Below are 72,089 nucleotides of genomic sequence, written 5' to 3'. Positions count from 1 at the left end.
CTAGTAATGAATCTGAAAAACAAATTAACATGCTTTCAAAAGATCAACAATTCCTTCTTGATATTATAAAAGATATAAAAGATCCCAATATTCAAAAAGAATATCTTGATAAAATTTTAAAATCTCTCAAAGAAAATAAAGAAGAAAAAACAGAAATAAAATATACTACTTTACCAAATACTTCTAAAAATACTTACGACCTAACCAATATTTTAGAAAAAAGAAAGAAAACAAAAAATAAAGAGATAACAATCCAAGATTTACAAAACGATATAAAAAAAATAAAAATAGAACTAAAAGAATTAAAAGAAAAACAAAAACAAGATTCTGAAATAATCAAAGGAATATTAGATAATAATAATATTGAAAATTCCGAAGAATCTGAAGATAATGAAATTAAAAACATTCAAAACCTTGAAAAAATTCCAGAAGACTTTCTTTTTGTATTAAGAGAAATAACCTCTAGAAAATACATACTAAAAATAAATCTGGTATTTTCAGAAAATTTTAAAATTAGTACAATAGCTGTGGGGACCCGGACGCTAATCAAGTTCTTAATCATCATTGGGACTAATTAATCAATTTATAAAACAGGGTCTAATTTTTTTTTTTTAAATTGCGGAACGTAGTGAAATAAAACATATATACATCTCAGTATATAAAATACAAATCCTGTATTACAAAGCATTTATTCAAACTAGAGTTTAACATCTAATATCAAGTATTCAAACCCTATCTCAGATCAAAGTCCGAAGTCTCCACTCTAACTCGATCTCTCCTCATCTCCTCGACCCTGAACCTGTCCCACCTGTTGTCAAGTACACATACAGACAAGACAACAGCCGGATAAACCGGTGAGAATAACTCCCAGTATAAATCAATGAAACATGCAATCATATAAACAAATATAAAACATGTAATCAGGTATCAACAATATGTAACACATCTGAAACATAATCAATAGCACACTGTCAGCAATACTCGTAGCTACAAAATTCAGACTAGACTCAATCCTAGTCTAGGGATCCCGGTTCCAGACGTAGGTCTGCATATATCGACTAACAATAATAGAAAAGACTCCAGTTCTATCCACGCCGATATAGTATCGATTAACAGTAATAGAAAAGACTCCAGTTCTATCCACACCGATACAGTATCGATTAACAGTAATAGACGAAGCACTGATTCTATTCACATTGATATATTATCGATTACCAGTAATAGAGCAAGCCCTGATTATATTCACATTGATATGATATCGATTACCAGTAATAGAACAAAGTCCGATTCTATCCACATCGATATAACATCGATTAACAGTAATAGAAGGAACGATGAATCTATCCACATCGATATAATATCAATCAACAGTAATAGAAGAAGCTATACATCTATCCACATCGATATAATATCAACCAACAGTAATAGAAGAAGCTATCAGTCTACCCACATCGATAATCAATCATCCAGTGACAGTCTTTGGCACAACCGCCAATACACCATCTTATGACATCGTGCAATGTGCCCGTGGCGATCCCACCACTAACGGCACTTCTGTCATAAGATTACTCTTCTAATACCTGTAATCTATAACTCAAGAAAACAAGTATATCAATCAATCAATGCAAATATCAATGCAATAAAGTAAAGTATGTGATTTAGGGAAACCCAAGTCTAAACCGACTCAAGTCCATCTCCCAATACCACATTGACTTATACCTTTGTCTTCATGATCTGACGAAGACGAAGACTCCATTTCACGTCTGTCCATGTCAATCTGAATTCACAGTATCGAATAGACTGTGTCAATATACAGCTCAGTTCAAAGCCTGTTCTGATTAATATCGAATCAAGACACAATCCAATTCATATCGACAATATCACGATATAATCACAATCAATACTGAGTCTGATCAATATCAATTCATTGATGTTTCGACGGTATGACAATACAATTTCAGTAACCCCGTCAATCCCAACATCACAGATATAATACCAGAGCTCATAATCAATATCGATACTAGTCATAATCTCAATAACAATACATATCTGATATGAATTCTCAGTCACATCGACTCCGAAAATCATAACAATTACATAAACGGTCCGTTTCTCAATCTGACTTCGCTTCTATGATGTCTAGCATGACAAGAACATCATATATGAATCCTATTCAATTCTGACAATAGTCTAATTTCAAAACATGTCAAAACGTAGCAAAACTTACGTCTAGTTGTAGTCTACGTTGATAGGAATACAATACTGAAGTCGGATTCAAAATCTGACGGACGGATTGAAATAAAAAGGCGTAAGGATTTTTCACAACTTCTCAGAGACTTTTCTCGATTCTATTCTCTCGTTTCTGAGGAATTCGATTGTTTGTATACATATATATATATACCCACGTACATGCAGCCACCCAAATGTCAAGTTTTCGTTTTGCATGGCTCGCGCTCGGGCGGTAATAAATACCGCTCGAGCGCGACATCTTCTGTCCAACACTCGGCGTATCACACTTTGGCGCTCGGGCGGTTAAAAACTACCGCCCGGGCGCCACACATTCTAGCCGAACATTTTCCTTGCTATCCATTGGCGCTCGAGCGGTCATAAACTACCGCTCGGGCGCCACTCTTTGACCGCTCGAGCGCCACTCTTTCTACCCAAGTTTTTCCGAATTTCACATGTAGTCTCCTTTTCGTGTCCCGATTAATCCTCTCATAATCATATCACATTATATATCAATAATTATAGATTACTACGATTATATTTCCGGGCATTACATTTCTCCCCCTCTAAGATATGATTTCGTCCCCGAAATCACAAACATTCAACTCGTGTTATACAGATAATCAGATCATATCTCAAATCAGATACAGGAAGGAGATATACAGAACTGCAATAAGCTCATATCAACAACATCATTCGTGATAATTCAATCTCAGAACAATGGCTACACAACATCCGTGTATACCAATCAATTAACTCATAACAATCAATATCCTTATCTGTTAATCCCAGTAAAAAACATACTCAATCTTCGGCCTCAAATACCAACAGTCATCGTCCGACGTTAGCATATTTAGTTTATCAATTCTGCGCTATCCTCGATTTCTTCTAAATAAGTTTCATTTTTCTTATCAAATTTTTGATCGTATCAAATCTGATCTCAGGTATTATCGCAATATCATCCTCATTCAAAGGAAATCCGCAGTTCTCACTGTATAATACCTTGCCTACTGCTATTTCGATATTCATCTAATAGCTATTATCGGGCAATAGTTCAAAAGTGACAATGAATCATGTCAACTAGTGCTATAATCCAGCACTACATTTCCTGGATATCCTCCAGTATCAGGATAGTTCACTCCGACTATCCGTCAATCTATACATCATAGATAAAAATCATGCCATAGACTCAGCCAAAAGTATAAAATCAAACGAAAATCACAGTCTGATAAAATTAACTCTGGCATTCAATACAATCTGACTCCCTGTTTCTGACATACCTCTCAGTCGTCTGGTCATATTTGTACGTCATCCTGTACAATATAACTTATGCAGATTTGAACAATCGTTCAATCATAACCACTATCTTAGAAAGATTGTAGTAGTGTCATCACACAATCCATAGAAATGTACTCCCATTTCTATTTAAAAAAACATCGACAATCAAGATAATCAATCTCTTGGTTTCCCTCTTTCTGTCTTCAACTGTTGGCAATTCACATATTTCAATACAAATTCTGAAATAACTGATTCCATCTGTTTATATCAAAACTGTCTATTCGAATTATCACACATTTCCTGTTACCAGAGTAGTACTGAATCTACTACTGTGTGCATCTGATAATACCTGTCATTTCAAATTCGAATATCCGACACAACCAAATCAGGTAATAATATAAATTAAAGAAAAATACCTACATGGTATTCGGTTCTGACTATCAAAGTTAAGTTCTGAACAGTCTGATCAAACCTCTGAATCGCTGAATTTTCAAAACCAGTTCTGACTCGACTGAACGATATTTAAACTCAACGGTTCATAACAATCGGTATCAAACACGGATTCAGAATGATAACAATATCGGATCAGATTCAAAATATCAATACGCAATACTGATCTAATAACTGCATAGAACGCAATTTCTGACATTTAGAAAATTCTGCCATATTCAATATCATTCTCAGCCACTGATCACGGTCTTACTGTGCACAATCAATCAATATACTATCCTCAGATATCATAGACTCTGAATACAATCTGTTACAATCCCGATTCATATCCGGACAATTCTGTATACAACACTCTCAGTACCCAGAATATTCAATATAAATATCAACTGTTCGGTTCAATCAATCATATGCTGCGAATATATCAAAATATCATAGATAAACCGAGCATAAAATCATCAGAACACTTCCGAGCACAAGATTTATCAACCCATGATTGGAACTGAAGTACTTTACAGAGAAACATATAATCAGATGTAACTCTAACTTTCAGGCAGTAAATCTTTCAACTGATATCTCAATTCAATCAGTATCGGTCTATAAGAAATTCTAAAATGAAACCAATACCTGGAATCACATCAAGGCTGAAATCATTCTCCCTGATACAGGACAAACCTGAAATCTCATCTGAAAGACTATAGCAAACTTCCTGCTACTAGTGAGTCAATCCTCATAGGCTCATCTTCAGAAATCAACTGAGTATAAAGGAATAACTCAATTCCTTTCGATAATCATCGAATCTTATATAATACGGATATCAAGGGATTCAAAATCAAGAATCCTTACCGTATATCATTCATTCTTTGGCCATTTCAGGTCCAAATCTTACCATTTCCTGGCAAGACACTATAATAGCTCTGTACTTGTTCGATATATCAATATCAATCCCGCATTCATCATCAGACAATACAAGTACAAGTTAGTCTAACTCAATCTCATTCTCAACTTACTGCAGTATACCATATATTACAGAATATCACTGCCATCAAATTCTTACCCCAAAAAGGTAAGGAATCAATACTACAGTAAATACAGACTCAACAGGTACAATGTATATCAATGCAACTCAATCAAAGATAATCGTAAAGAATGCATTAGTATATATCAATACATATGCAATCTAGTCATAAAAGACCAGTTACCTGTTACACTCTTATCAAGTCTGTCCTGGGTCTGTTCCTCGATCACCACACCCAGATGATCCTGCTCCCTGAAATCTTAGGGCACCTTTCTGTGGACAGACTCTAGCAAAGTGTCCTTGCTGTTTACAGAAGTTGCACCGACCAGTCACTCCGTGGCATAGCTCCGGGAATGTCTTCCACCGCAATTCCTGCAATAAACTCCAGTATAATTCGGACTAGAGCCACTGGAGCTAGATGAACCGCTCCCAAACTTCTTGAATTGCTTCTTTTGAACTTTCAACATCTCTTTCTTTCCACCACTGCTACTGCCAATCTCGATTCTGGAAGGCAGTTGTTGTGGTATCGATGTTGGAAGAACATATGAAGCTTCCTTTTGTTTCATTAGAACGGTTTCTGCTCTTCTGGCTCGATTCAGAGTATCAGTAAAATTACTCGGTAGTTTCACAGTTACCAAGGTGCGTATTTCTGGATTCAAGCCCTTGATAAACTGATCAGCTACAGCTGTATCATTTCTAGCCACTTGCGGACCAAACTTTAACAGGGTAAAGAAATGGGCCAAATATTCATCAATCTTCAATGGACCCTGCCTCAAATTTGCAAATTCTGCACTTTTGTCCTCTCGTTATGATAGAGGTACAAACCTTTGATAAAATTCCACTTTGAACAGTTTCCACGTAATCGTGAAACCACGATGTGCTATGGCTTCCCGGGTTATCAGCCACCAATTCCTAGCGACTTCCCGTAGTTGATTCCCAACCAATTTAATTCTGCACTCATCTGTGAATCCCAGAAATTCAAACAGCATTTCAATCTCCTCCAGCCAAGTCTCACAATCAGCTGGTGCCTCAACACCCCTCAAAATCGGTGGTTGAAACGACTGAAACCTTATCATCTGTGTTTCCATCAGAGTTTCAGACACATCCATCTGATCATACGATGTACTACCCCGTTCTGGAATTCGTCTAGGAGGAATATCTGATAATAACAGGTATTAGTAATAACAGGAGACAAGTCCGTCTCAATTCCAATCCTGATCAGCTTACCTCTGATCAAGAATTGGTTCTGATCCCGTTTCATATAATACATATTACCAAATCATCTCTGATATCCAGGTAACATGTAGTTTAATACACAGTAACAACATACTGAAATCTTAGCAGATACAATGTTATTTCAACATTATATGCATTTCTATGCCATATAAATCCAGGCAATAAAACATAATATCATCCTAGCATACATATAAATCATCAGTATATGAAATCACATGCTAGCAATCACATGCAGGGAAAGAAAACTCAATCTACCCCGCTCACTAACTTTTATCTCAGTGCTAAGGAACCTACAATTCAAGGACCTACAGCTCTGACACCACCTGTTGTGGGGACCCGGACGCTAATCAAGTTCTTAATCATCATTGGGACTAATTAATCAATTTATAAAACAGGGTCTAAAATTTTTTTTTTTAAATTGCGGAACGTAGTGAAATAAAACATATATACATCTCAGTATATAAAATACAAATCCTATATTACAAAGCATTTATTCAAACTAGAGTTTAACATCTAATATCAAGTATTCAAACCCTATCTCAGATCAAAGTCCGAAGTCTCCACTCTAACTCGATCTCTCCTCATCTCCTCGACCCTGAACCTGTCCCACCTGTTGTCAAGTACACATACAGACAAGACAACAGCCGGATAAACCGGTGAGAATAACTCCCAGTATAAATCAATGAAACATGCAATCATATAAACAAATATAAAACATGTAATCAGGTATCAACAATATGTAACACATCTGAAACATAATCAATAGCACACTGTCAGCAATACTCGTAGCTACAAAATTCAGACTAGACTCAATCCTAGTCTAGGGATCCCGGTTCCAGACGTAGGTCTGCATATATCGACTAACAGTAATAGAAAAGACTCCAGTTCTATCCACGCCGATATAGTATCGATTAACAGTAATAGAAAAGACTTCAGTTCTATCCACACCGATAAAGTATCGATTAACAGTAATAGACGAAGCCCTGATTCTATTCACATTGATATATTATCGATTACCAGTAATAGAGCAAGCCCTGATTCTATTCACATTGATATGATATCGATTACCAGTAATAGAACAAAGTCCGATTCTATCCACATCGATATAACATCGATTAACAGTAATAGAAGGAACGATGAATCTATCCACATCGATATAATATCAATCAACAGTAATAGAAGAATATATACATCTATCCACATCGATATAATATCAACCAACAGTAATAGAAGAAGCTATCAGTCTACCCACATCGATAATCAATCATCCAGTGACAGTCTTTGGCACAACCGCCAATACACCATCTTATGACATCGTGCAATGTGCCCGTGGCGATCCCACCACTAACGGCACTTCTGTCATAAGATTACTCTTCTAATACCTGTAATCTATAACTCAAGAAAACAAGTATATCAATCAATCAATGCAAATATCAATGCAATAAAGTAAAGTATGTGATTTAGGGAAACCCAAGTCTAAACCGACTCAAGTCCATCTCCCAATACCACATTGACTTATACCTTTGTCTTCATGATCTGACGAAGACGAAGACTCCATTTCACGTCTGTCCATGTCAATCTGAATTCACAGTATCGAATAGACTGTGTCAATATACAGCTCAGTTCAAAGCCTGTTCTGATTAATATCGAATCAAGACACAATCCAATTCATATCGACAATATCACGATATAATCACAATCAATACTGAGTCTGATCAATATCAATTCATTGATGTTTCGACGGTATGACAATACAATTTCAGTAACCCCGTCAATCCCAACATCACAGATATAATACCAGAGCTCATAATCAATATCGATACTAGTCATAATCTCAATAACAATACATATCTGATATGAATTCTCAGTCACATCGACTCCGAAAATCATAACAATTACATAAACGGTCCGTTTCTCAATCTGACTTCGCTTCTATGATGTCTAGCATGACAAGAACATCATATATGAATCCTATTCAATTCTGACAATAGTCTAATTTCAAAACATGTCAAAACGTAGCAAAACTTACGTCTAGTTGTAGTCTACGTTGATAGGAATACAATACTGAAGTCGGATTCAAAATCTGACGGACGGATTGAAATAAAAAGGCGTAAGGATTTTTCACAACTTCTCAGAGACTTTTCTCGATTCTATTCTCTCGTTTCTGAGGAATTCGATTGTTTGTATACATATATATATATACCCACGTACATGCAGCCACCCAAATGTCAAGTTTTCGTTTTGCATGGCTCGCGCTCGGGCGGTAATAAATACCGCTCGAGCGCGACATCTTCTGTCCAACACTCGGCGTATCACACTTTGGCGCTCGGGCGGTTAAAAACTACCGCCCGGGCGCCACACATTCTAGCCGAACATTTTCCTTGCTATCCATTGGCGCTCGAGCGGTCATAAACTACCGCTCGGGCGCCACTCTTTGACCGCTCGAGCGCCACTCTTTCTACCCAAGTTTTTCCGAATTTCACATGTTGTTGTAGCCCGAATTCCAATTGGGTAATTAACGGAGTAATGGTGATTAAGAAGGTTTAAGGTGTAATTTTGACCGAGTCATGATCGGACGGACCGAAGATGGTTCGGAAGCACCGAAGAGTTCGTAAGGTCCGAAGTGAGTTCGGTGGATCCGATCATTAGGTGTCAAGAGTTGATCGACACGTGGGAGTTCGGAAGGTCCGAAGTGGGTTCGGTGGATCCGATCATGAGGTGTCAAGAGCAGCTGGACACGTGCATGTTCGGACGGTCCGAAGTGTATGATCGGAGGATCCGATCATGAGCTGTCAAGAGCCAATGGACACGTAGCGTTCGGACGTTCCGAAGTGGTGTTCGGAGGATCCGAACATGGCCTATAAATAGTGGTCGGATTTCCTCATTTTGACTCGCCAATTCAGAGAATTCCATAGCATTTCAGTCGTTTCTGACAGGTTCTAGTCTTGTTCCGAGATTTGGGCACTAGCGGGGAGCTGCTGGTCTTGTAGCAGAGCTGTGCTCTAGTTGGGAGCTAGCGGCATCAGCGGGCTAGCGACGGACGAAGGTTTGGAATTTTATCAGTATTTATCTCAGGATTATCTAGTTAAGTCTGGTAGATAAGTTTAGTGATGGTTTTCACTTGATGAATAGGCTTGGATTAGACCTGTTGTCTGGTGGTTCCAGTGGATTAGGATTGCTGTGATAGAGGTACGAAAGTACTATCCGAGATATCCTGGTTGAGTATACATTCTTATATGTGTTGCATGATTATGTGGTGCATTGATATATGTCATATGATGCATGCTATTATGTCACGGTTATTACTGCACGTTGCATTTCATGTTGAGCCGTATCTCCTTCGAGATAGCCTTTGCTGTTGAGCTGTATCTCCTTCGAGATAAGCTATATCTTGGGGCCGCTCAGCCCTGTCTTGTGGACGCATGGACACCGAGAGTACACAGTGGCCGACGGGTCGGGAGGGCTTCGGTGGTCCGGGACATTTTAGGTCCACGTCTGTCTTGTAGTGGATGCAGTGACCCAGAGGTTGGACCGCGCGGCACTATCCACTTGGCGCCTCTAGACTGAGCATTGTTGAGATCCTTTTGTGATTCCTGTTTCTTGACTACCCTGGTATCATATCATAGCATGTGCATTTCATATAGGCTTGTATACTCATACTTTTGTACTGGGCGTTCTTATCGCTCACGTCCTCGGTTTTGTTTATTCTTGGACACCCCATTCCCTCGGGGCAGGCCTCAGGTTGGACAGCTCAGGAGGAGCAGGAGGAGGACGTTGAGTATCTGGTTGGTTTAGTTTATCGGTATTGTTTTGATTCGATATGGTTGTATTGGATATTTTATTTTGAGTTATTCTAGACTTCGATTGGGTTGTATAATCGGTATTGTTGTTGACTTTTCCGCTGTTATCTCTGATTATTGTTAATTAGGTTGATTGCATGCTTAGTTCTTGATTAGTAGGTGATTCTGGAACGGGTCACTACATTTATGGTATCAGAGCATGCGTACGATTTTGGGATATAGATTTCTGTTTTGGGATTTCCGTTGACCAATTTACTAGTTTCCCTATTCTATGTTGTAGCAATGGCTGACCACTTTGGTGATGAGAGTAGTCAGGGAAGTGTAGGTCGTTGGGGTGACCAGGACGATTTGTTAAGCGTCATAAGTTACTGTATGTTTCTCTTGATGTCATTCTTTCCGTTTCTACTCCGATGGGTCATTCGGTTTTAGCCAAGCGTCTAGTGATGGGTTGTCCTTTAGATTTTGAGGGTAATGAGGTTGTTATTTCGTTTTGTTCATTCTCTTGCCTAGATTTCGAGGACGAAATCGTTTTAAGGGGGGGAGAATGTAGTAGCCCGAATTCCAATTGGGTAATTAACGGAGTAATGGTGATTAAGAAGGTTTAAGGTGTAATTTTGACCGAGTCATGATCGGACGGACCGAAGATGGTTCGGAAGCACCGAAGAGTTCGTAAGGTCCGAAGTGAGTTCGGTGGATCCGATCATTAGGTGTCAAGAGTTGATCGACACGTGGGAGTTCGGAAGGTCCGAAGTGGGTTCGGTGGATCCGATCATGAGGTGTCAAGAGCAGCTGGACACGTGCATGTTCGGACGGTCCGAAGTGTATGATCGGAGGATCCGATCATGAGCTGTCAAGAGCCAATGGACACGTAGCGTTCGGACGTTCCGAAGTGGTGTTCGGAGGATCCGAACATGGCCTATAAATAGTGGTCGGATTTCCTCATTTTGACTCGCCAATTCAGAGAATTCCATAGCATTTCAGTCGTTTCTGACAGGTTCTAGTCTTGTTCCGAGATTTGGGCACTAGCGGGGAGCTGCTGGTCTTGTAGCAGAGCTGTGCTCTAGTGGGGAGCTAGCGGCATCAGCGGGCTAGCGACGGACGAAGGTTTGGAATTTTATCAGTATTTATCTCAGGATTATCTAGTTAAGTCTGGTAGATAAGTTTAGTGATGGTTTTCACTTGATGAATAGGCTTGGATTAGACCTGTTGTCTGGTGGTTCCAGTGGATTAGGATTGCTGTGATAGAGGTACGAAAGTACTATCCGAGATATCCTGGTTGAGTATACATTCTTATATGTGTTGCATGATTATGTGGTGCATTGATATATGTCATATGATGCATGCTATTATGTCACGGTTATTACTGCACGTTGCATTTCATGTTGAGCCGTATCTCCTTCGAGATAGCCTTTGCTGTTGAGCTGTATCTCCTTCGAGATAAGCTATATCTTGGGGCCGCTCAGCCCTGTCTTGTGGACGCATGGACACCGAGAGTACACAGTGGCCGACGGGTCGGGAGGGCTTCGGTGGTCCGGGACATTTTAGGTCCACGTCTGTCTTGTAGTGGATGCAGTGACCCAGAGGTTGGACCGCGCGGCACTATCCACTTGGCGCCTCTAGACTGAGCATTGTTGAGATCCTTTTGTGATTCCTGTTTCTTGACTACCCTGGTATCATATCATAGCATGTGCATTTCATATAGGCTTGTATACTCATACTTTTGTACTGGGCGTTCTTATCGCTCACGTCCTCGGTTTTGTTTATTCTTGGACACCCCATTCCCTCGGGGCAGGCCTCAGGTTGGACAGCTCAGGAGGAGCAGGAGGAGGACGTTGAGTATCTGGTTGGTTTAGTTTATCGGTATTGTTTTGATTCGATATGGTTGTATTGGATATTTTATTTTGAGTTATTCTAGACTTCGATTGGGTTGTATAATCGGTATTGTTGTTGACTTTTCCGCTGTTATCTCTGATTATTGTTAATTAGGTTGATTGCATGCTTAGTTCTTGATTAGTAGGTGATTCTGGAACGGGTCACTACACATGTAGTCTCCTTTTCGTGTCCCGATTAATCCTCTCATAATCATATCACATTATATATCAATAATTATAGATTACTACGATTATATTTCCGGGCATTACATTTCTCCCCCTCTAAGATATGATTTCGTCCCCGAAATCACAAACATTCAACTCGTGTTATACAGATAATCAGATCATATCTCAAATCAGATACAGGAAGGAGATATACAGAACTGCAATAAGCTCATATCAACAACATCATTCGTGATAATTCAATCTCAGAACAATGGCTACACAACATCCGTGTATACCAATCAATTAACTCATAACAATCAATATCCTTATCTGTTAATCCCAGTAAAAAACATACTCAATCTTCGGCCTCAAATACCAACAGTCATCGTCCGACGTTAGCATATTTAGTTTATCAATTCTGCGCTATCCTCGATTTCTTCTAAATAAGTTTCATTTTTCTTATCAAATTTTTGATCGTATCAAATCTGATCTCAGGTATTATCGCAATATCATCCTCATTCAAAGGAAATCCGCAGTTCTCACTGTATAATACCTTGCCTACTGCTATTTCGATATTCATCTAATAGCTATTATCGGGCAATAGTTCAAAAGTGACAATGAATCATGTCAACTAGTGCTATAATCCAGCACTACATTTCCTGGATATCCTCCAGTATCAGGATAGTTCACTCCGACTATCCGTCAATCTATACATCATAGATAAAAATCATGCCATAGACTCAGCCAAAAGTATAAAATCAAACGAAAATCACAGTCTGATAAAATTAACTCTGGCATTCAATACAATCTGACTCCCGTTTCTGACATACCTCTCAGTCGTCTGGTCATATTTGTACGTCATCCTGTACAATATAACTTATGCAGATTTGAACAATCGTTCAATCATAACCACTATCTTAGAAAGATTGTAGTAGTGTCATCACACAATCCATAGAAATGTACTCCCATTTCTATTTAAAAAAACATCGACAATCAAGATAATCAATCTCTTGGTTTCCCTCTTTCTGTCTTCAACTGTTGGCAATTCACATATTTCAATACAAATTCTGAAATAACTGATTCCATCTGTTTATATCAAAACTGTCTATTCGAATTATCACACATTTCCTGTTACCAGAGTAGTACTGAATCTACTACTGTGTGCATCTGATAATACCTGTCATTTCAAATTCGAATATCCGACACAACCAAATCAGGTAATAATATAAATTAAAGAAAAATACCTACATGGTATTCGGTTCTGACTATCAAAGTTAAGTTCTGAACAGTCTGATCAAACCTCTGAATCGCTGAATTTTCAAAACCAGTTCTGACTCGACTGAACGATATTTAAACTCAACGGTTCATAACAATCGGTATCAAACACGGATTCAGAATGATAACAATATCGGATCAGATTCAAAATATCAATACGCAATACTGATCTAATAACTGCATAGAACGCAATTTCTGACATTTAGAAAATTCTGCCATATTCAATATCATTCTCAGCCACTGATCACGGTCTTACTGTGCACAATCAATCAATATACTATCCTCAGATATCATAGACTCTGAATACAATCTGTTACAATCCCGATTCATATCCGGACAATTCTGTATACAACACTCTCAGTACCCAGAATATTCAATATAAATATCAACTGTTCGGTTCAATCAATCATATGCTGCGAATATATCAAAATATCATAGATAAACCGAGCATAAAATCATCAGAACACTTCCGAGCACAAGATTTATCAACCCATGATTGGAACTGAAGTACTTTACAGAGAAACATATAATCAGATGTAACTCTAACTTTCAGGCAGTAAATCTTTCAACTGATATCTCAATTCAATCAGTATCGGTCTATAAGAAATTCTAAAATGAAACCAATACCTGGAATCACATCAAGGCTGAAATCATTCTCCCTGATACAGGACAAACCTGAAATCTCATCTGAAAGACTATAGCAAACTTCCTGCTACTAGTGAGTCAATCCTCATAGGCTCATCTTCAGAAATCAACTGAGTATAAAGGAATAACTCAATTCCTTTCGATAATCATCGAATCTTATATAATACGGATATCAAGGGATTCAAAATCAAGAATCCTTACCGTATATCATTCATTCTTTGGCCATTTCAGGTCCAAATCTTACCATTTCCTGGCAAGACACTATAATAGCTCTGTACTTGTTCGATATATCAATATCAATCCCGCATTCATCATCAGACAATACAAGTACAAGTTAGTCTAACTCAATCTCATTCTCAACTTACTGCAGTATACCATATATTACAGAATATCACTGCCATCAAATTCTTACCCCAAAAAGGTAAGGAATCAATACTACAGTAAATACAGACTCAACAGGTACAATGTATATCAATGCAACTCAATCAAAGATAATCGTAAAGAATGCATTAGTATATATCAATACATATGCAATCTAGTCATAAAAGACCAGTTACCTGTTACACTCTTATCAAGTCTGTCCTGGGTCTGTTCCTCGATCACCACACCCAGATGATCCTGCTCCCTGAAATCTTAGGGCACCTTTCTGTGGACAGACTCTAGCAAAGTGTCCTTGCTGTTTACAGAAGTTGCACCGACCAGTCACTCCGTGGCATAGCTCCGGGAATGTCTTCCACCGCAATTCCTGCAATAAACTCCAGTATAATTCGGACTAGAGCCACTGGAGCTAGATGAACCGCTCCCAAACTTCTTGAATTGCTTCTTTTGAACTTTCAACATCTCTTTCTTTCCACCACTGCTACTGCCAATCTCGATTCTGGAAGGCATTTGTTGTGGTATCGATGTTGGAAGAACATATGAAGCTTCCTTTTGTTTCATTAGAACGGTTTCTGCTCTTCTGGCTCGATTCAGAGTATCAGTAAAATTACTCGGTAGTTTCACAGTTACCAAGGTGCGTATTTCTGGATTCAAGCCCTTGATAAACTGATCAGCTACAGCTGTATCATTTCTAGCCACTTGCGGACCAAACTTTAACAGGGTAAAGAAATGGGCCAAATATTCATCAATCTTCAATGGACCCTGCCTCAAATTTGCAAATTCTGTACTTTTGTCCTCTCGTTATGATAGAGGTACAAACCTTTGATAAAATTCCACTTTGAACAGTTTCCACGTAATCGTGAAACCACGATGTGCTATGGCTTCCCGGGTTATCAGCCACCAATTCCTAGCGACTTCCCGTAGTTGATTCCCAACCAATTTAATTCTGCACTCATCTGTGAATCCCAGAAATTCAAACAGCATTTCAATCTCCTCCAGCCAAGTCTCACAATCAGCTGGTGCCTCAACACCCCTCAAAATCGGTGGTTGAAACGACTGAAACCTTATCATCTGTGTTTCCATCAGAGTTTCAGACACATCCATCTGATCATACGATGTACTACCCCGTTCTGGAATTCGTCTAGGAGGAATATCTGATAATAACAGGTATTAGTAATAACAGGAGACAAGTCCGTCTCAATCCCAATCCTGATCAGCTTACCTCTGATCAAGAATTGGTTCTGATCCCGTTTCATATAATACATATTACCAAATCATCTCTGATATCCAGGTAACATGTAGTTTAATACACAGTAACAACATACTGAAATCTTAGCAGATACAATGTTATTTCAACATTATATGCATTTCTATGCCATATAAATCCAGGCAATAAAACATAATATCATCCTAGCATACATATAAATCATCAGTATATGAAATCACATGCTAGCAATCACATGCAGGGAAAGAAAACTCAATCTACCCCGCTCACTAACTTTTATCTCAGTGCTAAGGAACCTACAATTCAAGGACCTACAGCTCTGACACCACCTGTTGTGGGGACCCGGACGCTAATCAAGTTCTTAATCATCATTGGGACTAATTAATCAATTTATAAAACAGGGTCTAAAATTTTTTTTTTTAAATTGCGGAACGTAGTGAAATAAAACATATATACATCTCAGTATATAAAATACAAATCCTATATTACAAAGCATTTATTCAAACTAGAGTTTAACATCTAATATCAAGTATTCAAACCCTATCTCAGATCAAAGTCCGAAGTCTCCACTCTAACTCGATCTCTCCTCATCTCCTCGACCCTGAACCTGTCCCACCTGTTGTCAAGTACACATACAGACAAGACAACAGCCGGATAAACCGGTGAGAATAACTCCCAGTATAAATCAATGAAACATGCAATCATATAAACAAATATAAAACATGTAATCAGGTATCAACAATATGTAACACATCTGAAACATAATCAATAGCACACTGTCAGCAATACTCGTAGCTACAAAATTCAGACTAGACTCAATCCTAGTCTAGGGATCCCGGTTCCAGACGTAGGTCTGCATATATCGACTAACAGTAATAGAAAAGACTCCAGTTCTATCCACGCCGATATAGTATCGATTAACAGTAATAGAAAAGACTTCAGTTCTATCCACACCGATAAAGTATCGATTAACAGTAATAGACGAAGCCCTGATTCTATTCACATTGATATATTATCGATTACCAGTAATAGAGCAAGCCCTGATTCTATTCACATTGATATGATATCGATTACCAGTAATAGAACAAAGTCCGATTCTATCCACATCGATATAACATCGATTAACAGTAATAGAAGGAACGATGAATCTATCCACATCGATATAATATCAATCAACAGTAATAGAAGAATATATACATCTATCCACATCGATATAATATCAACCAACAGTAATAGAAGAAGCTATCAGTCTACCCACATCGATAATCAATCATCCAGTGACAGTCTTTGGCACAACCGCCAATACACCATCTTATGACATCGTGCAATGTGCCCGTGGCGATCCCACCACTAACGGCACTTCTGTCATAAGATTACTCTTCTAATACCTGTAATCTATAACTCAAGAAAACAAGTATATCAATCAATCAATGCAAATATCAATGCAATAAAGTAAAGTATGTGATTTAGGGAAACCCAAGTCTAAACCGACTCAAGTCCATCTCCCAATACCACATTGACTTATACCTTTGTCTTCATGATCTGACGAAGACGAAGACTCCATTTCACGTCTGTCCATGTCAATCTGAATTCACAGTATCGAATAGACTGTGTCAATATACAGCTCAGTTCAAAGCCTGTTCTGATTAATATCGAATCAAGACACAATCCAATTCATATCGACAATATCACGATATAATCACAATCAATACTGAGTCTGATCAATATCAATTCATTGATGTTTCGACGGTATGACAATACAATTTCAGTAACCCCGTCAATCCCAACATCACAGATATAATACCAGAGCTCATAATCAATATCGATACTAGTCATAATCTCAATAACAATACATATCTGATATGAATTCTCAGTCACATCGACTCCGAAAATCATAACAATTACATAAACGGTCCGTTTCTCAATCTGACTTCGCTTCTATGATGTCTAGCATGACAAGAACATCATATATGAATCCTATTCAATTCTGACAATAGTCTAATTTCAAAACATGTCAAAACGTAGCAAAACTTACGTCTAGTTGTAGTCTACGTTGATAGGAATACAATACTGAAGTCGGATTCAAAATCTGACGGACGGATTGAAATAAAAGGGCGTAAGGATTTTTCACAACTTCTCAGAGACTTTTCTCGATTCTATTCTCTCGTTTCTGAGGAATTCGATTGTTTGTATACATATATATATATATACCCACGTACATGCAGCCACCCAAATGTCAAGTTTTCCTTTTGCATGGCTCGCGCTCGGGCGGTAAAAAATACCGCTCGAGCGCGACATCTTCTGTCCAACACTCGGCGTATCACACTTTGGCGCTCGGGCGGTTAAAAACTACCGCCCGGGCGCCACACATTCTGCCCGATCATTTTCCTTGCTATCCACTGGCGCTCGAGCGGTCATAAACTACCGCTCGGGCGCCACTCTTTCTGCCGAAGTTTTTCCGAATTTCACGTGTAGTCTCCTTTTCGTGTCCCGATTAATCCTCTCATAATCATATCACATTATATATCAATAATTATAGATTACTACGATTAAATTTTCGGGCATTACAATAGCACTTTTTGATACTGGAGCTGATTTAAATTGTATAAAATCAGGGATAGTACCTAAAAATTTTCAAGAAAAAACTAATGAAAAACTATCGGCTGCTAACAATTCTAAATTAAATGTTAGTTAAAAAACAGAAGCATCAATATTAAACAATGGATTTTTTATTAAAACTACATTTATTTTAGTAAATGACATACATCATACTATAATTCTAGGAACACCCTTTATAGAAATAATTACTCCATATAAAGTAAATAATAATTCCATCTCTTTTAAATTTAATTATAAAAAATTAGATTTTGAATTCTTAGAAAAATCTCGTAAAAAAAATCTCAATTTAATAAAAACATATTATATATATGGAAATAGTATTAATGCACTAATTCAAGGGAAAAATTTTCAAAATAATATTTCTCTAAAAAGAATAAAAACTTATGGGAATTATGAAAGAATTCTAACAAATTTATTTGATCCATGCAGGAAAATGGCGTCATCAAGCAAAGTTAATTATTCCCAACAGAAATCCCCCACAGAATTAATTTCTTTTGGAGATATCAATCTCCCTGTTTATCCTCAAAACTCACAAAAATGTTTCAGGACTTCAAAACCTTTTCATCTAGAAAAATCCCAAAAATTTTTATTAAATTCAATATGGAACGTCCAACCAAACGATTCCAATCAAAAAGTCATAGTCTTAAACGCCTTGGCCTATTATTTCAATCAAATAAACCTTTCTTCCCAATCAGCACATAAAGCTGATTCAGAAACCATATTGTATTACGTTGTTTACCAAGGGAAGGTGACAGGAGTCTACAACCATTGGACCCGAGTGGTTGAAGTTATTAAAAATGATCAAAATTCTTTTTATAAAAGTTTTAAAACCCTTCCTGAAGCTCTAGAATCAGCCAACCGTTTTATTGGTCCAAATTACTTTATTGATTATCCAATCCGAAAAGATATAAATACCCAAAAGAGTTATGGTAAACAAATAGCCAATGAAAATAATTTTCCAAAAAAGAGTTTTTATGAAATTCCTAAAAAAGTTTTAAAAAACTGATTTTCAATTTTGTAATCATTGCGAGACGATGGTAAAAAATTTTAAAAGACTAAATGATTCGAAATCATTAATGTCTGATAAAATAAAGGAATTGACGGAAAAATTACAAAAAACAGAAGCAGCCCTTCAGGCAAACCTTATAAACTTGGACCTTCTTAAAAAGATTCAAGATTTTGAAATAGACAAACCCAGTCTATTAGACAGACCTAGTCTATTTCATTCTAGCCAAAAACTGAGCCCAACCAGATTTTTCTTTAGACCACTTACAGAATTAAGTATATTACCTACCCAAATAAATGACATTATTTTCTCAAAAGCCAAAGAAAATTTCTACAAAAAATTCCAAATGATCCAAGAAATTCTTTTCTTAAAACCTGATGGCATAAAAATTATTCCTTTAAAAGGAATAAATGAATATGCCAAACATAAAATTGATTGTGAAAAAGAAACTTTAGACATAGACTATTGTTCGTGTCAACTTCAATTCTACATTCTTTCTACCCAAATACACTTTTCATCATTTAGAGATTTTTTATTTCAGTTTAATAATAAGGAAGAAAGAATAAGTATAAATTCCTTATTAGATTTAGGATTAGTTTCCGAAATCATCATTACAGATAAAGATAACATAGACAGTCTCAACAGTGTTGGCCTTAAAAGTGCAATCCAATATATCTTTGATATCGGCAATAATGAAGTAAAATTAGAAATAAGATCAACATGTCCTGAATGGATTAGAACAGATTTAGAACCAGCAGTTCACAGAATTTGGGTCAAGCCCTTTTTTAATTGGCAAAAACAAGAAGCGGAACCCAAAATCCATCATCCAACCATTTGCAGTGCTACAATCCAAAAACAAATAAAATATCAGAGATTACAGACATTAGCCTTCAAGCATAAATTCATCGAAAAGAGAAACGAAGACTACAGATTATATTTTATGAACCAGAGTTACAAAATCTACATATTGAGCTCATCACCATGCGTTGATCATTTTCCAGATTTTTATACAGATGCTCCCAAAACTTTTTATTTTTATACTAGAATGTACAACAGATTCTTGGAAGAATTAGAAGACCAAAAGATAGAAGAAATCTTCTACTCCTCAGAAGAAGATATTATCCTTGAAGATTTACTCGATGAAGAAGGAATGCATAATTTAGACACATGATTTTTATTGAATTGTAAATTTTGTATTTTTAATTGTAAAATTTGTACTAAAAATATATATACATATATATATATATATATATATATATATATATATATATATATATATATATATATATATGAAAAATGACATCAAAATGATGCAACCATGATAAGGACAAATACTATTCAAGATTCCGAAAATACCCTTGAAGATGTCTATAAAAAGAAGACAAGACCTCCAAGGAAATGCGAGTTTTTTGATACCAAGTTTTGATGCCCACTTTCACTTCCTTTCTTCTCTCTTCTCTTTCTTACTTTTCCTACTTTCTCCACTCACATTCAAGGTGTTCTTACCTTTCAAGCTTTATGTTCTTGAAGAAATTGTAAATCCTTTGAAGATATATTGAAGTTCTTATTTTGATTCCAAGGTATGTTTTATTTATTTGTTAAATACTTGTATATATATATTATATATTATATGGCCGGTTAAACCGCCTAAATATATATATATAAATACCTATATATTATATATATATATATATATATATATATATATATATATATATATATATGTATAATATATATATATATATATATGGCGGTTTAACCAGCCATATAATATGTATAATATATATATATATATATATAAATATATATATATATATATATATATGCGGAATTTAAAGACAGGAATTTAAATACAAGAATTTAAATGCATGAATTTAAAGATCTTTAAAGATTTGATGTTCCTCCAGTTTCTGATTGCATATAATCTTTAAAGGATTATATGTAGAGCATACTTTTGCAAAGAACACCACAATATATATATATATATATATATATATATATATATATATATATACATCTCGCACATGCATCATGGCACATGGCTCATTCTTGGCAAAACACGTCTCGCGTTCGGGCGGTTGATCTTTACCGCTCGGGCGCGTGCTCGGCGCTCGGGCGGTTAAGACTTACCGCCCGGGCGCGAAAGACTCTGCCCTCATAATTTATCCTTGGCGCTCGGGCGGTCATAAACTACCGACCGGGCGCCACATCTTCTGCCCGCGGCCTATTTCTATTGAACACTGGCGCTCGGGCGGTCAAAAATTACCGCTCGGGCGCCAGACTCTCTGTCCACACGTTGTGCAATTCACATGTTTTGCCCAATCTGGTTCCGTGATAGCCCGTTTACAATCACATCCATTCATAATCAATAATCATATCCGATTACGGTGATCAACTTCTCGGGCATTACATGAATAATATCAGCCAATCATAACTTCCAAAAGGTAGAGCCCAATTGCAACTCCTTGCAACCCTTGCGTAATTTTGCCTCACGTTTGAGGAGGGTCCAATAATATGATCCCCTTTCTCTTCACGTGTCGAGCCCGGCCCATCAATGTTGAACCTTAGTGGACGGTCGCCATGAGATCTTCCAATAATATGAGCCGAAGTCATGGGAGTTCCACGTAGTTCACATCAAATATGTCAGTGGAAGTCACAGCTTTCCGGCGTCCAGGCCTCCCCAATAATATGAGCCAGACACTGACCGCGGGTAGCGTTCATCATGCAACCACCGTTGATGGAAGGCAAGGAATTATTAAAATTTCTTTTAATTATCCTTTTAATGGGCTTGATTTAAATTTTGGATCTCATCCAAAATGAGGGATTTTAATTTTAAAAATTTGTCTCATCATTAATTTTAAAACATGTGCCATGATTGTTTGTATGATTGCCGGATTCATGCAACTCTTGTCATTATGTAAATAATAACGCACATACTGATTATTTATAATATATCACATACATCACAAATAATAATAAAGGATGATCGATAACCGAGAGATAATTGATCCGTACGAGCCACATACGGATCCATGTCCATAGCCTAGGGAAATGCAGGGATGCAGATGCAACTATTACATAAGCTTCCAAAATTTACATGTCTTCGATCTTTAAAACTCCTTTCGAGGATCTCGGGCCCACCGTCTTCAAACTCTTGATCTCCCACTAAATCTAATATTTACATAAAATTTCCATGGCACATTGGGATACAAATTTCAGGGGTGGGAACGGGCCATAAACCAAGCCCACTTTATAATTATCAAATAATTAAAATTTACAACATATAAAAAAACCTAACATACACCTAGCAAATTGGTCATGGCTCTCGATCATCCTTTTAAAATATAATATCATATATTATATAAATCCGATAATATTACATATCATCAATAAATCGTGTATCTCGTAAATTATCACTAACCGCCATAATTATCAAATTAAATAAACACTTTTATTTAATTTCAAATAATTAAATTTCTTTTAAAACACCTTTTACCATAAATAATTAAAATCATATTTCAATTATTTATTTTGTAAGAAATTGATTTTATAAAAATTATTGCAGGGGTAAAATCGTCCGTATTTTCATAAAATATCAATTTAACCCCAACTTTTAAAAAATCAGAAAAACCGCCCCGGGCCTGAACAATTCAAGCCCACGACCCAGCACGGTACCCGAGACATTCCCGGGCACCCGCCCGCGCCGCCTGCCCGCTGCCCGATCCGATCGGGCGCTGGCGGGCGCGCTGTGCGCTGGCCGCGCGCACGCCTTGCGGCGCCGTGCAGGCGCAGGTGCGGGCGCAGCACGCGCGCTGCGCGCCCGCCGTGCGGCCCCGTGCGGCACCGTTCGCGCGCGCTGTGGGGCACCGTTCGCACGCGTCTGCCCGGAACAGTTCCGGGCAGACCCAAAAAAAATATTTTTTTTTTAATATTTTTTTTCAAAAACAGATTTTTCAAAAATAATTTTTAGGGGCGTTTTTCATAAAAATTCTTACGCGGTTAGAAATAATAAACTCAACACAATTTAATTAAAACACACGATAGAGAATAACCTGGCTCTGATACCACTGTTGGGACATCGTATTCTCGCACCCAAGACGCAGCGGAAGTTTAAAATTTTGTTCTTGGTCGTCGTGTGTTCAAAACATCCATAGGGTGTTTAGAATTATAACTTTGCGTTCTTAACGCTGGACTCCAAACTATTCCGATATTTAGGCGGACATAGCCCTTCTTATAAATCCCTACGAACGGCTCTTCTCCTTTGATCGCCTAATTAGGTCCACGATCAGAAACTCTGTTCCTCGCTTGGATTGCACTAGAAATCACAAACGATTTGTGCGTTGATACTGTAGCCTCTGAATTTCCAAAATCCGATGATGGTGTTGCCTCGTCGGCGCGGTGGTGGAAGAAAATCACTTGGCCAAAAACTTTCCCAACCCCATTAAAGTTTGGCCGTGAGTTCTCCATCAAAATATGGGGAGATTTTGTTAATTGATTCTTAATCAATTATTATGGATTCACAATCCATAATTAAGCAAATCAAATATGCTTTTAACCAAAATCTTCTTCCAAATATCAATGAATTGGCCGTGTGGTTTTATTGGAGAATGGAAGGAATTTTTCATGTGCTTTTGTGTGAAAAATTTCATTAGCAATCAATGAACCCTAATGGTGTATTTATAGAGTAAAACTCCTAATCTAATTAGGAGTCCCTCTCCCACAAGGACTCTATTAATTTCATTATATTTAAACTCTCATATAATTAATATATAATGTATTTATTAACCTTTAATAATACATGATATAATAATATTATATACACATATTTTATATCACCATATAAAATATATACATGTATATTAATTAAATTAAATAACCATTATTTAATTAATAAATTAACTCTTGGTTAATTTAATTCTAGACTCCTCTAGAACATATATGAGAATTTGTGCATGATAGTAGTCACCACTACTAGCACAAACATTTAATTAGTAAATTTCAAATTCACTAAAAAAATTGATTCCGAACTCATTATAATCCTGATCGACGATCCGAGAGCACCGATGTACCAAGGATACAAATCTTGTTCATATAATGAAGATCGAAAATTTCGAAGATCAAAATTTTCATTTGCCAAATTTAGAACTTACCATATATGGCAGTTACCATATTTGGCAGCTGCCAGTTTTAGTGAACTCCTTCACAAAACAGGCAGTTCCACTCTCCTTCCTTATTTAGCAATCATGCTAACTTCCACTTCTTCCATCCTATGGAATCAGCTCATAAACTCCTTTATAAGCTTCATGTTTGATCTCCATCACACTATATCGCCAAATTTCAACTCCTTGAAATTTGAATATCTCAACGAGAACACAGAATCCGATACTTGTGTGACCCTCAATGGTTCAGGGATACAGCTAGCCGTGGGTTCACATCTCCATGTGATTCAGAATAACATTTATTCTTATTCGGGTTTACCCTAGTTAACCCCATTCTTTTCATCAACTCCTTGATCAAGAATGTCAGAACTCATTTCTGATTGCACCCATCGGATCATGGTAAGAGCGTCTAGTTGCATCGCCCCATGATCCCCTAGGTATCACTGATAGTGCCTGCAAGAACCTTTAGTCATGGTTAGCGTACATTACGGTCCCTTCAACACATATATCCCGATCGAATCTGCAACCATTGGTATATCGAGAGTTGCATATGAATTCGATAACGATGCAATTTATCTTTGAGTATTAATAGTGACATGGTACATGCAACTAGGAAAACATCTTTCCCTAAAGCACATTTCTTGCTCTGGCCAGAGACTCCTTGCACTATTAACTCATCAGATCACATAGGATATCTTCTCCCGTAGGCGAACGGTGAATCCCCGACTACAATGCATTTGCTCCTATGTATTTCGAAACTACACCCAACCTCGCCACCTGATGACCTTCAATGGAGTCGGTAAACGGATCAAAGTGCATGCTAGTACGTATAGCCCTTACATTGTCCCGGGTCAAAGGACTAATGGTGTACAACCATAACTGCGGACTATTCCACTCGATAAGTGAGAACCACTTGGATAGTCCGAGGGAGGGTTGTAAAGTGCATTATCATATGATCACCCATCTGTGTGAATGGACATCTCCATGCCCTTGCCAATGAAACATGGCGTTTACATCACAGATGCTAGTCTCGAGCTCGAGCGACCTTTATCCTTGTTTTAGGCGGCTGATTCGACTAGGAACCTGTTTAGAATATAAGGTACACTTCCTAATGAGTTTCATGATCTTACACTGGGACGCAGACCTCATGATACCTATTGTATATTCAAGGACTTTATCTATGCAGCTTGCATGGGTATACAGATAAAGTATAATGCCATAATCGAATAAAATCGTAAAATATTATTAAAATAAAGATTGTTTTACATCAGAGTCAATAAAATTGAAGCCCCAAGTTGGCTTGCCGGACACCTACTCTAACAATGTTTGCACGCCGTTAAAATCAATATGTACAAAAAATTCAGATTCATTCACACTAACGAGATATATGTAGAATTTCCGATTTTTTCACACTAATTCAGATTCATTCATAAACTAACAAAAAAATCATTCACACTAATTCAGTTTCATTCAAACTAACAAAAAATTCAGATTCATTTTAGTATAATCGAGACACAAAATTAATAAAAGTTACCATAACAGAAGATCTCAAGATTCAAAACAAGATACAAAATATGTCACAAAATAGCTAGAACATATAGATGATTAAATTTTCAATCCACAAAAATATGTAGAATCTATATCAATCACACAATACTACAAATTTAGATAACCACGCGATTGTGCTTCCTATTGCATCATCGAGAAACTGCATTTCATCATTTGGTCGAATTAGACCCACCTTCTCAACCAAAACATTATCAACCCAAACTTTCCAACATGATCGACCAAGAACAACATGATGCACTTTTGTGTTTGGATCTATAGATGCAATTCGACCTTCCGCAACAACTAATCCATGAAAAGACCAATGAAACAACTTACATTTACTATTAGCACATATATCTCCACAACTCACATTCTTCAAATTTGGCTGCAAATAAACAATACAAATTTATTAATTTGACGATTCCTATTTTTTAACAATCTTGTAGTTTAGAAACACGTACTTTTAAGATAGTTACCTGAGCTGTAGCAAGATGTTTTTTAACATTATCAAAATCACAACTTCTCTTTGCACCAATATTGATATCACTATTGCTACCAACTTCATTCCCCATACCGCTACCATTGCCACCGCTAACAACCTAAGTTTACAAACAAATTGGGTCAAGATTGTCTTCATGAAATCAAAATCATTTAAATGTACAATATCTCAAACTAATTTTATATATTGTTTAATTACTAACATGTTCTTGTTGATTTTGTTGTCTCATTCTTTGTAAAAACATGTACTTCATCTCTTGTTGAAGGTTATCCACCATATCTTGAAGTTGTTTAACAGTGTCATTTTGTTGTACATAAGCTCCAACTTTTGATATTGTAACTCCGAAGCCCATCCCACACACTCTACCCTGAGCTTCCTCGCCAAACACAAAGCTAATTGCATCATCAGCAATGTTAGTTGTGTTTTAAGATTCAGTTGGACATTCTTGTAATTGGTTCTGCAAATAACAAAGATAATTTCTAAGAAAATAACAAATTTAGGTTGGTCATATTTTCTTAGGATGTGATGCAAATAAAAAAACATAATTCTATAACCATTTTCTCTCCAGCAGCTTGAGTAATAGGTTCTCCATTTTTTTTTTCTTTTGCCCTTCAATCCAAACTTGCGATCTTGTAATTTTTGTATCTCCATGTGTTGTCTTCTCTTTAAATATAGAAATATAAAAATTCAAAAAATGTGTATATATACCATTACTTATTACCTAAATTAGAAAATATAAAAAAAATAATATTTACCATAATGTGAGTCAAACGAGCATCACCTCTCCGGCTCATTATGTGAATGTGGTTTTGTTTTACCCTCATTGCTCTAAATCTTGCACTCTTTTCTTGAAATATAACATAACCAAGATGTTAATTACAAGTATTATCATGTTAATTTCAACAAAAAGAAGCAATGTATTCTGAATTTACAGGATTTTGAAATTGTTAAACTTAAAAATTTTATTTTACTGTACTAATTCAACCACATATTAAACACATTAAGCAATAAATTCACTATCATTTATATATATTTGAAGTCCAACCACATATATTGTGGGGACCCGGACGCTAATCATAGTCATAATCGTCATTGGGACTAATTAATAAATTATAAAACAGGGTCTAAAATTTTTTTTTAAAAATGCGGAACGTAGTGACAACAATCTAATATACAACTCAGTATATAATAAAGTACAAGTCCTGTACCGTCTACAATTCAGTACAAACTAAGGTTCAACAACTACTATCAAGTGTTCAAACCCTATATACAATCCAAGTCCGGAGCCTCCACTCTAATCACGGTCTCTCCTCATCTCCTGGACCCTGAACCTGTCCCCCCTGTTGTCATGTACACATACAAACAAGACAACAGCCGGATAACTCCGGTGAGAATAAATCCCAGTATAAATCAAAGAACATGCAGTCATATGTTCAATACAAAGTATGAAACAGATAACAGTAATACATATCAAAATCAGAAATGTAAACAATATCAATCTGTTGACAATACTCGTGACTCCACGATTCAGACTAGACTCATTCCTAGCCTAGGGATCCCGGTTTCCAGATTTGGCATTCCTATATCGACAACCAGTAATAGAAAAGACTCCAGTTCTATCCAAATCGATATAACCAAACATCCAGTGTCCAGACGCATCCGTCATAGACTATGGTCTATCACCATATCTTGTGACATCGTGCAATGTACCCGTGGTTACCTGTCACTATCAGGTACTTCTGTCACAAGATTACTCGTCTAATGCATGCTCCTATAAATCCATAGAACAAGCATTTAAATCAAATCATTAAACACAATGATAAACAAATAATAAGTATGTGATTTAGGGAAACTCAAGTACATCCTACTTGAGTCGATGTCCCAATACACATTGACTTATACCTTCTGTTGCAATTTCAGTCTGGAATCCAAACTCTGTCAATCCCTCAATCTGACAATGGCAATACTAATAATCTCATATCAATATACCATTCGAATTACTAACAATCTGATTAATCTGGATTTAATTCAAAATCAACGGCATAATGGTACAGTCTTAGTATCCCCGTCAATACCAAATCAACAGACATCAATTACCAATCATAACTCCTATCCATTACAATCTGTAATTCAATCACAATTCAAATCTGTCCGGTATAAATCAATATACCCTAAAAATTCATAACTATTCAATAATCAGTCCGTTTCTCAATCTGACTTCAATTCTACGATGTCTAATATGTCAAGAACATCATATATGAATTCCATTCAATTCTGACAACATCATAATTTCAAAGCATGTCAAAACGTAGTAAAACTTACGTCAAGTTGTAGTCTACGTTGCTAGGAACTCGGTACCGAAGTCGGAATTAAAATCTAACGGACGGATTGATCGTAAATCGAATTCTGGAATCAAGGAGCAAAGTTTTCCCCGGATTTCCGTTTTTCCGCTTTTCTGAAAGAAGCTTGCATGTGTATATATATATATATATATATATATATATATATATATATATATAAATATATATATATATATATACACACACACACATACGTAACATGCGAAATGGCAAATGGCTCACTCTTGGCCAACCACGTCTCGCGCATATGCGCGATCACCTTCCGCGCATATGCGCGAGACATTCTGTCTTGGCGCGTAGCTTCACGGGGACTCGCGCATATGCGCGACACTCTTCCGCGCATATGCGCGAGGATTTCTTCACAACTCTCGGGTTGTGTCGCGCATATGCGCGGATACACGCCGCGCATATGTGCGAGGCCTACTGTCTGCTTGGCGCATGTGCGCGCTTTCTGTCGCGCATGTGCGCCGATGCTACTGTCCTCGCACATACATTTCCACACGTATTCTTATTTCGTGTCCCGATTAATCCTCTCATAATCATGTCAAATTGTAATTCAATAATTATAGATTATTAGGATTAAATTTCCGGGCATTACATTTCTCCCCCCCTAAGATACGATTTCGTCCTCGAAATCACAAGCAATCAATCGTATTAATAATGAGTGTATATACAAAACTGTACACAAAAATCTACATCAGTGAAATAATGCTGGGAATTCTTGTCTCATATCCGACTCAGTCTCCCAAGTAGCTTCTGCGATACCATGACGAGTCCATTGAACTTTCACAAGAGGAATCGTCTTTGTTCTGAGCTGTTTTTCTTTACGATCGATGATCTGAATCGGTTTCTCGACATAACTCAATGTCTCGTCCAGCTCGGTCTCGTCTGGTTGCATAACATGTGAATCATAAGGGAGATATTTCCGCAGCATCGATACATGAAAGACATCATGTATTCCAGATAAAGAAGACGGCAATGCTAGTCGGTAGGAACAATCTCCTATCTTCTCGAGAATCTCATAAGGACCGACGTATCGTGGAGACAACTTCCCTCTCTTTCCAAATCGGACAACACCCCTAAAAGGTGAAATCTTCAGGAACACTCGGTCTCCTGCCTCAAATACCAACGGTCTACGTCGAAGGTTGGCATATTTGGCTTGTCTATCCTCGGCTGCCTTCATTTTCTTCTGAATCAATTTCACTTTTTCAGTCATATCTCTGATCATATCAGGTCCAGTCTCAGGAACTTTAGAGATATCATCCCAATACAATGGGGATCTGCATTTCTTTCCGTACAACGCTTCAAATGGGGCCATCTCAATACTCGTCTGATAGCTGTTGTTGTATGAAAACTCGCAAAGTGGCAATGCATCTTGCCAATTAGTGCTAAAATCAAGCACTACAGCTCTCAGCATATCCTCCAATGTCTGAATCGTCCGTTATGACTGTCCGTCAGTCTGTAGATGATATGCGGTACTCAAATGTAATTTCGTACCGAGAGCTTGTTGCAGACTGTGCCAGAAGTGCGAAGTAAACCGAGGGTCACGGTCTGAAACAATAGATTTCGGCACTCCATGCAATCTAACAACTTCTCTGACATAGATATCGGCCATCTGATCATATCTATATGTCATTTTGTATGGAATAAAACATGAAGATTTAGTCAATCGATCAATCACGACCCAAATCGCATCACAACCTCGGGAGGATCTCGGTAATTGGGTCACAAAATCCATGGAAATGTGATCCCTGATCAATTCAGGAATGGACAAACTTTGCAACAATCCTCCTGGTTTCTTTCTTTCAGCTTTCACCTGTTGGCAATTCAGACACTTTGATACAAATGTAGCAATGTCCGCTTTCATTTGTTTCCACCAATATTGTGTCTTCAAGTCATTATACATTTTCCTGCCACCAGGATGAATGCTAAATCGACTGTTGTGCGCTTCTGTCAGTATCTGCTGTCTCAAATTCGAAACATTCGGCACTACAAGACGATTATTCACATACAAAATACTATTTTGAACCTGATATTCCGATCGATGTCCAGCTCTAACCATAACAATCGACTTCTGTATATTCTGATCATCTTTCTGAGCCGCTTTAATTCTCACAATCAGCTCTGGTTCCGGTTGAATAGTATATAATCTCATTGGTCTCCTATCTGTCTCAAATACTAGTCCAGACAAACAGCAGTCCTCAATCAAATTCGAGACTCCCATAGTTGATAAGGATAGAGAACATACCTTTCGACTTAGTGCATCTGCTGCTGCATTAGATTTTCCCGGATAGTATTTGATTTCACAATCAAAATCTTTCAATAAATCCAGCCATCTCCGCTGTCTCATATTCAATTCTGACTGTGAAAAGAGATATTTCAAACTTTTATGATCAGAATAAATCTCGAACTTCTCACCATACAGGTAATGTTGCCATATTTTCAACGCAAAGACTATGGCTGCCAATTCAAGATCATGAATTGGATATCGAGATTCATGGGGTTTCAGTTGTCTTGAGGCATAAGCGATCACATGACCTCGCTGCATCAAAACACAACCCAATTCTCGGTGAGATGCATCACAATAAACAACAAAATCATCAGTACCTGACGGGATAGTCAACACCGGTGCACTGGTTAATCTCTTTTTCAATTCTAGGAAACTGGTCTCACATTCCTCAGACCAAGCAAATGGAGCATTTTTCTGAGTCAACTGCGTAATCGGTTTGGCAATGCTCGAGAAATCTTTAATAAATCGGCGATAATATCCTGCCAAACCCATAAAGCTGCGAATCTCTGGTACAGATGTCGGTCTTGGCCAAGAAATCACTGCCACAACCTTGCTGGGATCAACAGAAATCCCGTCTCCTGATATAATATGTCCCAGAAATATCACCTGTTTCAACCAGAACTCGCATTTCGACAGTTTAGCATACAGTTTCTCCGTCCTCAAAGTTCGCAACACAATCCTCAGATGATTAGCATGTTCAATCATATTCTTTGAATAAATCAATATATCATCAATGAATATGATAACAAAATCATCCAAATATTTCTGAAAGACGCGGTTCATCAATCCCATAAATACCGCCGGTGCATTCGTCAAACCAAATGGCATGACAATAAATTCATAGTGTTCATACCTGGTTCTGAATGCAGTCTTAGAGATATCAGAGTCCCTGACTCTCAATTGATGGTATCCAGATCTCAAGTCGATCTTGGAATACACCGAAGAACCCTGCAACTGATCAAATAAATCATCAATACGAGGTAATGGATATTTATTCTTTACCGTTGCCTTGTTCAGTTTCCGGTAATCTATACAAAGTCTCATCGACCCATCCTTCTTTCTCACGAACAGTACTGGAGCACCCCAAGGAGAAACACTCGGTCTGATATACCCCTTGGCCAGTAAATCCTCCAACTGTTCTTTCAATTCTTTTAATTCGATCGGTGCCATCCTGTAAGGAGCCCTCGAGATCGGAACTGTTCCTGGCATCAACTCAATGCTGAAGTCTATTTCTCGAATTGGAGGTAATCCAGGAATCTCATCCGGAAAGACATCAGCAAATTCACACACCACTGGCAGGTCCGCCAATGATGGGCTCGATTTCAGTAAGTCAACTGAATATACCAAGAATCCATCCGCTCCTTTCTGCAATAATCGTGTTATATTCATTGCAAATATCAAAGGAATTCTGGCTCGAGAACCCTTACCGTAAAATTTCCACTCTTCAGCCATCTCAGGTCTGAATCGAACAATCTTGTGGAAACAATCGACTGTAGCTCGGTACTTGGTCAGTGTATCAATACCGATAATACAATCCAAATCAGATATCCCAAGCACAATACAATCTAACTCAATCTTATGTCCATCGTACTGCAATATACAAGATTTCACAGACTTCACTGATATCAAACCTGTCCCTAACGGGGAGGAAACAGACACTACCGCAGATAATGACTCAATAGGTAATGCATGACTCAATGCAAACCTCTCAGAAATAAATGTATGTGATGCACCAGTATCAATCAATACGTACGCAGGATAACCAGAAATAAAACAGTTACCTGCTACAACGTCATCAGGTGCATCCTGTGCCTGCTCCTCAGTCAGAGCATAAACTCGGGCCTGCTGTCTAGGAGGCTGGCTCACTGTCTGGCTCCCTCTTGGCCTCTGCTGTGACTGGGTAGACGGTGCTGGCTGAAAAGAATGAACAGCAGATGGTCGTCTACCTGCCTGAGCCGCTGCTGATCCAGATGACTCAGCTGCCTGTAATCCCTGGGCACCTCTCTGGGGACAGACTCGGGCAAAGTGTCCCTGCTGCTTGCAAATACGGCAGCTGCCAAACACTCCTCGGCACTGCTCAGTGGAATGCTTCCCTCCACAAGTATTGCAAATAGGTCCGGTATAGCTCTGGCTCTGTCGAGGACTCCCAGAACTAGAAGAACTTCTCCCTGACTTCTTGAACTGCTTTCCTCTCGTCTTCAAGAAGTCCTTCTTTCCGCCACTACTGCTGCCACCTTCAAATCGAGGAGGTGGTTGCTGTAATCCCGGTGCTGGAAGCATAAACGAAGCTCCTCTCTGTCTCATCAGACCGGCTTCGGCTCCTTTGGCTCTATTCAAAGCATCGGTAAAGTTGTTCGGTCTTCCCGTGTCACCAACGTAAATATTTTCGGATTCAGGCCGTTAATGAACTGATCTGCCACAGCCTCGTCATGATCTGCCACATGTGGAGCAAAGCGCAACAGGGAAGAGAACTTGGCCACGTATTCCTCAATATTAAGTTGGCCCTGTCTCAAGTTGGCGAATTCGGCTCCCTTTTCTTTCCTATAAGACACTGGAAAGAACCGCTGATAGAATTCAGTTCTAAAGACATTCCAGGTAATAGTCGTACCTCGGGATTCCAATGCCCTCTTTGTGTTGATCCACCAGTTCTTGGCAATGTCATGCAATTGGTGTCCTATCAGTTTCACCCTCTTCTCATCAGAATATTCCAACGAATCAAACATCATTTCAATATCATCCAGCCAACTTTCACAATCCACTGAATTTTTTCAGTTCCTTTCAGAGTGGGTGGATGGAATGATTGGAATCTTTTTAACAGTGTCTCCATTGGAGTGGTTGTAACGTCCATGGGAGGGTTCGATGTACTACCCTGCTCCGGTACTCTTCTCGGAGGCGTATCTGAAACTCAAAAGGGTTAGCAATCCCAAACAAAATCCGGTTTCAATCCTCTTCCGATCATCTTACTGCTGATCCAGAATTAGCTCCAATTCATATTCAATAACACATGTTTTCAAATCAAATCAGATAAACAGATAAACATGTATTACAAAGCAGTAAATCATGCTAGCAATCAAAAGCAGGAAAGAAAACACATTCTACCCCGCTCACTAGCTTCTATCTCAATCTCAAGGATCTATCCCTCTGATACCACCTGTTGTGGGGACCCGGACGCTAATCATAGTCATAATTGTCATTGGGACTAATTAATCAATTATAAAACAGGGTCTAAAATTTTTTTTTTTAAATGCGGAACGTAGTGACAACAATCTAATATACAACTCAGTATATAATAAAGTACAAGTCCTGTACCGTCTACAATTCAGTACCAACTAAGGTTCAACAACTACTATCAAGTGTTCAAACCCTATATACAATCCAAGTCCGGAGCCTCCACTCTAATCACGATCTCTCCTCATCTCCTGGACCCTGAACCTGTCCCCCCTGTTGTCATGTACAAATACAAACAAGACAACAGCCGGATAACTCCGGTGAGAATAAATCCCAGTATAAATCAAAGAACATGCAGTCATATGTTCAATACAAAGTATGAAACAGATAACAGTAATACATATCAAAATTAGAAATGTAAACAATATCAATCTGTCGACAATACTCGTGACTCCATGATTCAGACTAGACTCATTCCTAGCCTAGGGATCCCGGTTTTCAGATGTGGCATTCCTATATCGACAACCAGTAATAGAAAAAACTCCAGTTCTATCCAAGTCGATATAACCAAACATCCAGTGTCCAGACGCATCCGTCATAGACTATGGTCTATCACCATATCTTGTGACATCGTGCAATGTACCCGTGGTTACCTGTCACTATCAGGTACTTCTGTCACAAGATTACTCGTCTAATGCATGCTCCTATAAATCCATAGAACAAGCATTTAAATCAAATCATTAAACACAATGATAAACAAATAATAAGTATGTGATTTAGGGAAACTCAAGTACATCCTACTTGAGTCGATGTCCCAATACACATTGACTTATACCTTCCGTTGCAATTTCGGTCTGGAATCCAAACTCTGTCAATCCCTCAATCTGACAATGGCAATACTAATAATCTCATATCAATATACCATTTGAATTACTAACAATCTGATTAATCTGGATTTAATTCAAAATCAACGGCATAATGGTACAGTCTTAGTATCCCCGTCAATACCAAATCAACAGACATCAATTACCAATCATAACTCCTATCCATTACAATCTGTAATTCAATCACAATTCAAATCTGTCCGGTATAAATCATTATACCCTAAAAATTCATAACAATTCCATAATCAGTCCGTTTCTCAATCTGACTTCAATTCTACGATGTCTAATATGTCAAGAACATCATATATGAATTCCATTCAATTCTGACAACATCATAATTTCAAAGCATGTCAAAACGTAGTAAAACTTACGTCAAGTTGTAGTCTACGTTGCTAGGAACTCGGTACCGAAGTCGGAATTAAAATCTAACGGACGGATTGATCGTAAATCGAATTCTGGAATCAAGGAGCAAAGTTTTCCCCGGATTTCCGTTTTCCCGCTTTTCTGAAAGAAGCTTGCATGTATATATATATATATATATATATATATTGATATATATATATATATATATATATATATATATATATATATATATATATACATACATACGTAACATGCGAAATGGCAAATGGCTCACTCTTGGCCAACCACGTCTCGCGCATATGCACGATCACCTTCCGCGCATATGCGCGAGACATTCTGTCTCGGCGCGTAGCTTCACGGGGACTCGCGCATATGCGCGACACTCTTCCGCGCATATGCGCGAGGATTTCTTCACAACTCTCGGGTTATGTCGCGCATATGCGCGGATACACGCCGCGCATATGCGCGAGGCCTACTGTCTGCTTGGCGCATGTGCGCGCGTTCTGTCGCGCATGTGCGCCGATGCTACTGTCCTCACACATACATTTCCACACGTATTCTTATTTCGTGTCCCGATTAATCCTCTCATAATCATGTCAAATTATAATTCAATAATTATAGATTATTAGGATTAAATTTTCGGGCATTACATATATACACATTAAGTCCAACCCAACATATAGACATAACTATGTAATATATTCAACTACGATTAATATGAAAAGCTCAACATATATATATATATATATATATATATATATATATATATATATATATATATATATATATATATATATATAATGCTGAACAATGCTTAGTACACATTTTAACATGCAATTGTTAGAGTATATTTTTACTTAATCTTGATTTTAGTTTTTTTATTTTGATAAAAAGATTGAAGTATTTTTGAAATTAACTATAATTAGTTTATACATAAAAAAATTAAATAATATTTCATAAATTATTATTTGAAACTTTTTTCTCATAGGGGATTCGAGTCTTTAAATTTAGCTGACGGCCAATAAATTTAAACAAGCATACAAATACAACCCTTAGAAGAATACATACACAGTGCATTAAGATCACACATTGTCTTTCCTAACAGTATCCACGGAACAGAGGAAAGCTCCCTTCAATCATATATTCTAAACACGGGAGTCCTAAACTTTGTCGACAGAAAACTGTACCATACCTATGTTTTCCAGTAAAATACATGAAGAGCTAACCAGCTCTGGCCGACGCACCATCACATCATCACTAACTCTAAATTGACGCGTCAATATCTTGAGGAAGTGTGTCAACTTCTTCAGATGATCAAGAAACTCAGCAGCTCCCTCTTGCGATGTGTGCGTGTGTGTGTAACTCGGAAAATAAGCACCACTAGTTATTTTAAACTACTATATCATGTTAACAACAACAAAATCTCTTGACAGAAAGAATGAATCACACCATGTAGAAAGCCTTAGGCTCTTTATATTATTTCATACCTAAGAAAAGTGAATTAATACTGTGGAGACCCAGACGCTAATTCATTTTCTTAATCATTATTGGGAATACTTGGATCAATTTAAATAACTGGGTCTAAATATTTTTTTAAATACAAATGCTGAAACATAATGGAATCAATCTGATATAAACATCATTATAAAAGTACAAGTCTTGTACAGTAAAATCAAACTAGGGTTCAACTACTATATATCAAGTGCTGAAGCCTATTCTACTTCTGGGTCTGAATCTCCACGCTAATTGTAATCTCTCATCCTCTTCTTGAACCTGATCATGTCCCACATGTTGTCATGCACACATACAAACACAATAACAGCAGGATAACTCTGGTGAGAATAATATTCCAGTATAAACAACATGTACATGCAATCATATAGCAAATATAAAAGCATGAAATAGATATCAATAACATGTATTAAAATCTGAAAGACATGAATCGATATAAAACTGTAAATCAACTAGTGACTCATCATCTCAGACTCGACTCATCTCTACTCTAGGGATCCTGGTTTGAATAAGAAATAACAAATCCCCCACCTACTCTCCCATTCGTGTTGGCGGTACGTTCATATTCCTGGACTTTGGTCATGTCAATCGAATGTCAGCAATAGAAGGTGGTCTACTTCTACGCAACATTGATATAACCAAATGTCCAGTGTCTTGGCAATCTCAGCCGAAGACTTGGCATCTCACTTGGCATCTCCGCCAAATTCTAGGCACATCCGCCCTGGTACTTCTGCCAATGAGTAGGCACATCTGCCTATGACTCTTTCTCGATATCTATCTTATTTTCTTTGCTTTTCTATAAATCAATAGAATAAGCATAAACATTCAAAAAATACAAAAGTATTAAACAATAACTAATAAGCATGTGATTTAGTGAAACTTAAGTCAAATCCAATTCGAGTCTTATCTCCCGGATCAATATTGATTTATACCTTTCTCTTGTCGCACTCTACGAAGTCGAAGTATCGGATTCAAATCGTGTCAATACTCAATCTGGCAATGACAATCGAATATACTGTATCAGTATACAACTCAAATCAAGACATCTCAGTCTTATCAAATTCTGACAGCACAACAATATAATTCAAAAGTACCGGTAATACAAATCAGTATATACCCATTCCAATAACTAATAATCAATCGACAAACATAATCTGATATCAAATCAAGTCTGATAAATAGTAACAATTTCCTATGGTATCTGTCCTTCAATCCGGTTTCGATTATACGATGTCTACTATGTCAAAAACACCATTTATCAATTATATCTAGTTCTTTCAATATCATGTTTTCAAATCATATAAAAACTTAGTAATACTTACGTCCATGTGAAGCCGCTAACACGAGAATCAAAGTAATGAACTCGGATCGAACTTTTGACGGATGTATCTTTCACATTATTCAAATTTCTACAAAGAAAAGGCATAAGGATTTTCACAGCGCTTCCTCCGTTCCTCTTTCTGAATTCTGAAGGAAATGAATGAAAGTTTTATATTTAATGTCACGCCTCGAGCCCGGGCCCGTGCCTGCGTGACTGCACAATAGGCCCCTATAGCAATTACTTCGTATTCGTCCTCGCTTTACGAAAATGATTAACCCAAGTTGCTATTGAAGTCCATTGTAGCCCTTTATAAACTCATTTTAAATATTTAATTTTCAGATGTGGGGCAAGGGTATCACAATCACCCCTCCTTCAAAACGTGACGTCCTCGTCGCGGCCTGACCACTCGATCCGCCAGCACCGAAAATCTAGAGGTGGCTCCTACAGGTTCAAGAGGTGGCTTCCGTCATGTAGCACTTTGCCCCGCAAGTTCAAGAGGTGGCTCCCATGCACGTAGCACTTTGCACCGCATAGCACTTAATTCTCGGTGTTTCATGCTGGTGACTGGCTCTGATACCATTCTGTCACGCCCCGAGCCCGGGCCCGCGCCTACGTGATTGCACAATGGGCCCCTATAGCAACTACTTCGTATTCGTCCTCGCTTTACAAAATGATTAACCCAAGTTGCTATAGAAGTCCATTGTAGTCCTTTATAAACTCATTTTAAATCTTTATTTTTTCACATGTGGGACAAGGGTATCACATTTAACATACATGTCAAGCCATGTGGTTAACTCTATGCACTACACGTCTCGCGCATATGCGCGACCCTCCTTGGCGCATATGTCTCGAAGCTTATCTTCTCGGAAGCTCGCGCATATGCGGGTCATCCTCCGGCCCATATGAGCGAGGTTCTCTGGACTTAGCATTGTCAAATACACATGCTTGCGCATATACGCGCCACGTCTTTTCTTGTCTTTCACGGTCTGATCTTTTCCGTCAATAATCACATCAATTATCAATAAATCATTTCAAATTACAATAGCAAAATTCTCGGGCTACAAATACTTACTTGAAAGGTAGGTGATAGTACAACAAAGTCCAACTGATTTTGGTCTAGAAATTCGGGCTTCAAAAGACTGAGACTTCGTGAACCCACTAGACTTGTATTAGCTTCTCGTACAAGTATTTTCAGTTTGGATTTTCTATCGTGCCACAATTTAGCTAACTTTTGAAAAATTGATTTTTTTCCCAATCGTCAACATTATAAGTTATCTGTAAATAGAAACATGAAAATATTTCTACAACATGTAATAAAAATTGAAATGGAATATTAAGTGACTGAAGATTTTACCTGAAGACAACTCCACATCTTATCCTTCACTTCTTCATCTATTTCATTCCATCCATCCAATATATATGGCACAAATTCCTTTATCATGCAACCTAGAAAAGAAGTGTGTAATTAACTGAATTATCTCTAATCGACTGTCCTAACTCATTACAATCAACCTCTTTTCGCTTGCCTTGACCACAAAGCATTTTCAACTTTGATGCTCCCCGACCGTTTTTCTTATCATTTTTGTTGTCATCAATCGGTTCTTTATATGAAAATCTTGGGATGAATTAGCTGCATTGTTAGAGTTCATTCCTAATAACCTACTAGCTACATGTTTCGGTAAAATGACAAAAAGAGGTATTGAAATATACAAGTGTACTTTATTTAAATAAAAAACGATGTAAAATAGAAGATATTACCTGAATTTCATCTGCGGATGCTTTGCTACGTTTTTTGCCCATTTTGCTCACCTTTTCAATGTCATGTAACGACCTTATCAAACATGTAGTAAGGCATGATACATAGCTGAAAATAAACAAGCAAAATTTTATTGGAACTGTAAATCAAGAGTTGTATAACTTGCAAAGAACATATATCATCAAAATAAATAACTATAAAATCTACAGCAGAAAATTTCAGTCATGTCTCAGTCACATCAATTCTGTCACACTCATTGATAAGTGGAATTTATTGTACTTTTATTACTTGTTTTTAACTTGGAATTTTGTGATTCTTAGGCAGGTTTTATTTGATTTGTTGTTGTTTTTGTTATTGTAGTTTGGAAGCTTAGAAATGAGAATTTGGAGTAATATAGTGATGAATTAGAAGGTGCAAAAGACAAAGCTTGCCGAAGCACGACCGCACTCGCGGTCTCCTCAACACCGCCCCCGCGGTCTTCCCCGAAACACAACCGCACCCGCGGTCCCTCCTAGCACCGCACCCGCGGTCTCACACGTTTGAAGATGGATTTTTCTGCCGAAGCAGCACCGCACACGCGGTCTTGATTACACCACACTCGCGGTCCATGCAAAACAAAGTCCGAAAAATCTGTAACTTTGAAGACTTCTAATAAAAGTAGAGGAAAATGGTGTGCTGCGTGCGGAAGCTTGTCTGGACTATAAAATGCTTCTATTATTCACCATCTTAGGTCATTGAGGAGCCAAGGGAAGGATTGAAGGCTACAAAGAAAGATTGAAGATCAAGTTCATCAAGTTCTTGAGAATTCTCTTGCACACTTTTGGAAAGGAATTTCATTGCACTCCAAGCTCTTGTTCTAAGTTCTTCTTTCTTTATTTTCATTTTTATTTGATATGTCTTGTTTAAGATTTGTGTGTTGTTTTATTTTTATTATGAACTAATTCTTATTTCTAGAGGAATGATGGAACAAAACTAGACATCATGTGTTGGGATTTATGATTTATGCTATATAAGTTTCCTTATTGTTCATTTGTATTTTTCCAATCTGAATGCTTTCATTTTATTGGACATACCTTGAATGATTCTTATGTTTATAATTTATCACTTGGAAAAGGGAAATTATAAACAAGAAAGGGAAAAATACATCGATAGTATTTATATAGTTCGGGAGGACATATAGTGCTATTGAAGCCATTAAAAGAATTTAGTGCTTTTTGTGTTATTTAATTATAGATTGTTGATGGGGACGTTACAATCTTTTGTTAGATAATTAGTATCTACTTAGCACTCGGGAGAGGGAGTAGATAAGTTAGAATTCTTGGTTAATGTGTAATAAGGACATTTATAATATAGCTACACAAGATAACACATGGTGGATAGTTGCGTGAAATTTGGATCTCTAGATCTTTTATTCCATAGTTATTTGTTATAAAAAGTTTGGTGTTGTACTATAATTTAATTTAGTTTCAAATCTAGTTATTGGTATAAACAAATCTGTCAATTGATTATTCTAAATAAAGTCGAGACTATTTCAATTACAAGCATGAATATAAATTTAGAAATACATTCCTTGTGGGATCGACACTTGTACTCGAAAATACATTTTATTACAAACTTGACGTTGTGCACTTGCAAGCAATTAAGAAAATACGCAACAAGTTTTTGGCGCCGTTGCCGGGGAGTGTATATTTTAAATTTATATTAGTATTGTTACTAATTAGTCTTTATTTTAATTTAGAGCTGTTTTTATTGTAATACATTAAACATTGATTTGTGTCTTATCTTTGTTTGACAGTGCATGCGAAGATCGCAAAATCTTGACTTGCTTATCTTTGATCCTGAAATCGAAAGAACCGCAAGAAGATTAAGAAAGGCAAGAAGAGAAGAGATTCGAGCAATGGCTGAAAACATAGATAATGAAAATCCACCCCCTGCAATACCCATCAGAGATCATTTTAGGCCGGTACTGAATGCTCATTACTCGGGCATAGCACGAGGGACTATTAATGCAAACAACTTTGAGCTTCAGCCAGCATTGATAAACATGGTTCAACAGAATCAGTTTGGAGGAGCCGCTACTGCAGATCCTCATTTACACCTCAGAACATTCCTTGAAATTACTGATACGGTAAAAATAAATGGCGTTTCTGATGATATAATTCGATTGCGTTTGTTTCCTTTTTCTCTTAGGGACCAAGCAAGAGGATGGCTCCAATCGCTTCCTTTGGGGAGTATCACTACATGACAGGAGTTAGCAACCAAGTTCCTTGCTAAATATTTTCCACCTGCGAAATCTGCACAGTTGAAGATAGAGATAAGTACTTTTAGGTAGACTGACTTTGAGCAATTATATGAGGCATGGGAACGTTATAAAGAGTTGTTGAGGAGGTGTCCAAACCATGGTTTTGAGGATTGGGTACAGATTGAATTGTTTTATAATGGTTTGAATGGACAAACAAGAGGCACTGTGGATGCAGCAGCTGGTGACACGATATTTGCAAAATCACCTGATCAAGCATATTATTTGCTTGAACAGATGACCATTAATAGCTATCAATGGCCGTCTGAGAGGTCAGGAATAAAGAAGCAAGCTGGAATTTATGCCATATATCCTATTACATCACTGACCGCTCAAGTTTCAGCTTTGAAAACTCAAATTGCAGCAATGAATAAGGCTAGTACATCAGAGGTTGAAAATGCATCGATTGTTACTGAAGAACCACATATTCCTGATGAGGCTCATTATATCAACAATAGGAATTTTGATGGCTACGGAGGATATCGAGTTAACCCTCCCCCTAACACTTATCATCCTGGTTTGAGAAATCATGAAAATTTTTCATATGCTAATAATAAGAATGTGTTGAATCCTCCACCGGGGTTCAATACATCAAAGGGGGAAGGAAAACCTTCACTTGAGGATTTAGTTGGGACATTTGTTGTTGAATCTAGTAAAAGGATGACTATGACTGAATCTCGTCTTGATGGCATGGAAACTCACATGGGAAATATGGGAGCCACAATGAAATCATTGGAGACACAGATTGGTCAATTGGCTAATGCATTGAGAGATCAAAATAAAGGTCAATTCCCAAGTAACACTGAAGTGAATCCAAAGGAGCAATGCAAAGCTGTAACTTTGAGAAGTAGAAGAGAACTTGAGGTTAAAAATTCCAAAGAGAAGGATGAAAATGAGATAACAGTTGAAGAAGTTGAAACTGAGGGATCCAAAGCTGAAGTTGAAGTTAAACAACCTCCGGTATTTAAGCCAGTTCTTCCATATCCGCAGAGGTTCAAAAAGAAGAAATTGGATGATCAATTTGCTAAATTTTTGGAGATTTTCAAGAAGATTCACATCAACATTCCATTTGCTGATGCTTTAGAGCAAATGCCAAACTATGCAAAGTTCATCAAAGATGTGATGTCAAAGAAAAGGAAGTTGCATGAGTTCGAGACAGTAAAGTTGACCGAAGAGTGTAGTGCCATACTCCAAAGGAAACTACCACAGAAACTCAAAGATCCAGGGAGTTTTACTATTCCTTGTGTTATTGGTGGTTCTAGAATCAATAAAGCTTTATGTGATTTAGGTGCCAGTATTAATTTAATGCCTTTTTCTATTTACAGGACTTTGGAGCTTGGCGAGGTGAAGCCTAGCACTATTACCCTGCAGCTAGCGGACAGATCACTTACATATCCACGGGGGATAGTGGAGGATGTTGAAAGGGGATCGGTTACGGTGACCGGAAGCGCAACGGAAGTTCAAAATTTCGATTTTTGTTCAAAAATTTCGGCCACCATGATATCTTGTGCAACAAATACAACAAACACCAAATATGTCAAACATAGGGTGTAAGAAAATCGTTACCTATCAACCTCTTGAGGTTGATGATGGCTCCAACTAAGGTGTAAACACCTTAGCTCTTGAAGGTAGACAATCTACAAGCTTCACCTTTCTTTTGGACTCCTTTCTTCCAATCAAGCCCACCACCAACTAGGTAGATCCACCTTACACTTGCACTAGAAAATGAATGGCATTTTTCTTTGAGAAGTGAGTGTTTTTCTCCAACAATTGAAGAACACAAAATGAAGAAAAATGGAGAGAAATCTAGTGAGAAATTTCGGCCATGAGGAGTGTGGGAGGAGGGAAGGAAGACTAGCCTTGGTTGTGGGAAAAAATGTTCCAAAAAGTTGCATGCCATGCCTTGAAAACACAAAAAGTAGTCTCCCAACCTTTCACCTCCCATGCATGCATATTATATGGTTTTTAATCAAATTAAAAACCTTGGACTAAATTTTAATTATCTCAAACATATTTGAGACTAATTAAACATTACTTGAATTTACCCAAGTCCCACTAGTTAAATAATTAATTTAAATTGAGCTCTACAAGAATCAATATAATTTAATTAATTCAACACTTGAATTAATTTAATTATTTGGACTCTACTAGGTCCACTAGTGTTTAATTAATTCAACACTTGAATTAATTTAATTTAGTCCATAATAATGTTTATGAAAATCACAATTTTCAATTACATTATTCACTTGGCCAATTTTAATTTAGGAACACTTCCTTAAATTAAAATTTACATTTCTCTCATAGAGGTCATACTTCTATTTTTCTTTACACTTATAAACTCATTTATAAGTCGTTCAACACATTGAACTATTTTTCTCCTTTATAGAAGTCATACTTCTAATTTTCCTTACGCTTATAAACTCCTTTATAAGCCGTTCAACACATTGAACTATTTTTACTTCTCAACGGGATCTAGAAAGCTAGTACTTGTGTGGCCCTCAATGGTTCATTGATACAACTAGCCGTGGGTTCACATCTCCATGTGATTCGGACTAAACATGTCCTTATATGAGCATACCCCAATTGCTCCATTCTTACTTATCAACTCCTTGATAATAAGAACGTCAGAACTCAAGTCTGATAGTACCCAACCAATCATGTTAAACGCCTAGCAGCATCGCTTACATGATTCCCTAGGTATCAAATGATAGTGTCTGCAAGAACCATTCTATTATGGTTAGCGTACAGTACGGTCCCTTCAACTCGTATATCCCGATCGATTCGACAACCATTGGTTTATCGAGAGTTGTCAATGAATCGATACTATGTGTCATGTCGTAGTTGCATCGATGGTGTAATCTATGAAACCCCTTTCATAATTACAACCATACTCTGGCCAGAGATTTCAACCTGCATACACATGATAACACATAGGATATCCATACCCGAAGGTAAGCGGTGAATCCCCGACTACAATGCATCGACTCCTATGTGTTTCGACAGAACACCCAACCTTGCCACCTATTGACCCCATGAGAGTCGGTAAACAAGTCAAAGTGTAATTCTAGCACATAGAGTCTCAATGTTGTCCCGGGTCATAAGGACTAATGGTGTACAACCATAAACTAGGACGTTTCCACTCGATAAATGAGAACCACTTGGAAAGTCCTTTTATGGAGGGTTGTTCAGTGCACTCAACAAGGAGCACCTATCTGCACGTTCGGACATCACAATGTCCCCTACCAATGAAACATGGTACTCACATCGCAGATACTAGTCTCTAACTCGAGCGGCCTATATCCTTCTTAGTGGCGGCTGAATCGACTAGGAACCGTTTAGAATATACAGTATTACAAATATGAGTTTCATGATACTCATCATATGAGCATCTCATATTCTTTCTACCATTTGTATATTCAAGGGCTTTATCTATGCAACTAGCATGGGTATACAGATAAAGATGTGCCATAATAATAATTTCAAATATTATTAAAATAAAGATTGCTTATACATAGAGTTTCATTGTGAACACTCGGCCAACACTTGGCTCGACGGGCACCTACTCTAACAATCTCCCACTTGCACTAGAGCCAACAACCCATATGCATTAAACCCATTGATTCGCGATGCTTGTCGAATAATGGTCCAGGTAAAGGTTTAGCTAGTGGATCAACAACATTATCGGCGGAGCCGACTGTGTCAAAAGACACTTCTCCTCTTTCCACAATCTCTCCGAGGATGTGGTACTTTCTCAATACTAGTTTGGATTTCTGATGAGACCTTGGCTCCTTTGCTTGAGCTACAGCTCCCTTGTTGTCACACAACACCGGGACAGGAGCAACTCCATTAGGAATGACGTCCAACTCTTAGAAGAAATTCCTTATCCAAACAGCCTCCCTTGCTGCATCTGATGCAGCAATGTATTCGGCCTCTGTGCTGGAATCCGTAATATTGTCTTGCTTGGAACTCTTCCAAGAGACAGCAGCACCATTGAGCATGAATACAAAACCAGAGGTTGACTTCGAGTCATCGATATCGCTTTGGAAGCTAGAGTCGGTATAGTCTTCCAATTTTAGTTCTCCACCCCATAGACCAAGAACAATTTATTGGTCCTTCTCAACTACTTGAGGATGTCTTTCACAGCTTTCCAGTGTGGAAGACCAGGGTTCGATTGATATCTACTCACTACACTTAGTGCGAAAGCCACGTCAAGACGTGTAGATATCATCCCATACATGATGCTACCAATTGCCGAAGCATACGGAATGCGTGTCATCGCCACTCTCTCTGCATCAGTCTTGGGAGACAGACTTGGATAGGGACACGCCATGACACATTGGTAGATGTCCTCCCTTGGACTCATCCATCGAGAACGGCTTCACGATGGTATCAATGTATGTGGACTGGGTGAGACCAAGCAATCTTCTCGATCTATCTCTATAGATCTGTATTCCCAATACAAAAGATGCTTCACCCAAGTCCTGCATCGAGAACTTACTCGCAAACCATATCTTAGTTGATTGCAACATTCCTACATCATTCCCAATGAGTAGAATGTCATCAACATACAACACAAGGAATGTCACAACACTCCCACTGACCTTCTTATACACATAGGGTTCCTCAGGATTCTTAGTAAATCAACTCTTTGATTGTACTATCGAATCTAAGGTTCCAACTCCTAGATGCCTGCTTTAGACCATAAATAGATCTCTGAAGTTTGCATACCATATGCTCACTTCCGATAGATGTAAACCCTCCAGGTTTAGACATGTAAATAACTTTCTTAAAATCCCCATTAAGAAAGTCTGTCTTGACATCCATCTGCCATATCTCATAGTCATACCATGCAGCTATGGCTAGCAAATCCTTATGGACTTGAACATTGCAATTGGAGAAAAGGTTTCCTCAAAGTCAACTCCTTGTCTTTGAGTATATCCTTTTGCCACCAATCGCGCCTTGAAGGTCAATACCTTCCCATCCGTCCCAAGTCCCTATGGGAACCTTTCCCTCAGGTGGATCTATAAGATCCCACACTTGGTTCGAATGCATGGAATTCATCTCAGATTCCATAGCTTCAAGCCATTTGGATGAATCGGCATCAGATAACGTTTCCTTGAAGGTCCTTGGATCAAATCCATGGTTAGGCTCATCATGGTCCTCTTCAAGAAGCAGACCATATCTCATAGGTGGTCTCGAGACTCTCTCGGATCTTCTAGGAGCCTGTATCTCCTCTCTTGGCTCTTCGGGTGTGGGTTCTATAATTGTGGGTGTTTCTCGAACCTCTTCGAGTTCTATCATCTCCCCTTTTCTATCCAATAGAAAATTCCTTTTCCAAAAAGGTTGCATTCCTAGAAACAAACACCTTTGTTTCTTGGGGATGATAGAAGTGATATCCAACTAAAATCCTTGGATATCCCACAAAGTAACATAAAATGGATCAACTATCCAATTTATCTCCCACTACCTGCTTCACATAAGCAGGGCTCCCATATTCTAAGATAAGAATATTTGGGAGGCTTACCCATCCATATCTCATATGGTGTCTGCCTTTGAATGGACATTTAATTGAATATCTTTCAATTTTAAGTTATAGAGATCGTTTTCAAGTTCTCAAGTACCAATCAAACATTCATTCTTGTAAATGTTGCAAACACCTTTGCTAAATAAACAAGAATATCCATCTTTATCACAATAGAAATGGAAATAATGTTTTCACCAAAAAGGTACAAACAAAACATCTCTTAAAATTAACTTAAAATCTTTGTTCAACAATAAGTAAACATTTCTTAAGGTCTTGGCAGCAACTCTTGCTCCATAGCCATCCTCTAGAAGGTTACACCTTCCTTAAGCATTCTACTTCTTCCCATCACCTATAACTCATTATAGAGATGTGAGTCATAACCGGTATCTAATACCCAAGAAGTAGAGTTATTTGAAATGTTTACTTCAATTTAGAACATACCGTTTCCTGAACTCTTCTGGGCCAGATATTCTTTGCAATTTCGCCTCCAATGTCCAGGCATCTTGCAGTGATGACAAACATCACTAGTCTTGTCAGCCCTAACTGGTGTGGCTGCCACAACGGGATTCGGAGATTGCCTCAACAAGGGCACGTTCTTCTTGGGACGTTGGAAAGAACGCTTCTTTCCATTCCCATGTGGATCAATCTTCGTACCAGATGAAGAACCCACATAAAGAACCAACTTCTCTTTCTTGATGGTGGATTCAAACGTAACATGCATGTTTACCAACTCCTCAAGGGTTGGTTCCATCTTGTTCATGTTGAAGTTCACCACAAAAGGATCAAATGAGCTAGGCAGCGATAACATCAACACGTCGGTGGTCAACTCCGAAGGCAAGATCATATCCATGCCAACGAGCTTGTCCACGAGCCCAATCAATTTTAGGCCATGCTCATGGACCGAGGCCCCATCTCTCATGCGCAAAGTGATCAGCTCCTTGACGGTAGCATGCCTAAGAGGCCGTGTTTGCTCACCAAAAAGCTCCTTGAGGTGCAAATGAATGTCAGCAGCATTCTTTGCACCCTCAAAACGCCTCTGCAGCTCATCATTCATAGAAGTCAGCATATAACACCTGGCTATCAAGTCATGGTCACACCATTCCTTGTAAGCCTGCAATTCCTCAGGATTGCAGTCAGTCAGAGCCTCAACAGGGGGCGACTCAGTCAGTGTATATGCTACCCTTTCCGAATTCAAGACTATTTTTAGGTTTCTTAGCCAAGTGAGGTAATTAGGTCCGGTTAACATGTGTTTGTCGAGTATTGCAGATATCGGATTGCGAATCGAAGACATTGTCAATTTGTACTGAAAAGTAAAAACTGATAAATGTTGATACTATTTTAAAATATTTAGTAAGATATGAAGTTTGGACTTTTACTTCATAAATATTTGCTCCCACTGTTTTGACATCTTTCACTACCCTCTAGTGAAAACGGGAAACTCCTTTCCTCAGTAGGTACGTAAGGTCCAATTAGCGAATTATGATCCCGATTATACAGCCAATCACAATTCCTAAAAGGTAGTTTCCCAATTGCATCACAATGCAACCCTTAACGTAAACTTTTGTCTCACGTTTGATTAGGACCCATTATAGACGTCGTTCATCTTTACGTGTCAAGCCTTACCCATCGATGTTGAACCTTAATGGACGGTCGCCATGAGTTCCCCCAATTATCTGAGCCGAAGTCATGGGAGTTCCACGTAGTTCACATCACCATGTCAATGGATGTCACAGCTTTCCGGCACCCAAGGCCCCCACAATAATATGAGCCGAGCCCCGAGTACGGGTAGCGTTCATCATGCACCCATTGTCGATGGAAGACAAGGAAATTATAACCAATTTTATAATTCCCCTTTTCGGGCTTGATATTAATTTTGAATCTTATTCAAAATGAGGGTTTTTAGTTTTGAAAGGTCTCATCATTAATTTTTTTATTTAAAAGCTCGCCATGTTTGATCGTATGTTTGCCGGATTCATGCAACTTTGTTATTATCATAATAATAACGCACATACTCATTATTTATAACATATCATGCATATATTATAAACAGTAAACAAACAAGGATGATCAATCGCCCCAATACTAATGGACCGTGTGAGCTAAACACGGGCCTAGGTCCAATCCTAGGGTAAATGCACGGGATGCAAATGCAACTATTACATTAGCTTCCAATATTTACATGTCTTCGATCTTCATAATCATCATGGCCTCCATCTTCCAATCTTGATCATCCACTATACTAATATTTACAAATAAATATCCATGGCAAATAGGGATACATCTCATGGGGTGGGAACGGGCCATAAACCAAGCCCACTTTATAAATTGATAATTATTACAATCATTCAACACAAAATATCCTAGCATACACCTAGCAAATTGGGCTTGGGCTTTTGATCATCCTTCATGCATAATATCACATATCATACACCATCAATTAATTATCACAATAATTAATTGATCCAATATTATATATCTTGATCCAATCACTAACCGCCACGATTATAAACTAAATTAACAAAGTATACAAACACCTTTGTCTACTTTCCAATTAATTTATTTATAACCGAATTTCTTGTAAATCACCATTTACTATAAATAATTAAAGTCCAACTTAAATTATTTATTTCATGAGAAAATATTTGCAACTTTTGTAATTTTAAACTTAAGGGCCCAAAAACTCATTTTTCACTAAAAATATTTTGGCCCATTTAAAATCACAAATGTGTTGGCCATCCAATGGCCCAACAACTCAAGGCCCATGACACTTTGATATTCCAAAACACTTTTGGAAACCCTAGCCGTCATCGCCGTCGCCGGAGCTCCGTCGCCGGATTCCGGCAACAAAAAATTTTTTTTATTATTAAAACTAGAGGTTTTCGGGCAGCCCCTAGGGCTGCCCTTGCTGCCCGTTTCGGGCAGCCCCTCGGGCAGCTTGGGATGCCCGAAATGTTGCTGCCAAAATTTGTCCCAAAGGTGGCCTTAATTCGATGCAAAATTTTGTTCTCATGCGGTTAGAAATCGATCTCAACATAATATCTTGTATTTGCTACACAAAAACGTAACCATAGCTCGGATACCACTTGAAAGGAGATCGGTTACGGTGACCGGAAGCGCAACGGAAGTTCAAAATTTCGATTTTTGTTCAAAAATTTCGGCCACCATGATATCTTGTGCAACAAATACAACAAACACCAAATATGTCAAACATAGGGTGTAAGAAAATCGTTACCTATCAACCTCTTGAGGTTGATGATGGCTCCAACTAAGGTGTAAACGCCTTAGCTCTTGAAGGTAGACAATCTACAAGCTTCACCTTTCTTTTGGACTCCTTTCTTCCAATCAAGCCCACCACCAACTAGGTAGATCCACCTTACACTTGCACTAGAAAATGTATGGCATTTTTCTTTGAGAAGTGAGTGTTTTTCTCCAACAATTGAAGAACACAAAATTAAGAAAAATGGAGAGAAATCTAGTGAGAAATTTCGGCCATGAGGAGTGTGGGAGGAGGGAAGGAAGACTAGCCTTGGTTGTGGGAAAAAATGTTCCAAAAAGTTGCTTGTCATGCCTTGAAAACACAAAAAGTAGTCTCCCAACCTTTCACCTCCCATGCATGTATATTATATGGTTTTTAATCAAATTAAAAACCTTGGACTAAATTTTAATTATCTCAAACATATTTGAGACTAATTAAACATTACTTGAATTTACCCAAGTCCCACTAGTTAAATAATTAATTTAAATTGAGCTCTACAAGACTCAATATAATTTAATTAATTCAACACTTGAATTAATTTAATTATTTGGACTCTACTAGGTCCACTAGTATTTAATTAATTCAACACTTGAATTAATTTAATTTAGTCCATAATAATGTTTATGAAAATCACAATTTTCAATTACATTATTCACTTGGCCAATTTTAATTTAGGAACACTTCCTTAAATTAAAATTTACATTTCTCTCATAGAGGTCATACTTCTATTTTTCTTTACACTTATAAACTCATTTATAAGTCGTTCAACACATTGAACTATTTTTCTCCTTTATAGAAGTCATACTTCTAATTTTCCTTACGCTTATAAACTCCTTTATAAGCCGTTCAACACATTGAACTATTTTTACTTCTCAACGGGATCTAGAAAGCTAGTACTTGTGTGGCCCTCAATGGTTCATTGATACAACTAGCCGTGGGTTCACATCTCCATGTGATTCGGACTAAACATGTCCTTATATGAGCATACCCCAATTGCTCCATTCTTACTTATCAACTCCTTGATAATAAGAACGTCAGAACTCAAGTCTGATAGTACCCAACCAATCATGTTAAACGCCTAGCAGCATCGCTTACATGATTCCCTAGGTATCAAATGATAGTGCCTGCAAGAACCATTCTATTATGGTTAGCGTACAGTACGGTCCCTTCAACTCTTATATCCCGATCGATTCGACAACCATTGGTTTATCGAGAGTTGTCAATGAATCGATACTATATGTCATGTCGTAGTTGCATCGATGGTGTAATCTATGAAACCCCTTTCATAATTACAACCATACTCTGGCCAGAGATTTCAACCTACATACACATGATAACACATAGGATATCCATACCCGAAGGTAAGCGGTGAATCCCCGACTACAATGCATCGACTCCTATGTGTTTCGACAGAACACCCAACCTTGCCACCTGATGACCCCATGAGAGTCGGTAAACAAGTCAAAGTGTAATTCTAGCACATAGAGTCTCAATGTTGTCCCGGGTCATAAGGACTAATGGTGTACAACCATAAACTAGGACGTTTCCACTCGATAAGTGAGAACCACTTGGAAAGTCCTTTTATGGAGGGTTGTTCAGTGCACTCAACAAGGAGCACCTATCTGCATGTTCGGACATCACAATGTCCCCTACCAATGAAACATGGTACTCACATCGCAGATACTAGTCTCTAACTCGAGCGGCCTATATCCTTCTTAGTGGCAGCTGAATCGACTAGGAACCGTTTAGAATATACAGTATTACAAATATGAGTTTCATGATACTCATCATATGAGCATCTCATATTCTTTCTACCATTTGTATATTCAAGGGCTTTATCTATGCAACTAGCATGGGTATACAGATAAAAATGTGCCATAATAATAATTTCAAATATTATTAAAATAAAGATTGCTTATACATAGAGTTTCATTGTGAACACTCGGCCAACACTTGGCTCGACGGGCACCTACTCTAACAGATGTTCTGGTAAAGGTAGACAAATTTATATTTCCTGTTGATTTTGTCATAAGATCAGGAGACTCCGCTTATCTTTGGAAGGCCAATCTTGGCCACTGGAAAAGCTTTGATTGATGTGCACAAAGGAGAGCTTACATTGAGAGTAGGTGGAGAAGAAGTCATGTTCAACATCTACAACACAATCAAAGAACCAAATGAGGTAAGTACTTGTAATAGTATTGATGTAATTGAATCATGTGTATCTCATGTTGGTGCAGGTAGGATGACGAAAGATTCCTTAGAGAGATGTTTGTTGGAATCAGCGTCTGCACTGGATGAAAGTGATTGGGATGTTCAAGAAGAGATACTAGCTCTCAATACACTGCCTGAAGAAAAGAGTGATGTGCATCATGTAGAGCTACTTGAAGATGCAAGTAAAGAGGTACCAAAGCATCTCCTGAATTGAAGGAATTTCCAAGTCACCTTTGTTATGCATTTTTAGGTGAAAATTCAACATATCCGGTAATTATCTCTTCCTTTCTTACTTGTGTTGAAAAAGAGAAATTGTTGAGAGTGTTGAGGGAATTTAAATCTGCTTTGGGATGGACAATTGCTGATATAAAGGGGATTAGCCCTACTGTTTGTATGCATAAAATCTTGATGCAGGAGTCATATTCACCTTATGTTGATCATCAGAGAAGACTTAATCCAGCAATGAAAGAAGTTGTGAGGGCTGAGGTATTAAAACTGTTAAATGCTGGTGTTATTTATGCTCTATCTGATAGCTCGTGGTTTCACCAGTATAAGTAGTGCCTAAGAAAGGGGGAATAACTGTAGTTAGAAATGAGAATAATGAATTGATTTCAACTCGTCCGGTGACTGGTTGGCGAGTATGCATAGACTACAAGAAATTGAATGATGCTACTAGGAAAGATCACTTCCCTCTTCCCTTTATTGACCAGATGCTTGATAGAGTGGGTGGTTATCATTATTATTGCTTTCTAGATGGTTATTCAGATTACAATCAGATTGTCATAGCACCGGAGGATCAGGAGAAGACTACCTTCACTTGCCCCTACGGTACATTTTCTTTCAGAAGAATGCCATTTGGTCTGTGCAATGCACCTGCTACTTTTCAGAGGTGTACGATGGCCATATTTTCTGACATGGTCGAGGAAATAATGGAGGTTTTTATGGATGATATCTCTGTATTTGGATCATCTTTTGATCACTGTTTTCAAAATCTAATGCTTGTTTTGCAGAGATGTCAGGCGAAGAATTTAGTTTTGAATTGGGAAAAATGTCACTTCATGGTTCCAGAAGGTATTGTGCTTGGGCATAAAATTTCGGCTAAAGGAATAGAAGTTGACAGAGCCAAAGTTGTGGCAATTGAAAATCTCCCACCACCGAAGAATGTGAAAGGGATCAGAAGTTTCTTGGGACATGCCGGGTTCTATCGTCGTTATATCAAAGATTTCTCTAAAATTACTAAACCTTTATGTAATTTGTTAGAGAAAGATTCGACATTTATTTTTGATGATGATTGTTTGCAGGCATTTAACAGGATCAAGAAAGCACTGATTTCTGCTCCCATTATGATAGTTCCTGATTGGAAGGAGCCCTTTGAGCTCATGTGTGATGCTAGCGACTATGCTGTGGGAGCAGCATTGGAACAGAGGCGAGACAAGATGTTCAAGGCTATATACTGTAGTGACCCGTTCCAGAATCACCTACTAGGCAAGAACTAAGCATGCAATTAACCTAATTAACAATAATCAGAGATAACAGCGGAAAATACCAACAAAATAATGGTTATACAACCCAATCGAAGTCTAGAATAACTCAAAATAAAATACCCAATACAACCATATCGAAATAGAATAGTACTGAAAACTAAACCAACCAGATACTCACTGTCCTCCTCCTGCTCTTCCCGAGCTGTCCAACCTGAGGCCTGCCCCGTGGGAATGGGGTGTCCAAGAATAAACAAAACCGAGGACGTGAGCGATAAGAACGCCCAGTACAAAAGTATGAGTATACAAACCTATATGAAATGCACATGCTATGATATGATACCAGGGTAGTCAAGAAACAGGAATCACAAAGGATCTCAAAATGCTCAGTCTAGAGGCGCCAAGTGGATAGTGCCGCGCGGTCCAACCTCTGGGTCACTGCATCCACTACAAGACAGACGTGGACCTAAAATGTCCCGGACCACCGAAGCCCTCCCGACCCGTCGGCCACTGTGTACTCTCGGTGTCCATGCGTCCACAAGACAGGGCTGAGCGGCCCCAAGATATAGCTTATCTCGAAAGAGATACAGCTCAACAGTAAAGGCTATCTCGAAGGAGGTACGGCTCAACATGAAATGCAACGTGCAGTAATAAACGTGACATAATAGCATGCATCATATGACATATATCAATGCACCACATAATCATGCAACACATATAAGAATGTATACTCAACCAGGATATCTCGGATAGTACTTTCGTACCTCTAACACAGCAAGCCTAGCCTTACGCAACACCGCTAATCAGGTCTAGAACAAGCCTACGCATCAAAAGCATACTCAATCAATACTACCATGCTCGACTAGCAAAACCAGTACTCCCTAGTACTACCAAAGGTTTAGGGTTTACCTTCGTCCGTCGACAGCCCTTTGATGTCGATTGCCTTGTAACTCAGGCGCCGCTACGCTACTACTCCTGGCAGCTCTTGGCTATCGCTCGACCAACAACTAACCCTAGAAACCTTCCAAACTCTCCAAAATGAGAGAAAACTCAAGAAATTGGCAAGTCAAAAATGAGAAATCCGAGCACTATTTATAGGCCATGTTCGGATCCTCCGAACAACACTTCGGAACGTCCGAACGCTACGTGTCCATTGGCTCTTGACAGCTCATGATCGGATCCTCCGATCATACACTTCGGACCGTCCGAACATGCACGTGTCCAGCTGCTCTTGACACCTCATGATCGGATCCACCGAACCCACTTCGGACCTTCCGAACTCTTCGGTGCTTCCGAACCATCTTCGGTCCGTCCGATCATGACTCGGTCAAAATTACACATTAAACCTTCTTAATCACCATTAATCCGTTAATTACCCAATTTGGAATTCGGGCTACTACATTCTCCCCCCCTTAAAAAGATTTCGTCCTCGAAATCTAGGCAAGAGAATAAAACACCATTGTAATACACTGCAAATATTCTTCATTACAACTGTATAACAATTACATCCCAGGCTGATCCTGGTTCAGCGCAAAAACCTGACCTTGGGCACGAGGTCGAAGATTCGAACTACCCACTGCCTGACCCTGTCTCCTCTGCTGAACAGTCGTCTGGGATCCAGAACCGGATCCTGCTCCACCTCGCAACTGAGGACAATTCTTCTTAATATGCCCCATCTCTCCGCACAGATAACAAGCTCCTGCGGCTACTCGGCATTGCTCCGATGGATGGTTCTTCCCACAATGCGCACAAGAATCCTTCTTCTCACCAAAGCGAACAACACCGCTAGACCTTGATCCAGATCCAGAAGAAGAAGAACCAGATTTCTTGAAAGACTGAGGTCGAGGGCTCAAAACACTCGGAGGTCTAGAAGAAAGAATAGCCCTACCACGCTGGAGACTGATCTCTGCTTGACGACACCGGTTCACCAACCCATCGTACGAAGTAGGATTATCACAGACAGTGACTCGATCAAAGATCTCCTGGTTAAGGCCCTGAAGGAAATGATCGTACTTGGCTTCAGAACTGCCACTGATATGAGGAGCGAAGGGTAACAACTCGAAGAATTTCTGCTGATACTCATCAACAGACATACTCCCCTGCTTAAGGTTCAGGAGCTCAATCGTCTTGGCCTGGCGAAGGGCTGGAGGAAAGTACAGCTGCATGAACGCTGCACGGAAATCGACCCAAGTCGCTCTACCCTGCGACTGAACTATCGGCGCAGAAGTTGATCGCCACCACCTGCGAGCACGGCCCTCGAGAAGAAAACTAAGAGTCTCTATCTTCTGCTCCTCGGTGCACTGGAATGCACGGAAACAACTCTCCATGCGCTCTATCCAATCCTCAGCATCATCAGGAGTCTCTCCACCAACTAGAGGCTTAGGCCCCATCTGAATGAAACGATGCATATCGAAACGCCTAGGACCATCCCGACGATGACGATGCTCACGATGACGTCTATGATCGTCCTGGTCACCCCATCGACCTACACTCCCCTGACTACTCCCGTCACCAAAGTGGTCAGCCATTGCTACAACAATAGAATGGGGAAACTAGTAAATTGGTCAACGGAAATCCCAAAACAGAAATCTATATCCCAAAATCGTATGCATGCTCTGATACCATAAATGTAGTGACCCGTTCCAGAATCACCTACTAGGCAAGAACTAAGCATGCAATTAACCTAATTAACAATAATCAGAGATAACAGCGGAAAATACCAACAAAATAATGGTTATACAACCCAATCGAAGTCTAGAATAACTCAAAATAAAATACCCAATACAACCATATCGAAATAGAATAGTACTGAAAACTAAACCAACCAGATACTCACTGTCCTCCTCCTGCTCTTCCCGAGCTGTCCAACCTGAGGCCTGCCCCGTGGGAATGGGGTGTCCAAGAATAAACAAAACCGAGGACGTGAGCGATAAGAACGCCCAGTACAAAAGTATGAGTATACAAACCTATATGAAATGCACATGCTATGATATGATACCAGGGTAGTCAAGAAACAGGAATCACAAAGGATCTCAAAATGCTCAGTCTAGAGGCGCCAAGTGGATAGTGCCGCGCGGTCCAACCTCTGGGTCACTGCATCCACTACAAGACAGACGTGGACCTAAAATGTCCCGGACCACCGAAGCCCTCCCGACCCGTCGGCCACTGTGTACTCTCGGTGTCCATGCGTCCACAAGACAGGGCTGAGCGGCCCCAAGATATAGCTTATCTCGAAAGAGATACAGCTCAACAGTAAAGGCTATCTCGAAGGAGGTACGGCTCAACATGAAATGCAACGTGCAGTAATAAACGTGACATAATAGCATGCATCATATGACATATATCAATGCACCACATAATCATGCAACACATATAAGAATGTATACTCAACCAGGATATCTCGGATAGTACTTTCGTACCTCTAACACAGCAAGCCTAGCCTTACGCAACACCGCTAATCAGGTCTAGAACAAGCCTACGCATCAAAAGCATACTCAATCAATACTACCATGCTCGACTAGCAAAACCAGTACTCCCTAGTACTACCAAAGGTTTAGGGTTTACCTTCGTCCGTCGACAGCCCTTTGATGTCGATTGCCTTGTAACTCAGGCGCCGCTACGCTACTACTCCTGGCAGCTCTTGGCTATCGCTCGACCAACAACTAACCCTAGAAACCTTCCAAACTCTCCAAAATGAGAGAAAACTCAAGAAATTGGCAAGTCAAAAATGAGAAATCCGAGCACTATTTATAGGCCATGTTCGGATCCTCCGAACAACACTTCGGAACGTCCGAACGCTACGTGTCCATTGGCTCTTGACAGCTCATGATCGGATCCTCCGATCATACACTTCGGACCGTCCGAACATGCACGTGTCCAGCTGCTCTTGACACCTCATGATCGGATCCACCGAACCCACTTCGGACCTTCCGAACTCTTCGGTGCTTCCGAACCATCTTCGGTCCGTCCGATCATGACTCGGTCAAAATTACACATTAAACCTTCTTAATCACCATTAATCCGTTAATTACCCAATTTGGAATTCGGGCTACTACATATACTATGCAAGTCGTACACTTAATGCAGCCCAACAAAACTATACAACTACTGAGAAAGAGATGCTAGCAGTGGTGTTTGCATTTGACAAGTTGAGAACATATATTATTGGCACAAAGGTAACTGTTTTCACTGACCATGCAGCTCTTCGCTACTTGTTTGTCAAAAAGGATGCGAAGCCCAGGTTGATACGATGGATACTTCTACTTCAAGAATTTGACTTTGAAGTAAAAGACAAGAAAGGTTGTGAAAACCAGGTGGCAGATCACTTGTCACGACTAGAGCTGGAAGAAAGAACTGACTGTGGAGTTATCAATGAGTCGTTCCCAGACGAACAACTGTTTGAGGTAAGTTCTAAACTCCCTTGGTTTGCTGATATAGCTAACTTCTTGTCTTGTGGTACTCTTCCTCCAGATCTGAACCACCATCAGAAAAAGAAGTTCTTCCATGATATCAAAATTTTCTTTTGGGATGATCCTTGTGTATATAAAAGATGTGCTGCCCAAGTGATTAAGAGATGTGTTGATGGCGAAGATGCAAACAAAATTCTGGAACAATGTCATTCATCACCTTATGGTGGACATTTTGGAGCAACACGAACAGCAGCTAAGGTATTGCAATCAGGTTTTTTCTGGCCTACTTTGTTTAAGGATAGCTATACCTTAGTGAAATCATGTGATAAGTGCCAAAGGTTAGAAAACATGTCTAGGCGTCACGAATTGCCACTGACAAATATTTTGGAAGTGGAACTTTTTGATGTATGGGGCATAGATTTCATGGGACCCTTTCCCCCTTCTTTTGGTCAATCTTATATATTATTAGCTGTAGATTATGTTTCAAAATGGGTGGAAGCAATCGCCACCAGTACTAACGATGCTCGTGTTGTAGTTAAGTTTGTGCACAAGAACATCTTCACCAGGTTTGGAACACCGAGAGCCATCATAAGTGATGAAGGTACGCACTTTTGCAATAAAATTTTCAACTCACTGATGGCTAAATACAATGTGAAGCACAGAGTGGCATTAACATATCATCCTCAGTCGAACGGACAAGCTGAAATATCCAATCGGGAAATCAAACAAATATTAGAAAAGGCTGTCAATACAAACCGGAAGGATTGGGCTATAAAGTTGGATGATGCACTGTGGGCTTATAGGACCGCATTCAAGACGCTTATTGGGATGTCTCCCTATAGGTTGGTTTTTAGTAAAGCCAGTCACTTGCCGCTGGAATTGGAGCATCGAGCATTCTGGGCAGTTAAGAAGTTGAATTTTGATTTGAAAGCATCTGCCGATGGCAGAAAACTACAGTTAAATGAAATGGAGGAGTTCCGCAATGATGCATACGAAAATGCCAAGATTTATAAAGAACATACCAAAAAGTGGCACGATAAACTCATTGTACGAAAGGAGCTAAATCCAGGACAATAAGTACTCTTGTTCAACTCCCGTCTGAAGTTGTTTCCTAATAAATTGAAATCGCGTTGGTCAGGTCCATTTTTGGTGGAAACAGTGTACCCTCATGGGGCGATTGAGCTAAAATGCAATGATGGGAGGACATTCAAGGTGAACGGGCAACGAGTTAAACCATACTATGGAACCGAAGTAAGGAACCTTGACAACATTTCCTTGGGCGGATCGAATTGATGAAGACTGATGGAAGTCAGGCTGAAGACGTTAAACCAAGCGCTTATTGGGAGGCAACCCAAATTTTTTTTTCTCTCTTTTGCATTTTGATTTCTGTTTTCATTTTATTTTTGTATCATGATTATTTTTGGTTGTGTATTTTTAATATAGTGTGTGCTTATATCTTCCCAAATTTAATGAATCCCAATTGTTTCTTTTCAGAACTGAAAATTTGAGAAGAAAATAATTTTGACGAAACAGGAGTGCACCCGCGGTCCTACTTATACCGCACCCGGGGTCTTATCAGCACCGCACCCGCGGTCTTGCAATGTTGAATAATGCAAGAAATGCCGAGAGATCACCGCACCCGCGGTACGAGCACACCGCACCCGCGGTCGATGAATCTCGAAAAATACAAGAACTACCGAGAGAACACCGCACCCGCGGTCTTGGGGACACCGCACCCGCGGTCGCACAATGTGGAATAAAATTTTTTTCCGAAGGCACACCGCACCCGCGGTACATTACAACACCGCAGCCGCGCTACAAAATCGAAGGCACACCGCACCCGCGGTCGCACAAACTGGAATAAAAAAATAAATCAAGAGCAAACCGCACCCGCGGTCCTGTTAGCACCGCACCCGCGGTCGACGATTTTTAACACAGATTTGGGCAGAAATTGACTTAACCGAAGAACACATCTCAAATATTTCCTCCTCCATTTCGAAATCCTTCCTCAAGAACACTCTTTTCACACCAAATTTTTGTTATTCCTTCAACAAATTTACCACTCCAACCTAAATAGCTTCATCCATTCCATCTAATATCACTTTCTTTCCACAAAAATCAACACCAAACCTAGGGTTTGAAAGGGGGCTCGAAAATTTCTTCAAAATTTGGTTGGAGCTTTGATTTGTTCTTCAAGGAACAATTCAACACACTCAAGGTGAGCAAATTCATTGCATATTTGTTGAAGAATTGAAATTATTGGTGTTAGTTGCTATGGAAGGAATTTAAATTTGGTAAAGTACATTCTTGATATTGTGGATATTGTTGATTGATTGTTGGGTATATTGTTGAGGTTTGAATATTTTGAGTATCAAGTTTGGGGGAGTGCAAGAATCATTAAATTTTGAGAATTGAATTGAAGTGAAGTTGGTGTTTGAAAGGTGTTCGATAAAATGCCTCCAAGAAGAAAACAATTTAAGGGTGCATCATCATCATCATCTGTGAACTACGATGCAAGCCGGTTTTGGGATGAGAAGGCGGAGGAGCAATATGGCAAAATTTTGAATAAAAGCATTGTCAAAGAAAGGGGATTTGATATGAGTTTTCCTCGATCCGAAATTGGGATAATGTTTACAGCTCGACATTGGGAAGAATTTGGCAGGCAGCCACAAGATGCTGTAATTTCATTGGTGAGAGAGTTCTATGCTAACCTCAAGGTTAGGTATGATCAGTTGACGGTTTTTGTGCGAGGAAAATCGGTAGCCTTTGATGCACATACGATTAACACGTTACATGGTATCCCTGCAATCATGCACGACGAATATGAAGAATACATGAACGAGCATCTTAATAATAGTATTCTTCAAACAATTTGTATACAGGGAGCTGAGTGGAGAATGAGGGACGATGTGCACGTCACCCTAGCGAAGTCTGATCTGAAGACTGTTGCGAAACATTGGTATTCATTCATTTCTGCTAGGATCAAGCCTACCGAACACACCACTACCGTCATCAAGGAGAGGGCTATCCTCACTTTTTGCATTATGACAGGGAAGACAATTGATTTAGGTCAATTGCTTCAGAATTCGATACTTGACTATGCAAGAGGTAACTCTCCGAGTGGACTTCTCCACCCCTCTCTCATCACTGTATTATGCCAACAAGCGGGAGTTACTTGGGCAACGAATGAAGAATTGTTGAAGCCAAAGAATGAAATTTTGGTGATTCAACCATATGGGGCAGTCAGAGGTGACCAAGCTGCAGCACGTAGAGCTGAAAGGGATTTTAATAGGAGAGCTGCAGAGAGACGTGCCCAAGCTCAAGCTCAAGAACCACAGCCGCAGCAAAGGCATAGGAGAGATAAGTTGACCCAGTTGGAAGAAGATATGCGAGTTCAACGCCAAGAGATGGATGCGTTTCGGTTTAGGACCGATACATTCATGGGGTATATGATGGATTTCACATCGGTTTTGGCTCAGCAATTTCCATATGCTTTCACTTCTGGCCATCCATTTCCACCTCCTCCACAGTGGCCACCGATTTACCACCCGCCGGAGTTCCAACCACCCCAAGATGATGATGATGATGGCGATGACCACTGACGGTCGTTGCCCAGTGTATGTGTATTCTCCTAATTATCATGCTTATTTACATCGAGGACGATGCACATTTTTAAGTTTGGGGGAGATTTGGTTTATTTTATTTTTGTGTTTTATTTTATTTTATTTGATGTGTTTATTTTATTTTGTGTGTTTATTTATTTAGGTTATTTTGTGTGTTTTTAGTCATGAATTTTTTTTTTTATGAATTGGCCAATGATGAAAATATTTTGAAAAGAAAGGTCATGCATTGCATTCATGTTAATCGATCAATTTGAAAAAAATTTAGAGAATAATCATGAGATTTGGCAAGTTTGAGACTTATAATTTCTATAAAACTTTGTGATTTTCATTTGACATTGAAAAAAAAAATTTTTGCAAACACATAAATGATTGAGGCAATCTTTGATTTTATTTGGGCTATTTATATTGTTCATAAACCTTCATTTGAAGCCCTCTTGAGCCTATATGAGAAAAGAATTTTGTTCTTGAAATTTATTGAAAGCTAATGCACTTTTCTTTTGAATATATATGTATTTGGTTGATGCATTGAGACACTATTTTCACGATGATTAGATTCTACTCTGTGTTGGTGAATTGAGATTTTGTCTAGAACTATCCAAACATCATTCGAGCCGAAATACGGACAACTTATGATTTAGGTGATTTTTGGATCGATTGAGCCTTTCAAGCTACCAAATAAAATTAATTTATCATTTGTCACCTCTTTGAGCTTATATGAATTCGAATGGCACACGTTAGTATGTGTAAAAGACTCCCATTCGATTGTTCTTTCAATTATCCCACATTTACTACCCCGTTGAATATCTTAAAAGTTAAATTCCTACCTTCTCAAGGGAGTAAGAATTTAAAGGAAAAGAAATGCACATTCTCCTACAAAAGAAAAGAAAAAAAAATGAATGATACTACATTGATGAAGTTGGAGAAAAATGGGAGAAAAAGAGATGAAAAGAAATGTAAAAAATTGGAGATCTAAGAAAAAGTGGAGTTTGCAAAAGAAATAAAATTCAAGTTACTCCCTTATTTGAACTCCTAATCTTTATTTGTAGCCATGAACCGAGGCCTAACATTACAACCATTTAAATTCCTATTAACCTAGTCATAGTTGTCCAATATACTAGTGGATAGTGATTGGAAGGATCTAGCTTATGGACAATCGATAAAAACTTTCATTGAGTAAGAATCTTAATCAATTTTACACACACCTCATTGCATCAAATATTTATTGGGTATCCCTTTCTCGAATGAATATTGCTTTGAACCCAATTTTTACTGAAAAAGACCTTGATATGTGTGTTTGTAAAAATTTGAAATCAATTGAGAATGATTTGATACATGGTTGAAGAGATTAGAAGTTAAGAGAATTAACCGATCACATGATTTTATCCGGATGAACAAGTGGTTGGATTGATTTGAATTGTGAATGCATGAAGGGTTTTAAATTTATCTCGAGGCTAAGTTCTTTAAAATATTTCATGACTTGTTTGGTTGTTTGTGTTGTTTTGTTTTGCTCGGGACTAGCAAAATCTTAAGTTTGGGGGAGTTTGATAAGTGCAATTTATTGTACTTTTATTATTTGTTTTTAACTTGGAATTTTGTGATTCTTGAGCAGGTTTTATTTGATTTGTTGTTGTTTTTGTTATTGTAGTTTGGAAGCTTAGAAATGAGAATTTGGAGTAGTATAGTGATGAATTAGAAGGTGCAAAGGAAAAAGCTTGTCGAAGCACGACCGCACCCGCGGTCTCCTCAACACCGCCCTCGCGGTCTTCCCCGAAACACAACCGCACTCGCGGTCCCTCCTAGCACCGCACCCGCGGTCTCACACGTTTGAAGATGGATTTTTCTGCCGAAGCAGCACCGCACCCGCGGTCCTGATTACATCGCACTCGCGGTCCATGCAAAACAAAGTCCGAAAAATCTGTAACTTTGTGGACTTTGAATAAAAGTAGAGGAAAATGGTGTGCTGCGTGGGGAAGCTTGTCTAGACTATAAAATGCTTCTATTATTCACCATCTAGGTCATTGAGGAGCCAAGGGAAGGATTGGAGGCTACAAAGAAAGATTGAAGATCAAGTTTATCAAGTTCTTGAGAATTCTCTTGCACACTTTTGGAAAGGAATTTCATTGCACTCCAAGCTCTTGTTTTAAGTTCTTCTTTCTTTATTTTCATTTTTATTTGATATGTCTTGTTTAAGATTTGTGTGTTGTTTTATTTTTATTATGAACTAATTCTTATTTCTAGAGGAATGATGGAACAAAACTAGACATCATGTGTTGGGATTTATGATTTATGCTATATAAATTTCCTTATTGTTCATTTGTATTTTTCCAATATTAATGCTTTCATTTTATTGGCCATACCTTGAATGATTCTTATGTTTATAATTTATCACTTGGAAAAGGGAAATTATAAACAAGAAAGGGAAAAATACATCGATAGAATTTATATAGTTCGGGAAGACATATAGTGCTATTGAAGTCATTAAAAGAATTAAGTACTTTTTGTGTTATTTAATTATAGATTATTGATGGGGACGTGACAATCTTTTGTTAGATAATTAGTATCTACTTAGCACTCGGGAGAGGGAGTAGATAAGTTAGAATTCTTGGTTAATGTGTAATAAGGACATTTATAATATAGCTACACAAGATAACACATGGTGGATAGTTGCGTGAAATCGGACCTCTAGATCTTTTATTCCATAGTTATTTGTTATAAAAAGTTTGGTGTTGTACTATAATTTAATTTAGTTTCAAATCTAGTTATTGGTATAAACAAATCTGTCAAGTGATTATTCTAAATAAAGTCGAGACTATTTCAATTACAAGCATTAATATAAATTTAGAAATACATTCCTCGTGGGATCGACACTTGTACTCGAAAATACATTTTATTACAAACTTGACGTTGTGCACTTGCAAGCAATTAAGAAAATACGCAACACTCATTCCTTTCATATGGTCTTTCTCAGTAATGTTAATCTGAATTCGGGAGACATCAGGAGGTGTTGATGACGTGTAGGCATCGTCTTAAACCACATTCACGTTATGAATACCCTGAGGCGGCGCTTTTAGCAACACATGCCAATTTGACTCATCGTCGTCCCTAGAATAGAATAATTGCTTTGCTTGTGATGCCAAAATGAAAGGATCACTTTCAAAAGTTTTTAGTCCTTGGTGTATGTTGACATGTATAAAGCCATCTTCAATTTTGGTACAAGTTTCATGATTGGCCCAATCACACCTAAAAATAGGAACTTTAAAAGGATAGTAGTCTAGCAAAACAATATCTCGTATAACTCTATAGTATGATAGTCTTCCTACTGTATTTGAATAATCATTAGCATTAGATTGACAAATAGTATCGGCTTCAACTGAAACACTACTATCTTGTGTCGACCTTCTAACATCAATTGTATGGAACTGAAGTCCATTTATAATATAACCGGTATAACTTGTAACATGCTTTCTAGGACCATGAGCTAGCCATTGAATTCGGCCTGAAGAATTATCAAGAACATGTTTTGATAACCGTTCAGCAAATGTTTCCATATGTTGCTTTTGTAACAATGTCTCATTACTTAACAAACGATAATCTTTTTTTTAAGCTCCTCAATGTGCATCCTATTTAAATTCATTGAAGGGAGATGTTAGAATAAAAGAGGTATGTGATAGATCAAGGATAATGTAATCTGAAATCAACTATAACTCTAAGTATGGTTCGACTTCTGCAGTATTGAACAACACATATCGATGTGCGGCTTGCAACACGTGGTCTTCTAAAATCTTTTCTTTCCCTTTAGAAATTGAGCGACCTTCGACTAATCCATTTTCCAAATCATCATTCCGGTTAAAACAAACAACAATAATAGAAGCCTTTTTTTATGAAAGCAATGCAAAATATCATTCGTTCTTCTACGAGGTAACACTCAGCTTTGCAACCTTTTGGTCTTGCTCGGTTCTTCACAAACCCTTTCAGTGTTTTAATAAATCTAAAACACAAAGCAAAATTCACATGAAAGAAGTGTTGATAGGAAAATTTATACCGTTATATAGATAAATTTTGTCAAAAATATAAATCAATATTTATTACCTTTCAAATGGATACGTCCAGCAGAATTGGACTGGCCCACACAAGCGAGCCTCTCTTGCTAAATGAATTGTCAAATGAACCGAGATGGTAAAGAAAGCAGGTGGAAAATATCTTTCTAACATGCATAGAATTTCAGCAATATTCTCCTCGAGTTGTTCTAAACGGTTCCTATCTAGCTCTCTTTGACATAATTCTTTGTAAAATGCACCCAACAGATATATTGCAATACGCGGACCTTTCGGTAGAAGATTTCTCAATGCTACTGATAACAATTGTTGCATTAGAACATGACAGTCATGAGATTTCAGCCCAATAAGCTTATGCTCTTCCAAAGAAACATAGTTGTCAATATTTGAGCTATAGCCATGGGGTAAATTTATTTTCTTCAACCTAGAGCAAAATACATCCATTTCGTTTTTAGACAATGTGTAAGGTGAAGCAGGCAAGTGATATTTATTCTCCCTTTTCTTGAGGATGCAATTCTTCTATAATTTTTAAATGCATTAAATGATTGCGAGCATTCACACCATCTCTGGATTTTTTCTTCTGGTTCAACAGTGTTCCTATGATATTCTCGCAGACATTCTTTTCAACATGCATCACATCTAAGTTATGACGTAATAAGAGCCCGTAAAAGTAACCATCAACATGTTTCATAGTGTTAGTTCGGAATATTTCTAACAATTTAAGATAAAAAATAAAAAACTTATATAAAAAATAATTAATAGAGTGCAAATAACTTACAATCCAATATGGAAAATCGATAAATATCGACTTTTTCTTCAACGTTTGTACTAGGTTAAGTAACTCTTTTATATTATCCTGCTTCTTCCTTTTTTTTCCTTGAAGTATTGATAGTGTCACTCTTTTTCTTTTTACCCTTGTCATTTTTAATATCTTTCATTGCCTTGAGAATTTCTAACCCATTCAAAGGTCTCGCTTTTGTTCCCCTCCCTTTTTTCTCGTCAAACCAATTTTTTTTTCTCACGAAATTGATGATTAGTGGAAAGAAATCTCCTGTGGCCCAAGTTTGCAAACTTTCTAATATACTTAAGCCACATCGAACATATGTCTTCACCACATTTTGGGCAACCGAGTTTCCCTTTTGTGGCACATCCAGCTAAGTTTCCAAAAGCTGGAAAATCATTGATTGTCCACATCAAAAAAACCTTCAGATTGAACATTGACTTGCTAAATGCATCATATGCCTCCACACATGTGTCCTTCAACTCTTTCAAAACCTCCACAAGGGGTTCCAAGTATACATCTATATCATTTCCCGTTTGTTTCAGACCTGGAATCAGTAATGTCAGCATGAGATTTTCCTTTGTCATGCACATCAATGGAGGAAGGTTATAACTGAATAAAATAACTGGCCAACTACTATATCTGGAACTAAGATCACCAAAAGGGTTGAATCCATTTGTTGCAAGACCAAGACGGAGATTTCTAGGATCTGATGCAAAATTTGGCCACTTATGATTTATTGTATCCGAAGCTACTGAATCAACTGGATGACACATCATATGATCTTGACTTTTGTGGTTGTAGTGCCAAATCATCTCTTCAGCCTTTTCTTTTGATTTTAACATCCTTTTCAATCTTGGTATCACAGGAAAATACCGTAGCACCTTTTCAGAAACTCTTTTTACGAACTTTTGTGGTGACTTTGTCTACCTTCCATCTTGAGGAACCACACTTTGGACACGAGTCAAGATCTTAAGATTCTTTCTAAAAAACAACAATCGTTTGGGCAAGCATGAATCTTCTCATATCCTAATTCAAATGGTTTCAAAATTTTCTCATCAAGTAAAAAGTTTCTGGAAGTTTATTTTTTCTGGAAGCATGTCAACTAAGATCTTCAAGAGCTCATTGAAACTATTGTCAGTGTGACCATTAGTAGACTTATAATTATATAACATGACGACTGCTGATAACTTTGTATAAGCTGTACAACCATGGAAGAGAGTAGTTTCTGCATCTTCTAATAAATTAGCAAACTCATAATTTTTTGCTTCAGACATATTGTGTCCAACCTCGTCTTCAGGTACAAAGACATCCTTATATAAGTGATATGCCTCTCTACTTTCATCCTCTTAATGAATTCTTGAACTACATTAAACTTGAGATTCTAAGTTATAACTTTCACCACGGAAGACCCAAATAGTGTAAGAAGGATCAAATCCCTTAATGATTAAGTGGTCGTACACTTGGTCAAATTTCATATACTTCTTATTTTTACAACGCTGGCAAGGACATAAGATAACATCACGTGTTTTGGCATAGTTCCTAGCTTGTGTAATAAATTTGTGTACCCTTTTTTCATACTCGGGTACAAGGCTTGAAGGCAGATGAATCCATTCCTTATCCATTTTGTAATCACCCAAACCCTAAGATAAAAACATATGACTTCACCATTCATTACACAGTTTTACTATCAGAAGAAAAATTAATGAAATGTATAAAATATTATTGTTGCTATTATCAGCATATATAATACACTGCAAAAATTTTATGTTTAATACAAATAAGATTTTATATTGGTTCAATATATATAAAAAATAAGTTCAATACACAACATTTATCAAATATTCTTGCCACAAAGATATTGCAATCTTATATTGCAAACAATGGTAATCGCATTTACTTAATGATCTAATAGAACTACCAAAAGGTACATGAAAGATTTCAGAATTGATATTCACTAGGGAAAGAAATTTAGGCCTTGAGGAGCTTTCTCAATGACATAATGCAATTAAGGTTGATACTCAATGACATAATGGAGTTTTGTTAGAGTAGATGCCCTGCAAGCCAACGGTTGGCTAGGGAATTTATTCACTCAAGTGTAATAAACAATCTTTATTTTAATATAATTTATTTTTTAATGGTTTCGTTATACTTTATCTGTATACCATGCAAGCAGCATAGATAAAGTCCTTGATTATGCTTTAATACAAATGAATCGTAATTCGATGTTGAAACTCATTTGTAAACACTGCATATTCTATATTTGTTCCTAGTCGATTCAGCCGTCTAAAACATGGATAAAGGCCGCTTGAGCTCGAGACTAGCATCTGTGATGTTGTGTACTGCGTTTCTTGGTAAGGGCATAGAGATGTCCAAACATACAGATGGGTAGTCATATGATGATTATACCGAACAACCCTCCCTCGGACTTTCCAAGTGGTTATCATTCATCGAGAGGATAAGTCCGTGGTTATGATTGTACACATTAGTCCTTACGACCCGGGACAACACTGAGGATCTATATGCTAGGGCTGTGCTTTGACTCGTTTACCGGCTCCAGGAGAGTCATCAGGTGGCGAGGTTGGGTACAGTTGCGACACATATAGGAGCCAGTGCATTGTAGTCGGGGATTCACCGCTCACCTACGGGTGTGGATATCCTGTGTGATATGATGAAATAATAGTGCATGGAATCTCTGGCCAGAGTATGAGATATACGTTAGAGAAAGAGTTCTCAAATAGTACACGCGATGCCACTATTATAGTTATCACATAGTTATCGAATTAATATGCAACCCTCGATGAACCAATGGTTGCAGATTCGATCGGGATATATGAGATGAAGGGATCGTACTGTACGTTAATCATAATCGACTGGTTCTTGCAGGCACTATCAGTGATACCTATGGGATCATGGGGCGATGCTACTAGACGCTCTTACCATGATCCGATGGGTGCAATCAGAAATGAGTTCTGACATTCTTGATCAAGGTGTTGATAGAAAGAATGGGGCTAACTAGGGTAAGCCCGAATAAAGGATTCTGTCCTGAATCACAAAGAGTTGTGAACCCACAGCTAGCTGTATCCCTGAACCATTGAGGGTCACACAAGCACTGGATTGTTTGTTCCCGTAGAGAGAATAAATTCAAGGAGTTGAATTTATATTATGATATAGTAAATTCAAAGAGTTGAAATTATGATAATTAAATTTTGAGAAAAATAAATTCAAGGAGTTGAATTTATGAGATAGTAAATTCAAGAAGTTGAATTTATGAAATCATCGAGAGAATAAATTCAAGGAGTTGAATTTATAAATTGAGAATTTAATTTATTAAACTCAAATGTTGGGTTTATTAAATATTAAAATTTGGATGTGAGAAATTCAAGGAGTTGAATTTATAATTTAAATATTAAATTCAAATGTTGAATTTATAATGGATATATGCATCGAGATTTGGTCTAATATATGCATGCAATTAGAATCCATAGTTAACTTAATAATATAATTAAGTTAAAGGATGGATTAGAAAAATATAATAATGATTTTTAATTATTATAATGCATGAAATTTCGGTGGAGAAAATCGAGATTGTCAAATGTTGGCATGCAATTTTAGAATCTTTAATGAACTTAATTAATTAGATTAATTAAGGAAATGAAGATTAGAAATAATAATAAGAATTTGATTCTTATATATATATAACATTGCATCCGAAAGTTTTGGAAAATAAAAAGAATATGTCTTTAGAATCTTTAATTAACTTAATTAATTAGATTAATTAAGTAAATTAAGGATTATAAATAAAGATAATGTTTTTGATTCTTATTTTGATAAGGGGAGCACCCGAGAGTTTTGAAAAGGAAAAAGAGGTACTCTGCTCTTCAATTTTCAATTCCTTGGCAAGAAGATTTTCGGCTCTCCCAATTCCAAAAAGTCTGCTCTCGAAATCCTTTCTATGCAAAGAAAATTCGGCGTGTGCTAATTAATCGCGATGAGCCGATTTCTTCTTCGTGTTCTATCTCTACGCAAAAACATCTTATAATTTTTCTAGTGCAAATTATAAGAGGAACAGTATTTCCAGGTCGTGGACCGGATTAGGAGATTGAAGAAGTTCGTAGGGATTCATCAAGAGCTATCTCCGCTAATCCCGGAATGTTGGAGTCGTGTGAATCGTCACCAAAAGGTATAATTTTCTAAACATCCTATGCATGTTCAATTATCTAAAATCATACGAACGTCCAAAAGCAAATCATATTTTGATTGTCAAAATAAAATAAAAATTTTAAAATTTCCGCTGCGCTGGGCGTGTAGAAACTCAGATCCAACAGTGGTATCAGAGCCAGGTTCTCTAAATCGTATGATTTTAATCATATTGAATAATTTATTTCTAACCACACAAGA

The 72,089-nt window shown here is 38.0% G+C and overlaps 1 protein-coding gene and 1 long non-coding RNA gene across 2 annotated transcripts; both read right to left on the bottom strand.

Moving 5' to 3' along the window:
* Positions 1 to 25,851: 25,851 nt before the first annotated feature.
* On the bottom strand, positions 25,852 to 27,077 carry LOC140812062 (uncharacterized). The gene is made up of 4 exons (XM_073170247.1): positions 26,950 to 27,077; positions 26,598 to 26,852; positions 26,373 to 26,495; positions 25,852 to 26,281 (listed from the first exon to the last, which is right to left on the bottom strand). Exons 2-4 carry the CDS (start codon positions 26,745 to 26,747, stop codon positions 25,991 to 25,993), a joined length of 564 nt encoding a protein of 187 aa, XP_073026348.1. The 5' UTR covers positions 26,748 to 26,852; positions 26,950 to 27,077; the 3' UTR covers positions 25,852 to 25,990.
* Positions 27,078 to 39,442: 12,365 nt separating this feature from the next.
* On the bottom strand, positions 39,443 to 68,656 carry LOC140829777 (uncharacterized). Its single transcript, XR_012117527.1, has 4 exons — positions 66,942 to 68,656; positions 66,558 to 66,840; positions 39,648 to 40,124; positions 39,443 to 39,568 (listed from the first exon to the last, which is right to left on the bottom strand). It is a non-coding gene; the product is annotated as an uncharacterized lncRNA (long non-coding RNA).
* Between the last annotated feature and the right edge of the window lie 3,433 nt (positions 68,657 to 72,089).

The sequence above is a fragment of the Primulina eburnea genome, chromosome 1 (assembly GCF_022965805.1).
Source record: "Primulina eburnea isolate SZY01 chromosome 1, ASM2296580v1, whole genome shotgun sequence".
NCBI lineage: Eukaryota > Viridiplantae > Streptophyta > Magnoliopsida > Lamiales > Gesneriaceae > Primulina > Primulina eburnea.
This window is presented reverse-complemented; position numbering and strand designations above follow the sequence as displayed.

Bases quoted from the DNA above. Each gene is read 5' to 3' on its own strand.
- LOC140812062 (XM_073170247.1), bottom strand. From the start codon at position 26,747: ATGGGCTTCGGAGTTACAATATCAAAAGTTGGAGCTTATGTACAACAA. The intron at 26,496-26,597 runs GTTAGTAATTAA...TTGTAAACTTAG, and splicing joins AACAAAATCAACAAGAACAT to GTTGTTAGCGGTGGCAATGG. The intron at 26,282-26,372 runs GTAACTATCTTA...GTTTATTTGCAG, and splicing joins AACATCTTGCTACAGCTCAG to CCAAATTTGAAGAATGTGAG.